The 60,948-nt window shown below is 40.9% G+C and overlaps 2 protein-coding genes across 7 annotated transcripts; one reads left to right on the top strand and one right to left on the bottom strand.

The window, feature by feature from the left end:
* Positions 1 to 377: 377 nt before the first annotated feature.
* Positions 378 to 11,940, bottom strand: LOC110530301 (nicotinamide/nicotinic acid mononucleotide adenylyltransferase 2). Its single transcript, XM_021613224.2, has 12 exons — positions 11,712 to 11,940; positions 11,297 to 11,526; positions 8,201 to 8,289; positions 7,442 to 7,509; positions 6,868 to 6,946; positions 3,836 to 3,965; positions 3,531 to 3,611; positions 3,247 to 3,291; positions 2,893 to 2,969; positions 2,428 to 2,529; positions 2,165 to 2,232; positions 378 to 1,505 (listed from the first exon to the last, which is right to left on the bottom strand). Exons 2-12 carry the CDS (start codon positions 11,379 to 11,381, stop codon positions 1,403 to 1,405), a joined length of 927 nt encoding a protein of 308 aa, XP_021468899.1. The 5' UTR covers positions 11,382 to 11,526; positions 11,712 to 11,940; the 3' UTR covers positions 378 to 1,402.
* A 621-nt stretch (positions 11,941 to 12,561) lies between these two features.
* LOC110530300 (protein SMG7) lies at positions 12,562 to 42,383 on the top strand. Of its 6 annotated transcripts, none has more exons than XM_021613222.2 (25): positions 12,562 to 12,716; positions 12,828 to 12,945; positions 14,652 to 14,683; positions 21,895 to 22,012; positions 24,616 to 24,748; positions 26,498 to 26,669; positions 26,789 to 26,860; positions 27,035 to 27,185; positions 29,719 to 29,854; positions 30,147 to 30,309; positions 30,617 to 30,776; positions 30,982 to 31,052; positions 31,147 to 31,207; positions 31,332 to 31,451; positions 34,382 to 34,799; positions 35,000 to 35,138; positions 35,316 to 35,455; positions 35,683 to 35,934; positions 36,089 to 36,451; positions 37,392 to 37,538; positions 38,219 to 38,293; positions 38,538 to 38,691; positions 38,839 to 39,009; positions 39,233 to 39,399; positions 39,582 to 42,383. In XM_021613222.2, exons 2-25 carry the CDS (start codon positions 12,920 to 12,922, stop codon positions 39,693 to 39,695), a joined length of 3,555 nt encoding a protein of 1,184 aa, XP_021468897.2. In that variant the 5' UTR covers positions 12,562 to 12,716; positions 12,828 to 12,919; the 3' UTR covers positions 39,696 to 42,383. The 6 variants fall into 6 exon arrangements, with proteins under 6 accessions (XP_021468897.2, XP_036841818.1, XP_021468895.2 ...); XM_036985923.1 differs by having other exon boundaries at positions 14,649 to 14,683; positions 36,092 to 36,451; XM_021613220.2 differs by having other exon boundaries at positions 14,649 to 14,683.
* Positions 42,384 to 60,948: the final 18,565 nt, after the last annotated feature.

Raw genomic sequence — 60,948 nt, 5'->3', positions numbered from 1 at the left:
ACAAGGCTGGAGAACGAGATTACTACATGGACAACTAGCACTTGTATGTCTATTTCTTAAAAATCATGAACCAGGAGATTTCCGGAAATAGTGGAATGCATTTTACTTTTGCTTCATCGGCTATTAAAATTGAATAACCTAATAATCTTAGCCAAATGGACACACATAAAGCTACTGTAAATACGTATGCAAGATGCTTTGGTCACAATTAAAGACACTTATTAAACCATGATGTGCACACCTATTTACCCTTCCTTGCAGTAAGACTGTCTAAAGCAATGGTGACAGACAATGCTCATTAAAATACCCTGTCAAAAGCGTCTTGGCCCTGACCATGAGGAGTTTCAGTAAGCAACTACTGATCAAAGGCCACGTCCTTTGCAGTACAACATTAGAACACATTTATTTCAGATTGATGTTATTATGACAATGGGTCTGTTGATTCCATAGAGGCTCCTGCAGCTCAGTACAGTGTTATGTGCAAGGAGAGTGAGAGACTTGCATATGTGAACTCATCCCCAGGGCACATGAAATGCACTTCTATAGTTTGTGCTGTTGTTTTTTCCTCTATATGTAAAAGAATCTAGCTACATAGCACACAGTAAGAAACAGGTTCATTGCATTTGTTTTGGGAGGCGTGGTCATTTTCTCGGTGGCAAGCAGAAGAAACGTGTAAAAATCCGTTGCACACAAAAATAAATGAACGTTCAAATCATTCTCTTATGTGCAAACAGATGTACATCTTGCATCAATGCCCACTGAAAACCAAACATTTAGGCATTGATGTGCAGTCGCAGGTACATTAATACAGATACTGTACATAAAGTAGACTTGGAGTGAACAGAAAATGAAGTGAGAGGTGGATACCCACTATATGTTCGTTTTTTTGCAAACACTTTCACAACATCTATCTACAAAGTGAGTAAGTACTCATGCCAAAACAGAAACATTCTAAGCATGCAGTCTAAAAACATACATATTTTAAATCAACAGCAAAGGCCCAAATTCAATAGGTTACCATCTCTGCACCCTCTCTTAATGACACCAAGTTAGCATCCCAAATTGCACCCTATTCCCTATTAAAGTGCACTATTGTTGACCGGGTCAAATGTAGTGCACAATAGGGAAAGTTATGCTATTTGGGACATGTCCCAAAACCCCATCCCCCCTCTCTATCCCGCCCGGCCGGCGCAGCCAACACAAGGTCAGTTGTGAAGGTGGTCCACACATACACACAGCTCTCAGGCACCTCGCTGTACATCCACAGGTCAGATGAGTCACCATGATACAGTAAGAAGGGATATGGATATCTTTAAATGGAAAAGCAGTAGCTCAAGAGGAGTATACGTTTCACATGAAAGACAGACAGGGACAATATGCCAGCAGGCCAAAGCAGTAGTTCCTATCCAGAAGCATTGATGTAGAGCTGACTCTGCAGGATGTAGTCGATGACTGGCTGGTTCAGGTAGTCCACTACATGGCCGTCACCATGCTGCAGGGCCAGTCTGAGGGAAGGGAACAGCCATAGAATTACAATGATTCTAATGTTCTACGGGAATAGCTTAGTTCATCTTCTAGGGGTGGTTTCTTGGACACAGACTAAGCCTAGTCCTGGACTAAAAAGCAAGCTTAATGGAGAATCTCCATTGAAATAGCTTTTTAGTCTATGACTAGGCTGAATCTGTGTTTGGGAAACTGCCCTCAAATGTTGTGGTTACACCCAAGAGACACTGAACAGCAACCAAAGTGGTACATTAAGAGACATCCATATTTGTGAAAAATAACCAAACTTTTCGAGAGTCCACAGTGAAAAATAGACAATAATAGAACAGTCCATAATTATTTCTTAAATATTCCTAATGGAGGCCCAAAGGATGGTAGATAAATTATAATTAAGCGATAAGGCCCGAGGAGGTGTGGTATATCGCCAATAAACCACAGCTGAGGGCTGTTCTTAAACACAACGCAACACGGAGGGCCTGGATATACAGTAGCCCTTAGCTGTGGTATATTGGCCATATACCACAAACCCCCAAGGTACCTTATTGCTATTCTAAACTGGTTACCAACATTATTAGAGCAGTAAAATACATGTTTTCTCATGCCCTTGGTCAGCCAATCAGCATTCAGAGCTCGAACCACCCAGCTTATAATTCACACTAACCTGCTCTTGGTTGAACTGACAATGGACATAGGGTGGTTGGCATCATCTTTTACGACAGTGATGTTATCCTGGAAATTACAAAGAGAGCATCTTTTACACATTATGCAATTAATACATTGACATTTCTAATTATCTATGGTACAGAGTTGATTATATGTTAAGACATTAACATAATAAGCGTCTTACAGATTACATTATCAAGCTTATTGGTTTCCTACTTTTCACCAAGCTCATGACTCATACGCTCACAATGTAGTTATTACCTTGTACTTGCGCAGCACAGAGGAATGGTTCATTATCCTTTCTGTATCAACTCCGTCCCGAGGCACAACAACAATCCCAAAGTCTCCCACAATCACCTCCATCTGCAAACCATTTGTATGACACATTGCAGTATTTCCTTGCAATGCTAATGAAGCGGGTGACTGTAATAGTTTTGGTAAAGTATCTTGGATGCAGCATTATGCTCATTAGGGTATTACATCATTTGCATTCATGCCTCTAAATGGACACTGGCTAGATTCAAATGTCGTCCTTATTTAAAACTATTTGTCTTGCAGTGTCTCCTTTGACCTCTACAGGTCTGCCTATGTCTGCTTTAATAAAACTTTAGCGCATGCCAATAGGCAAGAATGTATTCTATGCAAAGTATGAACACAATTCTTCCGTGAATGACAGTCTCACAACAGACATAAGAAGATGGGGAAGAGAAAGGACGAGTGGCTTACATCACTGTCTTTCCATAGGCCAGGGATGCAGAATGACTCCAGAAGATCACTGCCACATAGGAGCAAGATGCGCAACTCTGGACAATAGAGAGGAAGACAGAAATTAGACACCCAATAAACAAAGAGTTGGATAAGACAACTTCCTGTTCAATGATTTGATAATGAAGAAAGTTCTTACGGGTTGTTGAGTGAAAATCGAATGACATAAGCAAAAGCTTTTGTATTCTGACGATATACAGACTGTATGCAATATTACCTATACAACATTACCTATGCAATATTACCTAATGCAACAGTATGCAATATTGGTAATACATAAATCTTATGGAGACATACAAAAGAGTGTTAACTCACCAATTTCCTCATATCGCATTGCAGTACCAAGGTTAGCATTTTCATCTTTTGAGATCAAATTAAAAAGATACAAGAAAAGGTTAGAATTTAATTCATCAATCATTGTGAACTCACATTGTGTTTACTTGATAGCTACCTAAACAAATAGCTAGCTAGAACAAAGTGTTAAGATAAATTCATTAAAAAGATTAAAAGCAATACAAACAAAAGTTGCCCAGTAGGCATCTACAGAGGGAGCTAAGAAATGTCTGTTTTTCAGGAAGTTGCTTGTGTAGCCTACTTACCTACAAAGGTGAAACGGTCCATGTGTGGGCGAACACAGCAAATTTTACCCAAGCTCTCACTCATCTTCCCCCACAGCTTAACTGTTTAGGTATATGGAAGAAAACATCCAACATTTTCTAGCAGCAAATTACATCCATTGAAAAATATTTACAGACCAGACAATTCGTTTCTTGGTACATTATAACAACGTTTCCTCTTTTCCATCAATCATACATTTTCAAGATATTAGACCTAGATTCTCATCCTAATCGAAATGGCATAAATGTTATCTCAAATACGTTTGTGTATGTACACCATCACTCACTGGCAGTGGGCTTGTTGTTCACTGTGTTGTGGTTCTGATAGATGGCAGTCTGAGTCTTATTCTGTGGTTGGCCGATCACTGGAGTTGTGGACGGTGTGTTCACATTGGATAGAATACACCCTGTGACTCTCTGTGGACAGGAAAACACCAGAATTTACATGTTCAGTCCCAGAGAATTGCATTTGAGCCAGCTTAGGTCAGCAGCACAAACAGATTGACTACATTCTGACGGAAGAATTGGATTTGTCACATACTACCAACATGATATAATTGAAAAGTGTCAATCTGGTAGGTTTGTAGCAAAAAGATACACATCAAAGAAACATGACGCGTATGTGTATACATTATGTTCAATTGGGGGAAGATTAGTGTCACAATATTGATGCCTACGAACAAAGCTCTCTCTCTCGCTCACTCTCGCTCTCTCTCTCTCTCTCTACCTCCTCTTTGTTCCCTCTCCTCTTCTCTCTCTCCCTCTCTTCTTTCACCCCTCCACCCCCCTCTCTCTCTCCCCCACCTTTTCTCTCCCTCCTCTTCATCTCTCTTCTCTCCATCGCTCCATCCCTCCCTCTATTTGCCTTCCTCTGTCTCTCGCTCTGTTTATCCCATCTCTCTCTCTCTCTCTCTCTCTCTCTCTCGCCTCTTTCCCTATCCCTCAACTCTCTCTCTCTTTCTCCCTTCTCTCTCTCTCCCTTCTCTCTCTCTCTCTCACTCTCACTCTCTCTCTCTCCCCCGACTCGCTCTCTCCTCTCTCTCTCTTTCTCTCACCCCTCTCTCTCTATTCTCTAATCCCCTCTCCATCTCCCCCTTCTCTCTCTTCCTCCCTCCTACTCTTTCTCTCTATTTGCCTCCTTATCTCTCTCTACCTCTTCTTTATCCCACCTCCTTAACTTCTCTCTCCATCCCCCTACTTTCATCCACCTCTCTCTCTCTTTCTCTCTTCTCTCTCCCACCTCCACCTCTCGCTCCTCTCTCCCACCTCCACAGACTAGATATTGACACATATATATTGACACATAAGTCAATACATTGCATTCAAGGCAAAGAAGTTGGTGATAAATTAGAAATGTGTAATTTGGTGAAAGACAGGCAGACTGACAGACAGACTTATACACTCACAGGCAGATAGACCCTCTGGTACTGCAAGACCATTGTGTCCAATGAAGGTCAAAAAAGTTGTTCTGCCCCTGAGCAAGGCAGTTAACCCACTGTTCCCCGGGTGCCGAAGATGTGGATGTCGGTTAAGGCAGCCTCCAGCACCTCTCTGATTCAGAGGGGTTGGGTTAAATGTGGAAGACACATTTCAGTTGAATACATTCAGTTGGACTGACTAGGTATCCCCTTTCCCCTTTCCCCAATTTAGTAACTTCCTATAATAGCAGGACGCTGAAATTCAATATACGGCCTCCTGGGGTTACTTGCGGCAGTTTAAATGCCCCAGTTTCAAGCTTTGACATTAAGAACTGACTGTTTTACAGAGGACGGAATGCAGTATTTTTGTGTAACTACAGGGTGAGTATAACGGACCATCTTGAGGATGAATTAAGCCACTTCCGTTGCCATAGGAAGCTGAACCTCATCACGAGGCATCCCTGTAAGGTCGCGATCGGTTGTCTGCAAGGGTGGTTAGCTAGCTCAATCACAGTCCACGGGGGCATCATGGTTATGTAATGGCTGAACGTAATGTTTTTCTATGGAAAAAAGCTGTGTTCTCTGTGGGGCGAAGTTTTCACTGTGAAGAGTTTCACATGGTCAGGTGTAGGCTTGCGTTCATCAGGAGTGTCTGCTGAACTATCCCATATGTGAATTGTGTTTCTAGCCTCAATCATTCTAACAATGTCAATCAAAAGCACTTTAACTCTAGGAATTGTACACATTTGTGACCGGGCGACTGTTATGACCTGGCATATGAAATCTGAAGTAAATCGGCACAAAATTATTTTTGACCTCCATTGGACACAATGTTCTTGCAATACTAAAGGACTGTCTGTCTGTCTGTCTGTGAGTGTCTGTCTGTCTGTCTGTGAGTGTGTCTGTCTGTCTTGCACCAAATTACACATTTCAAATTTAGCACCAACTTTCTTGCTATATAGAGGGGGGATTATAGAATAGAGATAGATAGAGTTGAAAGGAAAGCGAGAGAGAGAATGAGGGAGAGAAGAGGGAGAATGAGAGAGATAGAAGACAAAAAGAGAGAGAGAGAGGGAAGGGGAGTGGATCGAGGGGGGAAATAAGGGGGAGGGGTGAGAAGAAAAGGAAAGGGGATAAAGATGAGGCAGAGGGAGGCAAAGAAAGGGAGGGAGGGAAACCAACAGACATGAACGCAATTGACTTGTGTCAACTACTTGCTTTTAATCTTATTGAAAGCAATGTATTCCCTTAGGAATCAAGACCCTGAAGCTTATCTCGAGGCTTCAATATTGTGACACTAATCTTCCCCCCCATTGAATGCAATGTATTCACTTAGGCATCGTGTATATGATGCTTATCCCGAGGCATCAATACCATGACACTAATTTTCCCCCCATTAAATGCAATGTATTCACTTAGGCATCATTTATCTAATGTTTAACTCTAGGCATCAATATTGTGACACTAATTCCCCCAGTAAATGCAATGTATTCACATAAACCAGATTTATGCTTTTCTGCTGATACCAGGCTTATAGTACAGTAGATGTTCAAAAATAACGTAATATTTAGTTGCCGTTTAAACAATCCCAGCATACAGTAAAGGTACAGGTCATTTATAAAAGGAGTTCAAATTGCTCTTAGTCCTTATACATACTTTCACTACGCATGTCAACTAGCCAGTGGGCCGCGCATTAATTCAACTTCTATGAATAAATTCCATACACAGTAGCTAAGTCTGATGCATTTAGTGTAGGCTACCTTGAACTCTCTTCTCTCTGAACTACCACATATTTTATCAAATTGCTCTTGATATTGTCCTTCAGTGCCAAATGTACAGCTCATGCAATACAGTGTGGTCTGAGTAACCGTAGCCAGTCATTATTCCATGGCCTGGCTTACCTTCATGAGGTCACGATGATGCTCCAACACACTGCACGTAGTCTGCCATGTGTCCTGGTAGCACTCCCAGGGATCCACTCTGCAGGAAAATGACACATAATAGATGAACAGCTGTGTACTCCTGGGCCTGTATTCATAAAGCGTCTCAGAGAAGAAGTCCTGATCTAGGATCAGGTCCCCCCTGTCCATGCATCATAATCTAAAAGGCAAACTGATCCTAGATCAGCACTCCTACTCACGCTTTATGAATACGGGCACTGATCTCTATCCTTCTCATTAGCAGGATAATAGGACTGATGATATTGCACATCTGCTAAATACCTCACACACTGTGTTTTGTTAATGACATTGCCAGAAACACATCCTGTCTCAAGGGGCTAATAGAGGCCATTCAAGATACTTACTGCCAATCAAGATTCACTTGAACTGCATCCCAAATGGCACCCTATTCCCTAGTACACAACTTTTATCTAGGGCCCATAGTGTTCTGGTCAAAAGTAGTGCACAATGTAGGGAATAGGGTGCCATTTGGACGCAGTCTTGTTGTTCTAATCGGATATATCCACTGACTCACCTGATCCAGTCAGAGGACTGGACTGCCAGTTGACACATGGTGAGACGATGTCTGCTGGGGACCAGACCCTGTGAACACACAGGGGATCGATAAGCTGCTGACATTGTGTTCGTTGGGTGTATCCCAAATCGCACCCTATTCCCTATATAGTGCAATATTTTGGGAATAAGGTGCCATTTGTGATGCAGGCATTGTGTTCATTCTCTCTATTGTGTGCCTCTGCATGGTAATCAACTGGTTTTACATGTTTTATCTATGAGGAACATATATTTGTGTAAAATGGCTGAAGATGACATTCTATAGCTGATGTCAATCATTTGTGCAACCACAACAATGATAACATACTAATCCAATCCTCATTCGTGCTAGAGACACAATGATGAAAAAAATGTGCAGAAGATTCATGATCTGACTGAAACAGCATTTCTCTTACATTTATTATTCATGTTTTCTGTTTCTTATAGAGAGAGAAACTGGGACAAGCTTTTAATTTATTCCAGAAATGGCTAGGGAGAATAGATGACGATAGAATTAGAGGTGGTTTATATAATCTGAATGCAGCAACAACACCTACACAGGAGGACCACCCAAAGCAATCACTCATTCATAAAAATAACCCCAGTTAATTTTCTCTAAATTGCACTCCTGTCACTCATATCAGATAATTGGTTGAGGTGGTTGTTTGTTAGTTAATCAAACAAATCCACTTCGTAGATACCAAACAAAGCAGTCTGTGAATATGCTGTAAGAAGTTCGTACCGGTTTGCCATAGGAGTCATGTACAGGAGAGATGATGCCCCCAATCACAATGAACTTCCCTGTTTTGTGCAGGTATTCTTTGGCTTTCTCTGTGAAGCAGATGCAGTACATACTTGTCAACATACTTATTATAGTTCATAGTGTGCACAACATTACAGTTTTAATCAGCTAACCTGTGTCTTATTGTCTGCCATCAGCTAAATGTTTCCATTTATGTCATGAGAAGTTTGGTCACTGAATTTCTGCTTATAATAAACAGTCTATAACAGTGTTGTCATTCATTCATTCATACATTGTTTTCCATAGGGCACTATTGTGAATTAACCTGATGTGTTGCTGAATATTTTTCTTAGTTACAGTACAAAAATAAATTAACCCTGACTCGCCAGTGGATCCGTGCAAATTACAATTTTTACAGTTCATCTCCAGGGAAACAGATCAAGGAATTCCAGACGCCTTTTTCAGCCTTTTTGAAGTTGATTGATGAGGACTTTTTGTTTCGACCACAGGGCAAGCATTCATCTATTCATTCTGTTGTTGTTGTGGAGTTACTGCCTGCATGCCACCAATAGAGAAACTCATTGTTTCAGCCCTCTTCAAGCCTGTATGTGAATGTGGAAACCTACTGGAGCCTACGTGTTGCAAGTCATCAGCTCAGTTCAAAGTGTGTGATGTACAGTGCCTGTGTAAATTGACCAGAGCCATTATAGATGTAGAGTCATAAACATTAATATGATTAGAAAATGCATTATGTATTAAGGAAGAGAGGGTAAACTCTTAGAAAGGAAGGTGCTATTTAGAAAAGGGTAATTTGGCTGTCCCCATAGGAGAACCCTTTGAAGAACCCTTTTTGGATCCAGGAAGAACCATTGTGGTTCCCTTTACACAGAGGGTTCTACATGAAAGCCAAAAGGGTTCTACCTGGAACCCAAAATGGTTCTGCTATGGGGACAGACAAAGAACCCTTTATGAACCCTTTTTTTGTGTATGAGATAGAGAGTTAAGATCATGGGAACACTAGTGTATGATTTGAGGAGAGTGTTAATGAGAAGAAAAAAAAATAGAATCGTTTGGGGTTGTCCATCAAAGCAGATGGTTTGGGGCAAATAATGAACTAAAGGAATGAGTTCCAAATGGCACCCTATATAGTGCATTACTTTTTAAAGTACATTCTTAGAAAAAAGGGTTCCAGGTAGAACCCTTTTTGGTTGCAGGTAGAATCATTTTGGGGTCCATGTAGAACACTCTGTGGAAAGGTTTCTACATGGAACCCAAAAGTGTTCTACCTGGAAACAACAATGGTTATTCGAAGGGTTCTCCTTTGGGGACAGCCGAAGAACCCTTTTAGGTGCTAAGAGTGTAGTGCACTATATATGGAATAGGGTGTCTCAAGAGAAGAATCGCAATCCAATGACTTACAACATAGATGAAACTGAATCAATATCGAAAATGTATGATGATCTGACACCATCCACAAGTTTTTATATTCTGTAGTCTTAGTCCATGATACATGCATTTGTCTGCTTCTTCACTTTCTGTTGTTTCATGTAATCCCTTTATGAGTCAGAAGGGCTCACTGGGGGAGTTTTCATTCCACTCATGTGCAGCTAGAGTACTTTCTTTTTTCTATAACAGCCACTGCAAGGCATGCAGAGAGGTGGTTTGGAAAATAGGTCATGGAAAAATTGATGCTTTTTCCCTCTGCCTCATGATATTCCAGGTTCACTCACTACTGCTGCAGCATAATCATTTCACTCACTCTATTCTAATGACTATCTCTTAGGATTTAGTCATTTTCAGGGTACTAGCCTATGGTGCACCCTCGTATTCCTGATTTTGGATGGCAGTAATTTTAACTCACTTTTATATAAATGGCTTGCCTCCGTTAGAGGGGCATTCATGTTTTATAGCATATAGACATTACTATATATTGATGGGCAAGATAGCTTATGTGTATTATAAAATACAATACTTTACTAGTTCTACTGTGATTGTTTTCATCAATATACTGATGCATTTGGCTGACTGTTGTAATGTGATCTCCCTAATTGTAGCATTGTGCCATTACTGAATTGTGTGTAGAATCAGTAATGTTTCAGGTAACAAGAAAACCGTAATATTTTCCTAAGTGATAAGCCATGATGAAATAGTCCACAGTTATTTAATTGATTAAATGTCCGTTGAAAACTGACAACAGTTAAGGCAAAGACAACAATGGCTTGCCTTCATTAACTATTCAAATTGTATGTCAGCAGTAAAATAACATTAAAAAGAAGGGATGTACAGGACAACAATAAAGTCAAAAAGGAGAAAATATTTAGTCATGATATATAGATTTGCCTGTGTTTTCTTGCCATTTTACTGCATTTCCATTAATTTGTGAATACCTGTTGTGTTTTAGCTCATTATTTTACATTTTTTGTATGCTATTGTGATTTGAGATACAATTTCTCATTCATTATGAGTGACGCAGTATCTGCTAGCAGGCAACCAACGCTCAAACTTGCTGAATAGGCCCCTTGTGTCCAGTGGCTCAACATCCGTATACATGCAACATTTAAATCTCAAACTAGCCTAGCCTGCTCTTTCAAGTCCATTTGCTGTCGGTTTCAGGGCTGGTCGGCCTATGCAGCATATACCTACGTAGGGCTACACTGAAATTATACATACTGTGCGCTCAATATAGCTGTATAGGATAATATAAACCTGTAGATTTAATGGTTCTGTTGTTAATTAATGTCCTTCATACGTGGTGTTCAGAAACAGATAGTGAAATAAATACCCCCCAACTGAAATTACAATGATTACACCATGAACTTAATTCTGACATAATCACATTTCCGTCACTGAGGCCGTAGCCCATTTCAGCACCTCCCTCATGGACAGCGAATACCAATAAAAGTCTATGGCAAAACACCAACCCAACAACATCACGCAATTCTGACATTATAATGCTGATATATAGGTTAATTTCCATGCTAACCTGCTGTAGACTGCTAAACGCCTTGTCATTTTTAAACATATCCCCTACCCACAACATCTGGAGAACAAAACATATCTTTAAAATATACAGAAGAGCGCGTATGTAATGCTTACCAAACATATGAATGTGTCCTTTAGTGATGGGGTTAAAACTTCCACATGACAGCAATATAACGTGCGTTTTAGTGTTCTCCGTCATGATATGACTGGATATTCGTTTTTTTCTGCAACTAACGATTTGTTCTCCTTTGTTTTGCTATTAGCGACCGCAGAGAGAGAGGCAAGGTTCATTTGGATGCGGCAGTATCCCAGTCTCCTCGCAGGATACAGAGCGTCACTGCCCTCTATATTAAAGGCACAGGATCAAAGGCACTCACAGTACAGGAAATACAATTTAAACAATAGATAGGCCACATACGTTGGCTTTAATTATATACTTCGTGCGGCAAATAAATCAGAATGAAAAATATATACAAATATTGGTAATAAAACTTTTAAAGTATTTACAAGAAAAACCAGACAAGATTACCAGCACTTTCTGGCCTGAGCTCTTCCAATTGTATCACTGTTTCTGTTGTCCGTGTCCTATTTCTACACGTCTAGATGAAGGAGATGTGTCACCACCTACTGAATGTGCTGAACTAAAATACTCTTCGCTTTTGTCAGACTATTTGTATTACTAATTGAGTTATGTTAATTGGTTATATACTGAAATCATACTTTGGATCTCATAGTCGCAGTTTAGCCTCCCTGTGTGTGAGCGCAGGCTAACATTTTCTCTGTAAAGAGGTCTGGTCTTGGGCGCCCTGGTGGTGTGCTTGGCTCATAACAGCAGTGTAGCTGGTTCAAACCCAATTCTGGCTATTCCGAATTCTATTTGCCCCTTAATTGCTACACTAGTGGCGAAGGTGGGGGATAATCCCGCTGCCTTTGTTGGAAGTAGCCCTGTTTGTATTGGCGTTGGATTGTGCAGTATTGCAAACGAGCATAGCTATATTTGCTAAGAGGTCTGGATCTTTAATGCAGTGATACATAAAAAATGGGCTCAGCTTGTGGAATGGAACTGTACATTGTCTGGGTGATTCCATTCTAGTAGCAAATTAATTTGAATAATTGTTCTTAACCTGACCAAAGCAATGAGGTCAGACTGTATATATTATTATAAACTGGGTGGTTTGAGCCCTGAATGCTGATTGGCTGACAGCCGTAGTATATCAGAATGTATACCAGGGATATGACAAAACATGTATTTTTACTGCTCTAAAGACGTTGGTAACCAGTTTATAATAGCTATTAGGCACCTCGGGGGTTTGTGATATATGGCGAACGGCTGTATCCAGGAACTCCGCAATGCTTGATGTGTAAGAACAGCCCTTAGCCGTGGTATATTCGCCATCTACCACGCCCCTTCGGACCTCGTTGTTTAATTGAAGATCAGAGCGTGTGGATGAGAAAGTGAGACATCCCACTCGCTTGTGTTCTCTGGTTCAAATAGAGACAATGAACTAAGCAGATCAGACACAGCTGCCACCACGTAAGCAGACCCAAACTGTGAGAACTTTTTATATGGTAAAACGCGTGAGTGGGACATCTTAATTTATCCCCTATCTTTGCAATGGCACCCTCTATCTTCGTGTGTACACAGGGCCGGTGGCTCTGCTAGTGACGAACAATATGGCGCCGGGAGTAGCTCTTGCTTCTGGACCAATCGTTGTCTAAAGTCCCTTATCGGGCAGGATGAACCTATGCGGCCAATATTTAAGGTGAATGTGAAATTGGTTATTTATTAATGAATTAAATGGTGTTGTTTATTACCTACCGCGTCAAATCGTATTTGTGCTATCGCCGTAATTTGGCATGCTAGCTTAGTTAGCTAGCAACGCACAACAAGAAGCCAAGCATGTTCGAAAAGTGTGACTGAGTAGGGCCAGTTATTTAGCTAGGTATCTAACTAGATAGCTATGGCTGTTTGTTACCGCTGGCTACTGTATACAGTTAACGTTAGTTAGCTTGGATGGCTAGCTAACTTTAAATTACTAGCTAAACTAGTTTGATACGTTAACAGGTTTGCGAACCATAATAACCACCGTGGGCATTTTCCTAGCGAAATAAAAAGCTAACGTTTGTCATGTGTCGTGAACAAAATTAATACGTAGATAATTAATTTACTGGTTAACTACGTAACTAGCTAGTTCTTGAGCGCGTTAACTAACTCGCCTAATAATGTCAAACTGGTTTAACCATAACATTACATTACACAGCGCCCCTGCCCTTTTTGGTAGATAGCATTAGCTAGTTAGCCTGCCGTGCCATGTCTTTTCTAGTCAGACCTACATTATAAACCAAACTGAGTCCGGATATCTACCATTAGCTAAATTGGATAACAAACACATTCTGAGGTTTCGACCATTCGTGATTTTTGGAAGCAAGCTACTGTTTCCAGCAAGTCACTGCAGTGAACCTTTCTGTCCACATTAACGTTACTTGCTAACAGTATTCAAAACATGGCTAGCTAAATGGGCCTTATCATTTGTAAAACGCTAGGTGACGTTAGCTACATTCCCATCTGAGTGTTATTGGATTAACCATACAGATGATTTAAATCAAACAAGTAAAGGCAGCATGCCAAATATAACCAAAGATGCCCCTTCTCTAGTCCATGGTATAGCTAACGTAGCCACAATCGTTGGCTGTCGCAAGATGACATTTGGTAAACATACATTCCAGTTAGGCCTGTTTGAGCGCGAGCTTGCTAGATTGACACTTCACTGTGCATGTCTAACGAAATGAAACTAATACTTTTCTGTTTTAATGAACATATGCAGCTACTTTATTTCCGAGGGAAATAGAGAATATTTGGTTGCTCATATTGGGATGTCATAACAAATCGTGCTTTGGCAAGCAAACCAACAGAAACACTGCACCTGCCACACTGGTAGCGCGAGCCCTGTCTATTATTTTTTTCGTAGTCCAATAAATGAGCTACATGGTGGAAGATATCAGGCTAACAACGAGAGTAACGTAAATATATGGCCAATTTTGATTATTTTACGAAATACCAATTTATAATTTGAAAGCGTAGCAATCAATAAAGCTGTGTTTGAGTCTATTGGCACAATGGAATTCGCTATAGTGAGAGGTAGGCTATTGCATAAATAGTCATTTTATTTTTCCGAGCAAATAGTGCTGTTACCATTTGCACTCAGTGGCTAAAAACTACAGCACATCTCTTTCCAGCATGTCAAAATAATACAATCTCCTGTTGCATGTTTTGATTACATTGAGCAGTCAGTGGCAGGGGACACACTTTAATCCCCTTTAGTTTTGTTATTTGTTATTTTTAAATGTGCAATACGGTGCTTTGTTTACTACTGGTCTTAATTTCATATGGTGTATGCTATGCATAAAAGGTAGGGTGTGGGTCTGTATTGATTGACTTAGCTTCTTCTGTTTGTTTATACCCAAGCAGGCAGGCAGAGGCCCTGAAGGCTGACATGACAGGTATGTTTCACACCTCACCTTTGTGGTTCCTTCTTTGTTTTAACCCACAACCCCTTATTACTAGACACTATGCATTGTGGACAATATTGTTTTTGCTGATATTATGGTCTCTTATTTTTTATTTATTTTTTATTTTACCTTTATTTAACTAGGCAAGTCAGTTAAGAACAAATTCTTATTTTCATATTTTATTTTATTAATTTTGATCTTGAAAGCTTTTCCTTTTCTTTAATGTTTTGGAAGTTGATAATCCCCAGACCTGGGACAGACACTGCATATTCCTTTATCATATAAAAAAAAAGATGTATCCGTAATATATATTTGACCAGGTGAGTTGACTGAGAACTTTCTAATTTACAGCAGTGACCCAGGGAATAGTTAAAGGGGATGAATGAGCCAATTGGACCTGGGGATGATTAGTTGGCCATGTTGGTATGAGGGCCAGATTGGGAATTTAGCCAGGACACGGGTTAACAACCCTACTCTTACGATAAGTGCCATGTGATCTTTAATGACCATATAGTCAGGACACCTGTTTAATGTCCCATCCGAAAGACTGCACCATACACAGGGCAATGGTATATTTGATTTCAAATCAGAGGAGAGTGCCTCCTCCAACACCACTTCCAGTCTTATCTTTTCCTAGACCATGTTGCTTTGTGCATAATAGATACATTAACCAGTATATTGGTGTTGAGATCAATGCTGTAGAGGCAGCAGTGGACTTAGGAGATGAGAAAAAATCCCTTGCCTTATTTATCTAAGAAAAGTGAGGAGCGGGGAAACACCAACTTATTTAGGTCTATAATCAATAGCCTAACTGTTAAATGTGCCTGGCTTTCATAAGTCATCCATATATATCTACAGAAATAAGACAGATCATGCTTCTGTTGTCTTTTAAGAGTTTTTTTTTAGTAGCCTACTTATTCCCTGAGCACCAAGCCTCACGCAACTACAGGTGGGATAAACAATTTCAGAAATTTGCCTGTTTTTAGTCTTTGCTATGCTGTATTTAGTGTTTACACTAAACCCTCCTTTTTCTTGATACCCTCATTGTTTATAATAATAAACAAGTAATGTCATTATCATTAATAGGCTTAGTATAGCAGCCTTGTATAACCACCATCAAGGTTATAGGCTATAGGCCTAAGATCGCGGCCTGTTTAGTCTTAATACCGTAACTTACTTAGGCCTATATCTTCATAGTTATGTAGGTTACTGTATCAATCATTTGTACGTGTCATCACACAGCATATGAGTCATTCATGATTTGAAATGCAACTAAGCATTTTAGTTTTAAAATAAAATGACAAAGCAACACTTGAATAATTAGCGTAAACAATAAATAAACCGTTCCATTTCGGAAATTGCATTCACAAATGCATGTGACTGCTTTTAGTCTGTTGTAATAAAGGCTTAAAAAATGTCTCTGGTAGGATTCTAATTTATTTTGTTAAGTTGTTCCAAACTGACAAAAATGATATTGTAGTCTAACAGCACCGGTTTGGCACACATAATATGCATGCAGCGTTTGCTCCTTACCTTTCTTGATCTCCAGTATTTTCCACAATTTGTCAAATTTATGCCACACATCAGACTTCGCCTTTACCTCCTAAGCAACCAGTAAACATTCCCCTGTTTTGAGTTTATTTGTTACGTCCTCTGCATACATTTTGCTTTCATGTGTGTTCGGAGTTTGTTATAACCTATTTATTGATGTGATTATGATATGCTATAGGTCAGGCCCTATTGGTGACGTGCATGCGATGTGTCATGTAAAGAGTGCAAGGGTTGAGGGAATAGAGAATGTCATTCCTTAACAAATTAGGGATTTCGGTAACAGATGGCTTTAATTATGTTCCATCATTAGCAACACGGACAGTGCAATAACTTTTGATGTTCTGTGATGTCACTGCAGCAGGGAGGAGAGAGTGAGAACGGGTGCTAGACACAGTCACTCGTTGTAATTATTTTTTTTAGACGGTGCAGTAATACAGGCACAATCAAATCAATTGGAACTCTTCTGATGGCATCGGCGTTTACCCCAGCTGTCACCGGTTTCATTAATAAGTGCAATAAGTCATCCCCACACTGACCGTACATACATAAGCCAACATCCGCACTGAGCTAAAGGCTACAGCTGCCGCTTTCAAGGATCGTGCCGCTAACCCGGACACGTATAAGAAATCCCGCTATGTCCCCTCAAACAGGCAAAGCGTCAATACAGGACTAAGATCGAATCCTTCTACACCAACTCTGGCACTCGTCAAATGTGGCAGGGCTTGCAAACTATCATGGGGAAAAATCATGGGAGCCGCTAGCTGCCCAGTGACGCGGCTCTGCCAGACGAGCTAAATGCCTTCTATGCAGGCTTCGAGGCAAGCAACACTACACCATGCCTGAGCGCACCAGCTGTTATGGACGAGTGGGATCACGCTCTTCGTAGCTGACGTGAGTAAGACCTTTTTAAACAGGTTAACATTCACAAGGCTGCAGGGCCAGAAGGATTACCAGGACACATACTTGGAGAATGCGCTGACCAGCTGGCAAGTGTCTTCATGGACATTTTAAACCTCTTCCTGACCCAGTCTGTAATACCTGTTTCAAGCTGATCACCATACTGTCTGTGCCCAAGAATGTTCAGGCAACCTGTCTAATTGACTATTGTCCCGTAGCACTCACCTTCTGAACCATTCAGAATATTTTCATTATATATTAACCTACCTAAAGGTTTCTGGCAAGGAACACAAGCATGTTCACCTTTTCTGGCTTTAATAGACTGCGGAGTGGGGTAACAATATTGCCTGCTGTAGGCCTACTGAAGACCCTCATTCCCTCTCCACCATGCCAATGGGTCATCGTCTCCTGATTTACATGTGTTTACATACAATGTGAGCTCTGCTTTGGCTGGCTGTTGCACACCGAGTGTGACTGTTTGCACAGTGATGTCTTCTATGGTGAACATGCACACTCGATCTCAGTTGAAATTGTCCAAAATCACCATTGAAAGAGTCTCGTATCACACTGTAGGCCTACAATGTTTGGTTCCAAATCAACATGCAAGGTTCTCGGTACCAGATATCACCATATGATAGGTTTATATTTATTTCCGCACAAGAAAATACAATATTGTTAAGATTTCCATTGTACTCTAGTGATTACTCTTTTCAGATTGTTTACTGCATTGGTAACACTCCAGCCCTGGATGCAAAAAGGAAATGTCTCTGGTATTAAGTTTAATTCAATCAGAGAAGAGCTATGAAATTGGGAGTTGAAAATGGAGAAGAGGGACAGAAAAGTAATGTTTGGTGAAGTGGTAAAAGAGGATGATAGCAGTGCCGGTTATGTGTGATGGTTGTGAGGCGCTATACCAATTTGACAGTCACAAAACAGGGACTTCAAATAGACATATGGCACGTCAAGGGAACTCTTGCATACTGTTCAGATGGTTAATTGGAAACTGAAGGTTTAACTCCTGCAGAATTAAGCATTTATTTCAGTAAAGTTCTAAATCATACTGTATGTAGGCACAATTTTGACTTGTGTAGAAATATGGTTTCTTTCAGCATCTTGAGAGAATGCAAATGCAATTAGATACTGTCTTTATCAGCATCAAAAGCTGATCGTTTTTTGCAATCAGAAGAAATATGCATCCAAGCCAAACTGAAATCTTATCAGAAACATGTCTCATTTTCACTGCTTTCTATTTCCTTACAAAGGGTCAAACAAATTTTGCACAGAATTATAATTTTTTGTTATTGCATTTTGTCCCCGGTCCCTAAATGTCTTTGCTCCGCGAAGAAGCAGAGATGATGGAGAGAACTTTACAGATGTTAACTGCATTAATTCTATTGATTTGAGTTTCTAGTTAGCAAGGGTTTATTTAGTTTTTGAAATCTCGAGAAACATATGACCGACGAGAAGCTGCATGTACCTAATTATAGACAACTTGACTAACAGCTTACCAAAATGTCAGAAATTATAAGCGGAAATATACTATATCTAAATTAGGAAAAAGTAAAACTGCACCCATGGTCAAAATCGTTTTGCTGTTTCTGACTGTAGCCTACAGCATATTTTCTACATTAGCAGGTTAGGCTCTAGTGCAGGCCTCAGATTTTTCCTTTATCACAAAGTTGGGTGATAACATTCATAAGACTGCTAAATTGACTCTGCAAAATAAATTGCCCTTTTTCAGGACCCTGTCTTTCAAAGATAATTTGTAAAAATCCAAATAACTTCACAGATATTCATTGTAAAGGGTTTAAACACTGTTTCCCATGCTTGTTCAGTGAACCATAATTAATGAACATGCACCTGTGGAACGGTCATTAAGACACTAACAGCTTACAGTCGGTAGGCAATTAACGTCACAGTTATGAAAGCTTAGGACACTAAAGAGGCCTTTCTACTGACTCTGAAAAACACCAAAAGAAAGATGCCCAGGGTCCCTGCTCCTCTGTGTGAACGTGCCTTAGGCATGCTGCAAGGAGGCATGAGTACTACAGATTTGGCCAGGGCAATACATTTGCAATGTCTGAACTGTGAGACGCCTAAGACAGCGCTACAGGAAGACAGGACGGACAGCTGATCATCCTCGCAGTGGCAGATCACGTGTAACAACACCTGCACAGGATCGGTACGTCCGAACATCACACCTGCGGGACAGGTACAGGATGGCAACAACAACTGCCCGAGTTACACCAGGAACGCGCAATCCCTCCGTCAGTGCTCACTGTCCACAATAGGCTGGACTGAGGGCTTGTTGTAAGGCAGGTCCTCACCAGACATCACCGGCAGCAACATTGCCTATGGGCAAAAACCCACCGTTGCTGGACCAGACAGGACTGGCAAAAGGTGCTCTTCACTGACGAGTCGCGGTTTTGTCTCACCAGGGGTGATGGTCGGATTTGCATATATCGTCGAAGGAATGAGTGTTACACCGAGGCCTGTACTCTGGAGCGGGATCGATGTGGTGGGTCCGTCATGGTCTGGGGCGGTGTGTCACAGCATCATTGGACTGACCTTGTTGTCATTGCAGGCAATCTCAATGCTGTGCGCTACAGGGAAGACATCCTCCTCCCTCATGTGGTACTCTTCCTGCAGGCTCATCCTGACAAGACCCTCCAGCATGACAATGCCACCAGCTATACTGCTCTTTCTGTGCGTGATTTCCTGCAAGACAGGAATGTCAGTGATCTGCCATGGCCAGCGAAGAGCCCGGATCTCAATCCCATTGAGCATGTCTGGGAGCTGTTGGATCAGAGGGTGAGGGCTAGGACCATCCCTCCCCCAGAAATGTCCAGGAACTTGCAGGTGCCTTGGTGGAAGAATGGGGTAACATCTCACAGCCAGAACTGGCAAATCTGGTGCAGTCCATGAGGAGGAGATGCACTGCAGTACTTAATGTAGCTGGTGGCCAAACCAGATACTGACTGACTTGATTTTGACCCCCCTTTTGTTCAGGGACACATTATTCCATTTCTGTTAGTCACATGTCTGTGGAACTTGTTCAGTTTGTCTCAGTTGTTGAATCTTATGTTCATAGAAATATTTACACATGTTAAGTTTGCTGAAGATAAATGCAGTTGACTGTGAGGACGTTTCTTTTTTTTGCTGAGTTTAGTTTGTTGGGGTAGCTTTTTAGTTAACTATCTGCATTGACCCTTTTTGCGCTAACTTTTTTTTCAATCATCACATGCGCTGCTACTGTTTACTGTCTGTCACTTTATTCCTATTTATGTGTACATACTGTCTACCTCAATTACTTCGTACCCCTGCACATATTCTTGTTACTGGTATCCCTTTTATATAGCCATAGCCACCATTGTATTCTTCTGGCCCTTCTTTGGACACTGTGTTAACAACCCTCCAGACGAGCTTCAATGCCATACAACTCTCTTTCCGTGGCCTCCAATTGCTCTTAAATACAAGTAAAACTAAATGCATACTCTTCAACCGATCGCTACCTGCCCGCCCGTCCAACATCACTACTCTGGGAGGTTCTGACTTAGAATATGTGGACAACTACAAAAACCTAGGTGTCTGGTTAGACTGTAAACTCTCCTTCCAGACTCATATCAAACATCTTCAATCCAAAGTTAAATCTAGAATTGGCTTCCAATTTCGCAACAAAGCATCCTTCACTCATGCTGCCAAACATACCCTTGTAAAACTGACCATCCTACGGCGACGTCATTTACAAAATATCCTCCAATACCCTACTCAATAAATTGGATGCAGTCTATCACAGTGCCATCCGTTTTGTCACCAAAGCCCCATGCACTACCCACCGTTGCGACCTGTATGCTCTCGTTGGCTGGCCCTCGCTTCATACTCGTCACCAAACCCACTGGCTCCAGGTCATCTACAAGACCCTGCTAGGTAAAGTCCCCCCTTATCTCCGCTCGCTGGTCACCATAGCAGCATTCACCTGTAGCACGCGCTCCAGCAGGTGTATCTCTCTGGTCACCCCCAAAACCAATTTTTCCTTTGGCCGCCTCTCCTTCCAGTTCTCTGCTGCCAATGACTGGAACGGACTACAAAAATCTCTGAAACTGGAAACACTTATCTCCCTCACTAGCTTTAAGCACTAGCTGTCAGAGCAGCTCACAGATTACTGCACCTGTACATAGCCCACCTATAATTTAGCCCAAACAACTACCTCTTTCCCTACTGTATTTATTCATTTTTATTTATTTATTTATTTTGCTCCTTTGCACCCCATTATTTTTATTTCTACTTTGCACATACTTCCACTGCAAATCTACCATTCCAGTGTTTTACTTGCTATATTGTGTTTACTTTGCCACCATGGCCTTTTTTTGCCGTATATAGACTTGTTTCTACTGTATTATTGACTGTATGCTTGTTTTACTCCATGTGTAACTGTGTCGTATGTGTCAAACTGCTTTGCTTTATCTTGGCCAGGTCACAATTGTAAATGAGAACTTGTTCTCAACTTGCCTACCTGGTTAATTAAAGGTTAAATAAATAGCCAAGTTAGCTTTATTCATTGTGGATCTATTGTTACGTGTTTTACTTTTCTATTTTATTTCTCTGCATTGTTGGGAAGGACGTGTAAATAAGCATTTCACTATTAGTCCACACCTGTTTTATGAAGAACGTGATGAATAAAATGTGATTTAATCCATCAGAAGTGTATAAAATATAAGTGAGAGGAGTGCCCATAATGTCCTCCTTTCCCCTAGATTCTAAGCTTGGCGGAGCAGAGGTCTGGACTTCAAGGCAGGCTCTTCAGGACTTGTACCAGAAGATGCTGGTGACTGACCTGGAGTATGCTTTGGACAAGAAAGTGGAGCAAGATCTGTAAGTCCCAGTCTACATTAAATTGGTTGTGTAATTAAACCTATTAGGCAGCCTACTACTATTGCTTCTCTTGCTAGGTCTAGGGATTTTAGCCTCACTTCGTAACAATAAGATGGTCCTAATTTTATAATGGGAAACAATGTTTTGCTGTCTTTCTGAAGATCACATAATTATGTTATGTATTCCTGTTTCATTGCGTCATTTGACCTTACATCAACATACTCTTTAGTCCAATAGTTATCACTCTAGTTGTTGTTATCACATTCCAGGCTGTATCTCATCCGGCTGTGATTGGGCGTCCCAAAGGGCATTGTCCGGGTTTGGCTGGCGTAGGCCATCAATGTAAATAAGAATTTGTTCCTGACTTGCCTAATTAAATAAAAGAAAGTTGTTGAATGACCTTAACTGGATTTTACATTTGTAAGATTGCAAGACAACTGTAAAGAAAGTAGATTAGTAATAACCAGAAGTGTGGACTCAAGTCACTTGACTTGGACTCGAGTCACAAATGTAATGACGTGAGACTATTTGATAGAAAATAAAATAACTTGGTACACAACATTTACTTGAGACCAATGTTCCCTCTAAACTGTGCGCTGCTCACCCGGGGCTGCTGTGCAGAATAAATATCAGCCCCCGCAGAGGAGCATGACAGTTGACACTGGCAGCATTTCCATTTACTGTTGGAATTGTGATCGGATCAATGCAATATTAGCCACTTTCAATGCAACATAAACTATGAAATACTTAGTATGCAAAACGTAACTATGCAAGACAATTTTGTCATAGACCGAACACATCGGAGAAGGATTCTATTGATTTGACAGGCATGACTCGGGGCCTGTACTCTACGCAGACCGGTGCGCCATAACCAATCAGAGCTGCAGTAGGCCAAGCGTCACATCTGGAGGAAACCTGGCACCATCCCTACGGTGAAGCATGGTGGTGGCAGCATCAGGATCGAGGGAAAGATGAACGGAGCATAGTACAGAGATCCTTGACGAAAACCTGCTCCAGAGCACTCAGGACCTCAGACTGGGGGCGACGGTTCAACTTCCAACAAGACTACAACCCTAAGCACACAGCCAAGACAATGCAGGAGTGGCTTCAGGACAAGTCTCTGAATGTCCTTGAGTGGCCCAGCCAGAACCCGGACTTGAACCCGATCAAACATCTCTGGAGAGACCTGAAAATAAATATGCAGCAACGCTCCCCATTCAACTTGACAGAGCTTGAGAGGATCTGCAGAGAAGAATGGGAGTAACTCCCCCAAATGCAGTTGTGCTAGGCGTGTAGCGTCATACCCAAGAAGACTCGAGGCTGTAATCGCTGCCAAAGGTGCTTCAACAAAGTACTGAGTAACGGGTCTGAATACTTATGTTAATGTGATTTCCGTATTTATACATTTCCAAAAATTCATTAATTTGTTTTTGCTTTGTTATTATGGGGTATTGTGTGTAGATTGATAAGGGGAAAAAATCTAATCCATTTTAGAAGAAGGCTGTAACATAACTTTGGAAAAAGTTGGGGTCTGAGTACTTTTGCGAAATGCACTGTACATACCATTTTTTTATTTTTTTTATACCTTTTTTTTTAAAATCATGTTTCTAGCATAGGCCTACGGTATTGCACAAATTTATTGTTTAAAAAAACATATTTTTGTTTCTGAAGATTGTAAGTGTTTGTTGACCAATGACTATTCATCAGCGTGAGCGCAAATCCATAAAACCCAGTAGGATTATGTTTTATATTATCTATATAAACATTATGTAATAGATAAGAAAACTACTACGGACACTTATTTGCCAGAACAGTGACGCTAAGCTACCTGCCAATTTCATTGATCATTTTTATATAGCCTGGTGGCTACTGGCTATGTCTGAAGATAGTTGTAACATTGCACTGCCTTCAATATTATGTGATGAATGTTGCATTCTGGAGAAATTAAGATCTTGTTGATGATAGGGGCTACCTGGGGGAGGTGTCAAAGTTTGAGGATCACGGAGCTAGCGACTGGATTGCTGTACAGCTATAGAATTGGATGCAGCTGCATTATGATATTGTAGGGAGAGAGGATTGCCACATATGCAGCTCCTAAAAATGTTTTGCTAATCAAGAATGTGAACTGTTTACTTTGCAGGCTCTCCAGCAATGGGTCATCGAGCAACAATTACTACTAGCATAGGCGTACTGGTCTTTTGTTTTGAAATTGCTTATTTACTTAACCATTTGGAATTTGTTAACATTTATTATTACGTGATCAAAATATTTTGTAGACAATGAAAAGGGCTGTCTGGTAGCCTCAGTAGACAAATATTGTTTTATTGACAGGACTTGTGTGACTTGACTTGCTCTTAGAATGCTCGACATGGACTTGAATCGAGACTTGACCCGGTCTACTTAAGACTTGGACCTTGTGACTTAAGACTTGCTTGTGACTCAAAGTAGTGACTTGGTCCCACATCTGGTAATAACTGTGAAGTGAGTCAATTTGCTCTCAAGCACAATACAACTATTGTACTGTTGGAAGTAGATGTATTATCATCAGCTGTTTGACTCTGAAACAAGAAAGTATACTTAGATTTTCTCACCTCATTTTTCAGCTGGAATCATGCTTTTAAGAATCAAATAACAACACTACAGAGTCAAGCCAAGAACAGAGCCAACCCCAATAGAAGTGAGGTGCAGGCCAATCTGTCCTTGTTTCTCGAGGCAGCTAGTGGATTTTACACACAAGTAAGTTGCAACTAGAAGGTAGGTTAACGTTTTTGAAGAATCTTAGTTTTTGGCCAAACCTTATTTGCCAGCTCTGCAGATATACAGTTGAAGTTTACATACTTAGGTTGGAGTCATTTAAAACTCTTTTTTTTTTACCACACCACAAACTTCTTGTTAACCGACTTGCCAAAGCTACAGTTTGTTAGGACATCTACTTTGTGCATGACACAAGTCATTTTCCCAACAATTGTTTACAGAGATTATTTCACATAACTCACTGTATCACAATTCCAATGGGTCAGAAGTTTACATATACTAAGTTGACTGTGCCTTTAAACAGCTTGGAATATTCCAGAAAATGATGTCATGGTTTTAGAAGCTGCTAATTGACATCATTTGAGTCAATAGGAAGTGTACCTTCAAACTCTGTGCCTCTTTGCTTGACATCATGAGAAAATCATCTGGTTCATCCTTGGGAGCAATTTCTAAACGCCTGAAGGTACCACGTTCATCTGTACAAACAATAGTATGCAAGTATGAACACCATGTGACCACGCAGCCATCATACTGCTCAGGAAGGAGACGCATTCTGTCTTCTGGAGATGAACGTACTTTGGTGCGAAAAGTGCAAATCAATCCCAAAACAACAACAAAGGACCTTGTGAAGATGTTGGTGGAAAAGGGTACAAAAGTATCTATATCCACAGTACGAGTCCTATATCGACACAACCTGAAAGGCAGCTCAGCATAGAAGAAGCCACTGCTCCAAAACCTCCATTAAAAAGCCAGACTTATGGTTTGCAGCTGCACATGGAGAAATGTCCTCTAGTCTGATGAAACAAAAATAGAACTGTTTGGCCATAATGACCATTGTTATGTTTGGAGGAAAAAGGGGGAGGCTTGCAAGCCGAAGAACACCATCCCAACCGTGAAACACGGGGATGTTAGCGTCATGTTGTGGGGGTGCTTTGCTGCAGGAGTGACTGGTGCGCTTCACAAAATAGACAGCATCATGAGGTAGGAAAATTGTGGATATATTGGAGCAACATCTCAAGACATCAGTCAGGAAGTTAAAGCTTGGTCGCAAATGGGTCTTCCAAATGGACAATGACCCCAGGGATACTTCCAAAGTTGTGCCAAAATGGCTTAAGGACAACAAAGTCATGGTATTGGAGTGGCCATCACAAACCCTGACCTCAATCCCATAGAAAATGTGTGGGCAGAACTGAAAAAGCACGTGCGAGCAAGGAGGCCTACAAACCTGACTCAGTTACACCAGCTCTGTCGGGAGGAATGGGACAAAATTCACGCAACTTATTGTGGGAAGCTTGTGGAAGGCTACCCAAAACGTTTGACCCAAGTGAAACAATTTAAAGGCAATGCTACCAAATACTAATTGAGTGTATGTAAACTTCTGACCCACTGGGAATGTGATGAAATAAATAAAATCTGAAATAAATTCTCTCTACTATTATTGACATTTCACATTCTTAAAATAAAGTGGTGATCCTAACTGACCTAAAACAGGGCATTTTTACTAGGATTAAATGTTATGAATTGTAAAACGGAGTTTAAATGTATTTGGCTTAGGTGTATGTAAACTTCCAACTTCAACTGTATGTCTAGAATTTATTAAGTAAGCAGTTCATCATATTGACATAATGTTAATCCGAATACAAATGATGCTGGATATTTTTTAATCTCAATGTCGAAATGACAGAAGCAAAACCCGTCAACTCTTAGTAACTTGACCCTTTCCTCTAACAGTTACTACAGGAGCTGTGTACCGTGTTCAACGTGGATTTGCCGTGTCGTGTGAAATCATCTCAGCTTGGAATTATCAGCAATAAACAGACCAACCCCAGCACCATTGTAAAACCCCAACCTAGCTCTTGCTCTTATATCTGCCAGCATTGTCTTGTCCACCTTGGCGACATTGGTGAGTTTTCACACTACAAAATAATTTCACTGGGCAGGTCATTTTGAGGTCAATATTTTATCAGCCTCCCAATCAGTGCTTTGAGCAGTTTTTCTTATCTCCTTTCTCCTCCCTTCAAGCACGATATCGCAACCAAACCAGCCAGGCAGAGTCCTATTACAGACATGCAGCTCAACTTGTCCCCTCAAATGGTAAGTACTTACAAAGGTTTTAATGTACAGTATTTGTTTACTGGTACACAGAGCATCAATGTACTTCTTTGCAACTTCCAAAATCTCACCTGATAAGAAAATAATTTCAGCATATGAAATCTTTTGTTAACCTGATAATTTCACTAATGTCCCAATGTCTTTCTCCTTCAACAGGTCAGCCTTACAATCAGCTGGCCATCCTGGCCTCCTCTAAAGGGGACCACCTCACAACGATATTCTACTACTGCAGGAGCATCGCCGTCAAGTTCCCTTTCCCTGCAGCCTCCACCAACCTGCAGAAAGCTCTCACTAAAGCTATTGAAAGGTATCATTGAGTGTTTTTATTATAGCCTCATTTCAACCACTCTTTTCACAAGGTGTTATGCTTAGCTGTGTTTATTTTCCCACCTTTATCAACCATCATTTGGGAAGGGACTAATGAGTGTGATGTCCTCAACCTCTAGCACTTAGCCATCCCGGATCCGGGATCGTGAATACAGCCTCAAGCTCATTACCATAACGCACCGTTAACTATTCATGAAAATCGCAAATTAAATTAAATAAATATGCTAGCTCTCAAGCTTAGCCTTTTGTTAACATCACTGTCATCTCAGATTTTCAAAATATGCTTCTCAACCATAGGAAAACAATCATTTGTGTAACAGTAGCTAGCTAGCGTAGCATTTAGCGTTAGCGTTAGCATTCAGCAGGCAACATTTTCACAAAAACCAGAAAAGCATTCAAATAAAATAATTTACCTTTGAAGAACTTCAGATGTTTTCAATGAGGAGACTCTATTAGATAGCAAATGTTCAATTTTTCCTGAAAGATTATTTGTTTAGGAGAAATCGCTCCGTTTGGTGCGTCACGTTTGGCTACCAAAAAAAAACGAAAATCCAGTCATCAAAACGCCTAACTTTTTTCCAAATTAACTCCATAATATTGACTGAAACATGGCAAACGTTGTTTAGAACCAATCCTCAAGGTGTTTTTCACATATCTCTTCGATTATATATAGTTCGTGGAAGTGTGCTTTCTCTCCTGAAACCCAGGAGAAAATGCCCGCAACTGAAGATTACGCACCAATTTAGACAAAGGACACCGGGCGGACCCCTGGAAAATGTAGTCTCTTATGGCCAATCTTCCAATGATATGCCTACAAATACGTCACAATGCTGCAGACATCTTGAAGAAACGACAGAAAGGGCAGGCTCGTTCGTGGTGCATTCACAGCCATATAAGGAGACAATGGAAAACAGAGCTTCAGAAGTTCTGCTCATTTCCTTTTTGAAGTTTCATCTTGGTTTCGCCTGTAGCATGAGTTCTGTGGCACTCACAGATAATATCTTTGCAGTTTTGGAAACGTCAGACTGTTTTCTTTCCAAAGCTGTCAATTATATGCATAGTCGAGCATCTTTTCGTGACAAAATATTGCGCCTAAAATGGGCACGTTTTTTTATCCAATAATGAAATAGCGCCCCCATAGACTCAACTGGTTTTAACAGGTGTTTATCAGCCAGCTGGTTTACAGTAGGGATGGGCATTGGGAATTCTTTTACTGTTTTGAGTATTCACAGAATGTTTTTCTGAGCACTCGAATGAAAATAAGTATTTTTAGAATACAAGGCCTGCACTGGAAAATATTTGGTGCAGTTATCTATATTCCAACAATGCCTAATTTATCGTAACATTACAGAAAATAAATCCTAATAGCTACATTTCCATATATATTTCATAAACTATTGCCATTTTAAAGAAACTCCACCCACAAACAATATTTGGTATTTGTTTTATTAGTCCATTGTTGATATAGTCCCAAAATGTCTTGGATGTCAGTCACGTTTTCAATATGTGTAACTTTCCAAATGCAGGAAGTAGCATATCTTGAAGATGTGATTGAGGACATGCAAAACATATCATTTTAAGATTAGTTCATTGAAACCAACTGGTTATATTATATCATGGAACACAATCTTCAAAAAGGCATTAACCTCCACAGTGGTGCTTGCTTGTAGAAGCTGATGGCTGTGGAATGGCATAACCTTGTGTTAATTTAGCAGACAAGACGCTCTTATTTCCCGAGCCCTTATCACAGTCAAGACACACCTGTTATAGTAAAAATACATGATGTAATATAACAGAATATTTTTCCAAGTGAAAAAAGTTGCCAGTGCGTAGTGATGCGCATCTCGTGTCTGGAACACTTCTTAAGAGTCATCATTTGAAATGGAGTTGATATACTCCATTGATATACAGTTGATATACAAAGCCTCGGCTAACCAATTCTAAATGGCACTGCCAGTTAGCAAAGTAGCCTAAGCAGAAAAAAGACAGAACAATTATCCCAAAACTGTATCTTGTTTTTGGAACATATTTCCCTACTTTAATCAACAAGTCCATTTAGAATTTCTGAAACTGTCATTTGGCAAGAGATCTAGCTTGTGCTAGATGCTTGTTTTCTTAGGCATTTATTACTGTAGGACTAACTGGAGCTTGTGCGTGGACTTTGCACGCGTGTGTAGAGGGAGCGGTCGGAACGCTATTGAGTGAGCGACATGGAGGTGAAAGGGCATTTAGCGAGAGTGGTGCTATGTTTTTGTTGTGCCACGCAAATGCACATGCACAAATGTAACACTAAAGTCAAAGCAAATTAACGTGGTCTTCAAGACATTTGGGCAGCCACAGCACATTCCACCAAATAGTTTTGCAGTATTTTTTTATTTTCTCTGGTTAAAGACCGAGTTTTGACGTCCGTTCAAATACTCGATTACTCAAGTCCATCCCTAGTTTACATTGTGTGGACTTGAGAGAGGAGTTGAATTTGTTGTATACATGCTTAATCCCAGTCTTATCTTCAGCCACGATGAGGTCAAAACAAAGTGGAGTATGTCAGATTTCATCAAGGCCTTCATCAAGTTCCACGGTCACGTTTACCTGAGCAAGAGTTTGGAGAAGCTCAACAACCTGAGGGAGAAGCTGGAAGAGCAGTTTCAGGTAAAGATTTCAACTTAAAAGTAAAGTTTAAATCCTTTGACGGTGAACTAAGGATAGAGCGATCTTGGATATGTACTTCTCTATGAAAGTCTTTGCATTACTGCACTTAACAAGCTATGGGCTGGTTTCCCAGACACTGATTAAGCCTGTACTGGACTGAAAAGCTTTCTCAATGGAGATTCTCCACTGAAATAGCTTTTTAGTCCAGGACTTGGCTTAATCTGTGTCTGAAGCTACCCCAATTCCATATATTTAAAATCGCTTAAACATGGTTTATTTTATTTTTTTGCAGAGGCTGATTCGACAGAAAGCCTTCAGCTCCCAGCAGCTGGTCCACATCACGATTATCAACCTGTTTGAGCTGCACCATCTGAGGGACTTTGGCAACGAAGCAGATGACCAGAGCTTCAGCTCCGATGAGCAAATCGGATGGTTCCAACTTCTCGGCCTCTTCAGTATGTCCCCAACTCCAATTGTTTCTCAATATGCATGAGACGATTCACCTTGTGGTTGACATGCCTGTTCGTGGTTATGCAGTTTTTAGTGTGTTACTTTCTATGTTTAAAAATCTGGAAGTACTGACAATGGATTTGATAACCTGCATCTTAGATGTAATTGTATTAACTGCAAGGCCCAGCTAGCAGATAGTCTCAAATGCTTTTCTCAACCGCATAGTCTATCAGATGTCACCACTCTTTGTCGAATTAGAATGACAGAATTGGATTTACTTGTGGTGGTATTTTATTGCCCTCTTCCTTTCAGTGTCATTTCTGGGTATCATGTGTAGCCAAGCATTACTGAATAAGAACCGAGGAGAGGAGATCATGGGAGAATGTCCACTGCCGGCCATCAAGGTGTCTCTGGACTGGCTCAAACTGCGATCCACTGTTTTTCAGGACAGTGCTGTGAACAAACGACAGTAGTATGTTTTTCACTTTCTATGTCAACATTTGCCCTCCAGGTGTCATATTTTAGTTTAATACATTCTGCTTCTCTGGTGTTGTAGCGTATTCTATTGTTTACTCATTTTTGGACCCTTTCTTTTAGATCTTAGCAATAACAGGAATATTTGTATTTTTGTATTATCTGCATTTTAGTTAAAAGATTTTGCTCTTATTTCACCTCAGTGTTTGGCCTTGGCTGGTGTCCATTCTGAACAGTTTCCAACCGAAGGAAGATGATGTTTCCTGTGCATCAGGTAATGCCCATTTGAAATCTCTGCTTTGATACTCATTCTTGGTTAGAGCTCAAATTTAGTTGATTGTCTCTAATGTCCCTTATCTGTTTTCCAGTGACTCCACTTCCAGAGGAGTTTGAACTGCAGGGGTTTCTGGCTCTCCGGCCAGCTCTACGGTACTTGCATTACTTACCCTTTTGTCTCAGCCTGTCCTCCATATAGACTGTGTGGTTGTGTGCATAGCATGTTCCATGTTCTCTTGTATTAACCCTGGTCTGTTTTGGTATACCCCTTTCCCAGGATCCTTGACTTCACTAAAGGCCACCAGGGCGTTGCTGTGGACAAGGAGGGTCTGCCAGTCCGTGCCCGTCACCAGAGGCTCATCAGTCTAGGGAAATGGGTGGCAGACAACCAACCAGGGTGAGTCTTCAACTCTCTACCCACTACTGTTTTAAAGACTTATTATGAACTACCACATCATACCGCCAATATAAAAAATGTTTTAATCTTTGAATAATGGCCTGCTTTTCTAAGATGCAACGGTCTCTCTTTACCTTCGCACTACTGATTTATTAGGCATTTTCACACTGCCCCTTAGCCCTGGGCTAAGGAAGATTTTAGCCCCAAGGCCAAGTGAGTGTCCACACTTGCTCATTCTAAAATGAGCTAGCACCAACCTTAGCCCAGGGCTAGCTGGCCCTGCTCTGGAGCAGGGTGAGCACTGACTTTTTGGGGCTAGCCCCAGCAACATGGTGCCAAAAATAGCCAGTGTGAAACAGGGTCAAGAACAACGCATAGAATTTTCACTGTCCAATCACAAAAGCTGCACTTTCATATAATTTGCATTTGCCTGTGATGTGTTCTGCACAGTATTTTAATAAGTACATGTATACTATTTCATCCTCGTGGATAAAACCTGTCAATTAAAAAAATGAATAATAATTAGTGAAAGAACATTGGTTACTATGGCTAACAAAAATGGTTGCTATGCAGGCTGGCTAACTGCAGGATTTTTGGAGTCTACTTCGCCTCCTGTAGTTCGACTCCCAAAACACGCTGAAATGGCTGCGTACACACCACCTCGTTATTTGAGACCTACTAGGAAGACATTTACATTCAGGAGGACTGACATGAGTATGAGCTTGCCCTATTGCTCAGCAACTTAGCCTATAAAAAGCCTATTTTGTTTGAATATAGGTGATGTGTAGGAACTAGAATATTTAAGTGATATTTTGTCATTATTATCCAAACGTGTGTTATTCCAGAGGAGTAATCGCACAGGATCAGTTTTTCCAAACTGCTCCTTGTAATTCTTAATTTATTCACCTTTAATTGACTTTTTTATTGTAGCCATGAATATATTTCAACGTCATGTCTAGACTATATAATATGCTACACTGGTAACTTGTGCTTGGCTGCCAAAGGTGTCCCCATAATATTTAAATTGATGAAGTGTGATCCTAATAATTATTTTAGGGATCCATGGTAGACGTCCTTCCTGCTGAATCATATTTGCACTTGACTGTTTATGAATGAGAAAATAAACTGGCCATTTCCAAAAAGTTTACCTGGGATTCCCTGCTTTGCGATCTATTGCCTAGGACGGTGATCTAAAACCGACTAAGGCAAATCATTTCCTCCGTTGCAAAAATACTAAATCTTACGAGACGAGCAGTCGATTCCTAGCAGAATCGATGCTTGACACCCAGAAATGGGAATCGACACCGGGAGTTGATGGGTTGAGTGTCAATTTTTTTTCTCTTCTTCCCACCACTACGCTTAGCTAGCCAACTGAAGGCAGTCAAACTCTACAGCTGGAAGGGCAGCAAAGCAAACACTCTATTTTCGTCTCTTATCATAACTTTTCTATTGACATTTAATTGGATATAGTTATCCATGATAATATTGTTGCATGATTTGATTTGGATGAGAAAAGTTGATGTCTCATCCATGCACAGCATTCGCTGTACATGGGCGATATCGCATGTCAAAAGTGACAGATTATTTCCCGAGGTCGGACAGGCAGATTATCATGAAATGATTGGCTAGAAGCAAAATAATGAGGAAGTAATGTGTTTAATAAATACCATATTAACATTGGTCACGTGTTTGTCCGTAAGCCCATGGCTTTGGAATACAAGTGTGACTCCTCAGCCCATGGCTGAAGCTTAGCCCAGGGTTAATAATAGTGGTGCACGACTCCATGATTTTTGTAGTCGATTCTGACTCCTGTGGTTAGAGTCGACCGAGTGAACTCTTGCTCGACTCCCAAAACGGATGCGCACTCACCACCTCATTCTTCCCGGAAGGTAGCCGGGATGTAGCCTAGTGGTTAGAGCGTTGGACTAGTAACCGGAAGGTTGCAAGATCGAATCCCTGAGCTGACAAGGACTAAATCTGTCGTTATGCCGCTGAACAAGGCAGTTAACCCACTGGTCCTAGGCCGTCATTGAAAATAAGAATGTGTTCTTAACTGACTTGCCTAGTTAAATAAGAAAGTAAATAAAATTGCGGCGTTCTACTAGGAAGACAACATTTGCGTTCTAGAGGACTGACATGAGTATGATTTTGCCCTATTGCTCATCAACTTAGCCTATAAAAGGCCAACTTTGTTTGAATATAGGTGATGTGTAGGAATTGGTATACTTTAATATACTTTTGATTAATTTACAATGCTTTGCTAGGCAAGACATTGCGAGATGCAGATAACCAAGATATACGCACGGTTTCGTCTGTCTACCTGCCCCGATCCTCTCTCCCTCGCTGGCTCGCCTGCTCTTTCTCCTTGCTATGCAAAACGCTAGTGTGTGTTCGGTCTGTTGCGTGTAGAATAGCTCAGCCTACTTTAGTTAACTTTCACGAGACATTGCCTACATCTTTTGATTATCGATGCACAGTTCTGTCTGCATGGTGGCCTGGCTGTGCCCCTCCCATTTCTCTCTCTCCCTCGCTCGCTCTTTCTTTTCTGTGAAAGATGTGAGAGTTTGTTTTCGAAGTAGACTATGACAACTAGTTTCCTCCATTGAAGAAAATACAGAATCTTAAGAGTCGATTCCTAGTGGATTGACGCTTGACAACCAGAAATGGGAGTCGACGGGCAAGGAATTGATTATTTTGGAGTCGACTCCCCACCTCTAGTTAACAAATGCTTGTGTAAACACAGGTTAAGCTAGCCCAGGGACAGTCTTAGCCTGGGTCTAAGATAGCCCAAAATTAAGAACAATGCAGTGTGAAAAGACCTATTATGAACTAAACTACCACATGCACCAATATGTCAGTAGTTTCCATCTTACTTGAATAGCCTACAAGATGCAACAGTATGTGACAATGCCTGTGGCTGTGTATTCCAGGCTGATTCAGTACAAGTTCAGCGACAGTCTGCTGTTGTTCATCACTGACATTGAGGAGCTCACAATTGAGGAGCCCCAGGAGAAGGATGCCCCTGTGCTCCAGGAGTCCTCCAATGGAGAGCAGACTCCCAACGAGGGCAACATGGGTCTGAAGTCAGTCCTATCCATGGGCAAGACCCAGAACAGTGTGTTGGAGATTGGCGAGAGACCCGTGGTGACTTTCAAGGAGAACATCAAGCCCCAGGAGCAGAGCAGGGAGCCCAGCCGCAACCAGCACCATAAGGATGCAGGGAAGGAACGGAGGGACTTCGGCAAAGGTAACGGAGTGCTGGGAAAAGGAGAGCAGAAGAGGGATGGAAAGAGGAAGAGTGAGGTGAAGAAGAACAGCCATGAGAAGGCCGCAGATGCAGGGAAACAGGTAGAACGAATGCATTGTTTTTCTTTCTAAAGGTGGGATTTATTCTGTGATTGTATGTATGTATGCGTCCCAAATGACACCCTATTCCCTATATCGTGCTTTACTTTTGACCAGAGCCCTATGGGATCTATTTAGGACGCAGACATGTTTACTGGAGTTTTTACTACCTACTGACCCATAGTTTGTGTGTCTCGGTGCAGGTGAAAGCCCAGCCGGAGATGAGGACACCCGTGTCTGAGGCCCGGAAGACTCCAGTCACTCAGACCCAGACTACCTGCTCCTCCCAGTTCATCCCCATCCACCACCCAGGAGCCTTCCCTCCCCTGCCCAGCCGACCAGGTACCAGCACCACCTTTCACAGTGATCACATACCTAGATTGAACAGTTTTACACTTAAAAGATTTTTAGATCTAAGAGTAGCGAATAACCCTCTCTATTTTATGTGTAAACTGTTTGCAGTTCAATTGTATTCTGCCATTTAAATTCATTAAACTAACTTGATGTTGAACTTTTCAGGTTTCCCTTCTCCGTCTTATGTGATCCCTCCTCCTGTGGCGTTCTCCATGAACCCTGGCTTCACCTTCTCTACAGGCATGTCTGTCTCCGGGCCATTCCTACAGCCGGTCGCCCACCCTCAGCAGCCTGGCGCCCAGCAGGTAAAGGGAGACATTCTGCTCAACTCTAAGGGCAAGATTCCCAGACACAGATTAATCCTAATCCTGGACTCAAAAGCATTTTCATTGGAGAATCTGTAGGCTGAATTTGTCTGGGAAACCAGTCCTATAACCTCTTATGTAAGCAAATGAAAGTGCTTGGAACCAAAAAACAATCACACAAAAAAATGAATGACAACTTTTATTTTTATTTTTATGGGACCTACCAGGTCCAGGCTGGGAAGCCGTCGCACATTCCATACAGCCAGCAGAGGCCAGCAGGGCCGGGGGCCATGAACCAGGGGCCCCCCCAGGGCCAACAGGGTCCTCCCCAGCAGCAGCCCTCCCAGGCCCAGCAGTCCATGCAGCAGTCGGTGCAGCTTCAGGCTTTGGCCCAACAACAGCAGCAGCAGTCGCCCACTAAGCCTGTGCAGCCAGTACAGCTGGGCAAAAGCCCACCTCACCATCCAGGGATGCATCAGGTAAATTATAAATCACAGTAGTTCTGGACTGGAAAGATACAGCGACATTCAGTGCTATTGTTCTACTGTAAAGTGTGTTGTGATTTATAAATGCACTTCAAAGAAATGCACGAGCTTGTCTATTATAGAGGTGTCCTGTTTTCCTCCTAACCAGCAGTACATGCAGGTTGACCAGGCTGGCCAGATGTGGAGCCAGCACCAGGGGCAGCCCACCATGCAGAAGATGCAGGTGCCTGTCAAGCAGCCCTACTATGGCATGCCCCCCCAGGACTCCCTGAAGCTCTTCGAGCAACACCCTGTGCAAACTGCTGGGCAAATGCCCATGCAGCCACAGCAGCAGAGCAGCATGGACAAGAAGATGAAGTACCCGGATGTGAAAATGCAGGATTTTTACTGGGAGCTTCCTTACCGCATGGGGGATAACAGACAGACGGTGGGGGAGAGGATGGGCAAGCGGCCGCCCCCAGGGGTCTTCCACCCAGACCAGGACAACGCACCCAGAGGACCTCCCTTTGAGGTGAGTGGTTGAACTCCTCAACCATAGATATAGAACACAAGAGAGATTATATACTAGGCTGATATTATCTATCATTAACCACCTAGAACTAGCAATGTGAATTGGGGAGTTGGGACTATTTCTCTATCTTGTTCTTCCTAACACTTCTTTAGCGTGTTTGGATATGGATGGTGTTTAATTGTGTCATGTTATTGGAATGTTTGTGTAGGTAACTTGACTCTAAATGTAAGCAAACCTATTGGATGGGAGTCCTTTGGGTCTGTGGCTTCCTCCCTCAGAGAAACGGATAAAAATGTGGTTTGAAGTCCTGGAGTTTGTGGCAGATACTGTCAGTCTAACGATATGTAGGCTATGGAAAGTCCAGCTGTAAGTGTAAGACTCAACCATTCCCGTCTGGACCCCATGATAGAGGAGGTTCACTATGTCGGAAAATATGATCTGTTATTGGACTGAGCAGACTTGTTGTTTGATAGAGTAGCCAATTGGGAGCCATGTTATGCAATACATAATGCTCTGCCATCACATTGATTTTGTTACTAGAGCAGGCTCCTCCCACCTTCTGTTTTGGCCTCATTTGCGCATTTTCATGGTGATTGACTTGTATAGGAAGGAATTTGAATGTTAAAATAATATATGGTTGTATGATCAGTCACCAGACTGCTATATTAGTTTCAAATATTGTTATGATTGTAACAACTGGAATGTGTGGGTTTATATGGCACAATCATTCCTTTGGTAACCTAGCTTGAGGACAGGGCTTGGTTTAATGTTGTCTATATCTTTGGAAAGCTAGGCCTATCTTTTTACTACCTTTACTGGCTCCTCTTTGCCACCTTTGAGCTTTATCTTTGAAAAAAGTATCCCTTTTCCAACCTATTTCTTACTGGCTTACCTATGTTTCTTTTTTTCCCCCCTCCTTTTTGCTTCATTCTCTCACTAGGACAACAAGAGCTCCCCTCTTCTGCCTCCAGACCTTTTAAAAAGTCTATCAAATTTTGAGGAGGAAGAGCTGGTCTTTACTAAGCCTCATGGTTTCTACCAGGCCTTGGCGAGTCCTCTTAGCACTGCTCCAGGAAGAAACCTATTTGTATGTAGTCTACTTCGCTTAACGTAATCCTCCTGGTTTAACCAGCATGTTAAACATCAGGGACCGTATTCAGAAAGTGTGCTGATCAGTTATGAGTAAGATTACATGGACAGGGGTGGACCTGATCCTAGATCAGCTGTCCTACTCTGAGACACTTTATGAATGCAGGCCCTGATTCACCTTCACAAAGTATGTGATGTGAGTAGAATAATTGAGTTTCAGGGAGATAAGGCTCATACTTTGTATAAGAGGGCACTATATGTAAATATGGTTTCAGGGCTAGTGTTGATATAATTGGTTGGTTTTGTTCCCTCTTCTATGTTAACAGAAGTCAACCCAATATTTGTTTGACTCAGAACAGTCATTGTGCTTTTGGAAGATGAGGCTAAATGTTTGTTGCATGACTCCTGTAAAATGTTGTAGGCTAAGCCTACAATGTACACTAAGATACGTTGTTGTACATGATCAGGTTGAACATTACTGGGATTAAATGAGACATTATCCAACATATTGCGTACATTCCATCCCTATCAGTATTCATAGCAAACATACGAACACCTGAGGAGTCGACTAGGAAAATATGCTGATGGAATAAATGACATTTATCAGAAGGCGATTACTAAACACAACATTCTATCTGATAACGTTTTCCCAATCTTCTCCTGTATTTGTCAAATCAGTCCAGAATGGAGAGTGGTGCTGAGGTGATGGGCCAGTCGTCATCTCTCATGCCCTTATCTGGGTTTCCAATTCAGGTCAGTATGCATGCATGGGAGAATCTCTGATCTTCAAAGGCCAGATGTATTTTGACTGCTTTGTGCAGGAAAGAATGTAGACTGCATCTCAGAGGCAGTGGTTTGATTAAGGTCTCACGGAGCTTCTGTAATGATGTTTGCTCTTAAATCCCAGTTGCGTTTGAAATACCACGTTTTTAATGTTGTAAACCGAAGGCGAGTGACTGACATTTGGTATGACTGAAAGCTATGTTTTTTTGTTTAGGAGAGTTCCTATCAAAACAGCATTTTCAGCCAGGCGTATGGGAAAAACATGTCTCCCAACCCCAAGCCTGATGCTCCCATGCTGCACCAGGAACCTTCTCTGTACTCCCTGTTTGAAGGAACTCCATGGTCCCCGTCCCTTCCCGCCAGCTCAGGTACTTGCCTCCATAAACATCACAACAGCCCCCCTGTTAATGTTCAATCACACGCTTAGCATCTGAAAGGGTCGCTATTTCAATATAATCCTATTGAAAAGCATTTAATAATTGATCTATAATGATATTTCTCCATTTCCATAACAGATCACTCTACACCAGCAAGCCAGTCCCCTCACTCTTCCAACCCAAGCAGTTTACCATCTTCCCCACCCACACACAACCACGGCTCCATCCCCTTCTCTAACTTCGGCCCCATAGGAACGCCCGACAGCCGAGACAGGAGGATGGTCGACCGCTGGAAGTTGGAAAAGACTGGTTAGTCAACTTTTATTTATTTATTTATTTATTTATATATATATATATATATATTTCTAGCCCTCCCCTCAATCACTTACACCCACTGAAGTATTTAAATGTCATTTTTAATGTTAGCATTGATTTATTTTCACTTTTGTATAATGATGGACCTTTCTACACTTTTTGAAGTAATTGTTAAGTCATGGTTTTTTATATAATGAAAACCTCTGTTTTTGTCCAGGGGCTGTGAGTGGGTTTGGTTTGGACTACCTGCCTGCTGTGTCATCCTCTACAGATCACCGAGCCCCCGAAAACAGCTGGCACCAGGGAAACGCCCCCAGCAGCTCCTGGGCGGCCCAGGAGTCGCCCATGGAAGACTCCTCCACTGTGCTCCTTGACAGTCTGAAGGTACCATACGATACACGCAAACAGAATGGCATGCAATGTCCCTTTTGATTGCCACTAATATTACAATACTATTGTAGCTAGTTGATACTAGTTTAGATGTGTAAGGTTTAGCTACTGTTAGTTACTCTAGACTAGTTGAATAGATGTGTCATACGATATTCTTCTATCTCTGTTCTCCCCAGTCCATCTGGTCCAGCTCAATGCTGCAGCCGGGGCCGTCGGCTTTGGAGCAGCTCCTCATGCAGCAGAAGCAGAAGCAGCAGAGGGGCCACGGCACCATGAACCCTCCACACTGAAGGGCCTGCAGTCAGAAGCACTTGTGTGATGAAGTAAAAAAATAAAAACACGCTCCAAATCGGAATTACCGGCAAATGGAGGATGGGGAAGGTGAAATGATTTCCCAACAGGCTCAAAACACCCCTCGGCTGACGAGGAGGAACGGTACAAGTCTTCTCTCGCGCTCTCTCTGTGCCTCGCATGGCAACGAGGGCGTGCAAGCACCACCTACTCCACCTCGCTGCTGAGCACGAAGCTACTGCGGGGTCTAATTTGTAGGATTCTTACGTTGAGGAAACTGAACATCTGACAGCCAGTCACCATGCTCAACACCTGAATTCCTCTGGAGAGTGTGGGAATAAATGACCATCCTTCAGTCCATTTCTCTTGGATTCCATGCATCTGATCTCCTCTGAAAGCTCCTTGCGCTGCTTTTGGTGTGGATTTACTACTACTCTGTCTCGACTTACCTACTGTACAAGAGAGGAGAATAAAGGTGGTGCAGGGTGTTTTTGGGAAGGCAAGGTGGGCCTAAAACGGTAGACGTGGTGGGGGAAAAAGACTGAAATCTTACTGAATTCTTGACTAAATTGTATTTCTTGGACTAAGAAACAGGATGAAGATGGACTATGTAGCTGGGGAATGAATGAATGGAGTTATTCTAGCTATATTGCCGCAGATGGTAAGATGTGGGGGTAAAAGCGTGCCTGTCTTTCTGTGCACAGAATCGTTTGAAAATACCGAAGCAGGTTATGCTGTAGATGCGAATTTTCCAGTTTGCTAATTGGACTGCAGATTGTTGCTTTCTGTAAATGTTTTCTAAGGAGGGAGGTACATCTCCAGGTCAATTGAGGATGATGGGAATGCTTTAAAAGCTCACCACAATGTTATCTCAACAACAAACGGAGAAAGGGAAGAGAAAATAGATGTAGGGAAAGTATTATTAGCTCTAATAGATTGCAATTATTAGAAATACTGTATTTTGTGATTTGTTCGTAACAGTTTTAGCTTTATGAAATATTGGGTAACTGTCCAATAGTTTACTGCTTATGGGGGAAGTCTATATTTATATGTTCCTCGTTCCCCTTGCTTCTTTCCCTTCACTCACCTTTCTTTGAGGTGAAATGTAACTCTAGCTTACCTGCGTAGTTGTTTTCGTTTGTTCATGTTCTGCCTTTTTAAGTTTTAAGCATCTTTTTTGGCTCTCATTGTGCCTGGTAAGTTTTTTTTTTACTCTTATTACTATCATGGTTGGCACTGTCTTGTAATTGAAACAAGCAAACGGGTCCAGCAAAGCTGCTGGTTCAGCAATATGGGGCACAAGCCGAGCCAGGTGGACAGACAGTGGGCTGGGCTAAGGCTGGGTGACAGAGAGCAGGACAGTTGAAGTAGTCCCTGACTCCCCTACATGGCTCAGAATAGGGGGGAAAGATTGATTTATGGTAACCTCTTTGCAACCACTACTATTATCTCAAAAGTAATTGCTTCATCCTCTAGGATAGTGGTAATCATCATATTATACCCCGGAGAGTGGCTCGCATGGTTTTCTTTTCTAAAGTCGTAGCTCAGCTTTTTACATAGCTATTGTGTAACTAACTGAACTAGTTGTTTGGGTATTACGTTCCTGTCACTTGGGGGTACGCCAGTGTGAATCTGTTATTGGCTAAGTTCCTCTGATGTCATGACAAGTGCCGTAGCCGGATAATGACTGTTTCCTCCCAAATAATGGAATCCCTGAAGCACTGAGCGACAATCAGCAGACTCGAGAGGTTCTCCAGGGGCCAGTCTTTGAGGCATAGCTCTAAATTGTCAGTTGAGTCTAGGGGTCACTGTTGGATAAGATTAGAAATTTGATGACTATATGCAGTGGTTCCCTCTTTATGGTTTAGGCAGCATAAAGCATTTTGTATTTAAAAGGTATACGAAGACTGAATCTTTTATGGGGGGGGGGGGGGGGGTGTGTTTTTATTTTCATGTAGAGAACATTTTATTAAAGCCAACTTTAAATGTCTATTTTCTGTGCTTTTCCTGTTGCATTAAAATTGTATTAAAAAAAACAAAATAGACTGAATCTTGGGACAAATTTGTCCTGAAATGCTTACAAAAAAAACCTTATTTAGCACATCAAAACAAGAGTGGAACTGTGGCCCTGTTTTCTCTCCTCTATCTGCTCATTCTAAGGGGTTCTGATTTGAAATGTGTGGTTGGATCATCATGAATGGTGTTTGTCAGTGGTGTTGAGCTTGCTGTCTAGATGGGCGGTAGAGGGAGTAACGGGTAGAATGTTGGAAACGCCCTGCTCTGGGCATTCTGCCATTTACTACATTGTTAATGTGGACTCGCATCTCTGCCCCATCCTTAATACATTGTTTTCACCGCAGCAAGATGTGTGGAAGAGAACCCTGCACTTTGGGCAGGTGTAACATTCCATACTACAACAGTCCTGTGGGACATTACAGGCACTGGAAAAATGACCAACCAACAACATTAAGCACTCTGTCCCAGTTTAAGTTCATTGCCTAGGAGAGAATCACTGATACTGCATGAGGATTTGGAATTCAGAATGCTTCACTTGTTATGGGGAGGGAAGGGGGGTTCATTCAGAAATAGGCTTGTGTTCTAGGTTTTTTGTCTTTTGTCTTTCTGTAGACATTCAGAATTGGTAGAAGCAGCCTTGTCTTGAAATAAAGTAAACCATGTTCTCCCTATCTATTCACTGAACTGTATTTTTTTGTTGTTAACTATCATAGGCCTACTCAAAGTATGGTTTCTCAAAGTATTATGATATTTTGTGTACCATTTTTCCTACAGCTCGCAATTCCGCACAAATAGTTTAGCATTGAGAGATTTAAATAGCAAATATGACTGGTGTTTTGTATCATTTTTGTCAATGATATCAAGAGGATCTGAGAGAGCCTGTGTGAAAAGGTTCCGTCTCCCTCCCCACCACTCTCAGGAAACCCCAGTGGTTTCAGGTTAGCTTGCCACATGCACAAGTCACCTGTTAGTCTCTCTCATCAATACAACAAATGATTGAAGAGTTTTTGCTGAGGGGTATTTCAGTGTGTGGACTACCACATTGATTCAAACTAGTTATGTTCCTGAACAAAAACAAATACAACTGGTCAGCAGGGCCGGTCCTAGCCACATGCACATGTATTCAAGCATGAATAGCGTGCTATTCACCTGAGGTAATCCCCCCCGCACCCCTTTACTTGGTGGAGACTGAATAAGATGAAGCGAACATGCAATTTCGACTTGGAACCGATATCTACTTGTTTTTTTCTGTGCTGTAAATTACAACTTGATAAGAGCTAGGTAAATGAGTAATGATTTTGGATAAGGAAATAGTAAATATAAATTACACTTATTTTACCTTATCATTGGAGACGTGAAACCAGTCATACAGTATGGCAGCAAACCGAAGCAAATAGACAATGTTTCCACCGTAAATTAAATGAAATGCTGTGCCATTATTACAACTTGCAGAGATGGGCACTCTCAAATGTCTTAATTATAGGCTACCCCGACTTTCTCTTTCCTATTTCTATCATGTTAAATATTAGCCACTATCAGTATCAACAGTCAGTAGGCCTAATAACCACACACATCTAACGGCCAATTTACTGTTAGTTTCCTTCAGTTGGTATAGCTTACATTGTAATTAAATGGAATGACATTGTTTCGCTTACCTTTTGCTTCCTCTGTAAAAACTCACAGCCATGTGGTTGCTGTTGAAGCTCATTGGTAACAGTTGATAATATAAAAAGAAAATACATGTAGGCTAATTAAGTCATTATGGAGTGGAGCGCAGAACAAGCCGTTAGTTTGAACCCAATGCATGATGCAGTACTTAGCCATTTCCATAGTTAGTGCAAGCGATATACAGTTGAAGTCGGAAGTTTACATACACCTACATTTAAATTCCGTTTTTCCCAATTCCTGACGTTTAATCCTAGTAAAAATTCCCTGTCTTAGGTCAGTTAGGATCACCACTTTATTTTAAGAATGTGAAATGTCAGAATAATAGTAGAGAATTTATTTCAGATTTTATTTCCTTCATCACATTCCCAGTGGGTCAGAAGTTTACATACACTCAATTAGTATTTGGTAGCATTGCCTTTAAATTCTTTATCTTCGGTCAAACATTTCGGGTAGCCTTCCACAAGCTTCCCACTAAGTTGGGTGAATTTTGGACCAATTCTCCTGACAGAGCTGGTGTAACTGAGTCATGTTTGTAGGCCTCCTTGCTCGCACGCGCTTTTTCAGTTCTGCCCAGAAATTTTCTATGGGATTGAGGTCAGGGCTTTGTGACGGCCACTCCAATACCTTGACTTTGTTGTCCTTAAGCCATTTTGCCAAAACATTGGAAGTATGCTTGGGGTCATTGTCCGTTTGGAAGACCCATTTGTGACCAAGCTTTAACTTCCTGACTGACGTCTTGATGTTTCTTCAAAAAATCCACATTTTCCTCCCTCATGATGCCATCTATTTTGTGAAGTGCACCAGTCCCTCCTGCAGGAAAGCACCCCCACAACGTGATGCTGCCACCCCTGTGCTTCACGGTTGGGATGGTGTTCTTCGGCTTGCAAGCGTCCACCTTTTTCCACCAAACATAACAATGGTCATTATGGCCAAACAGTTCTATTATTTTTTCATCAGACCATCTTTCCAAAAAGTATGATCTTTGTCCATGTGCAGTTGCAAACTGTTGTCTGGCTTTTTTATGGCAGTTTTGGAGCAGTGGCTTCTTCCTTGCTGAGCGGCCTTTCAGGTTATGTTGATATAGGACTTGTTTAACTGTGGATATAGATACTGTAGTACCTGTTTCCTCCAGCATCTTCACAAGGTCCTTTGCTGCTGTTCTGGGATTGATTTGCACTTTTCGCACCAAAGTTGTCTTTGTGAGCGATATGACTGCTGCGTGGTCCCATGGTGTTCATACTTGCGTACCATTGTTTGTACAGATGAACGTGGTACCTTCAGGCGTTTGGAAATTGCTCCCAAGGATGAACCAGACTTGTGGAGGTCTACAATTTATTTTCTGAGGTCTTGGCTGATTTTCTTTTGATTTTTGCCATGATATCAAGCAGAGAGGCACTGAGTTTGAAGGTAGGCCTTGAAATACATCCACAGGTACACCTCCAATTCACTCAAATTATGTCAATTATCAGAAGCTTCTAAAGCCATGACATTTTCTGGAATTTTCCAAGCTGTTTAAAGGCACAGTCAACTTAGTGTATGTAATCTTCTGACCGACTGTAATTGTGATTAAGTGAAATAACCTGTCTGTTAACATTGCAAGTAATGTCCTAACTGACCTGCCAAAACTATAGTTTGTTAATTAACAAGAAATGTGTGGAGTGTTTGAAACACTTAGGTTGGAGTCCTTAAAACTAATTTATGTAAACTTCCGACTTCAATTGTATGAAGGTGTATAGCCTACTATTGTCCACTATTCTCCCTATAGTTCTATAAAAACTAATCTTCCAACATTAGGGATGGGTCGACATTGACTTCATGGGTATCTGGAGTAAAATGGGGTAGGGTCATGCTTTTCTTTTCAATTTCAGTCAAGGGAGGCTTTAGTATTTTTTTAAAAATGTAGTCCATGGGAGGGTCATGTCCTTTGTAATTGAGGAAATTGATTATATTTCTCAGTTTTAGAATTAGTTAACCTTCATCTCTGATTCTCCGCTGGGAGCACAATATCCAGTGCGCCTATAGGCTATTTGGGCTATGGACCATTTGAGACCACACTATCTACAGTACATTCGGGAAGTATTTAGAACCCTTCACTTTTTCTACATTTTATGTTAGCCTTGTTCTAAAATCGATTTTAAATAGTTTTTTCCCCTCAATTTCCACTACACTCAATTCCCCATAATGACAAGCAAAAACTGGTTTTCTTTCCCTCGATCCTGACTAGTCTCCCAGTCCTTGCCGCAGAAAAACATCCCTGCTGCATGATGCTACCTCCACCATGCTTCACCGTAGGGAGGGTGTCAAGTTTCCTTCAGACGTGATAATTGGCATTCATGCCAAAGAGTTAAATCTTGATTTCATCAGACCAGAGAATCTTGTTTCATGGTCGGAGTTCTTTAGGTGACTTTTGGTGAACTCCAAGCAGGCTGTCATGTCTTTTACTGAGGAGTGAGTGGCTTCCATCTGGCCACTATGACATAGAGGCCTGATTGGTGGAGTGCTGCAGAGATGTTTGTCCTTCTGCAAGGTTCTCCCATCTCCACAGAGGAACTCTGGGGCTCATTTAGTTTATTAATTCAACCATTTAAAAAAAACAAGCAAACATAACTTAAAAGCCATACATGCACATGTATAAAATCATTGAGGATAACACCGTCTGAGACTTATTTCCATTGTGGTCCTCTTGAGACAAGATGGCTTGACAAGATCAAACACAGCATGGCAGTGAAATAATAAACAAAAACATAGATGTTCTTCTATCTCATCATAGGGGTTATTCATATGGGCACAGAAGACATCAAACATATGTTTAAAGCTGTCCAGAGAGGACATTGTTTTTATAGGCAGAGGCAACTCATTCCTTTCTGAGGCTCCAGTATTCAAGGAAGTACCTTTCCCAGCATTACTCCTGAACCTGTATAAGCACACATTAGCAACACCTGATCTGGTGCTGTGATTGTGTGCATACCTAACACGAGGAAAGTAATCACTTAGATATCTGTGCGCAGGACCATAAATACTCCTGTAAACCAAACCTAGTCTAATCTGGGACACACTAGCCTCAACAGGCAGCCAGTTTAGTTCCTGAAAGCAGCTCCTGCCTATGTGAGTATGTGGACTCACCTTCAATACTACCCTGATCAGCTTATTCTGGGACATCTGGAGCTTCCCCTTCATGCGTTTAGATAAGCCCCCAAACCAGGAAGTACTAGCATAGTCAAAATGGCATTGAATGAGGGCTGTAGCTAGCACTTTCATGGAGTCCTTATCAAGCAGCTTGGATTTTCTAGCCAAAAAGTTAGTCTTGGCATTAACCTTCCCTAGCACCTTATTGGCCATGCTCACACCTCCCAAGCTTCCATCAAGGATACATCCCAAGTAGCTAACAGAGGTTTTAGTTGTCAGCACCTCACCCCCTAACTCCTCTGATTTCAGACGACCTACACAATTTAGGTCTGGATCCAAAAATAATTGCTTCAGTTTTCCCTAAGTGCAGAGATAGCTTATCTCCAAGCCATTTGCTAATGTTAGTAAGCTCTGTGCTAAGTATGCTCTCCAACACAGTTTTACTTTTGTGAGACACCAGAAGTGTAGAGTCATCCGCATAAAGAAAAAGACTGCAAGAACAAGCATCTTTCATATCGTTAATATACAATAATAACAGCAGAGTCCCAAGCACGCTCCCCTGCGTAACGCCACAACTCATTGGTTTTGCTTGAGACAGTGAACCATTAACCTCTACTACTTGCTTCCTTCCTGATTAAATATGACTTTACCCAGCCTAGAGGGATACTGCTTAACCCCAGTGCCTCCAGTTTGGAGATTAGAAGACAGTGGTTAACTGTATCAAAGGCCTTCTGTAGGTCGAGCAGTACCATTCCACACACTCTGTCAGAGTGATCATCGGGTTCTTGGTCACCTCCCTGACCAGGGCCCTTCACCCCCGGTTGCTCAGTTTGGCTGGGCAGCCAGCTCTAGGATAAGTCTTGGGGTTTCCAAACTTCTTCCATTTACGAATGATGGAAGCCACTCTGTTCTTGGGGACTTTCAATGCTGCAGACATTTTTTGTTACCCTTCCCCAGATTTGTGCCTCAACACAATCCTGTCTCTAACAATTCCTTCGACCTCATGGCTTGGTTTTTTGCTCTTGTATAGACAGGTGTGTGCCTTTCCAAATCATGTCCAGTCAATTGAATTTACCACAGGTGGACTTCAATCAAGTTGTAGAGACATCTCAAGGATGGTCAGTGGAAAGAGGATGTACCTGAGCTCAAATTCGAGTCTCATAGCAAAGTATCTGAATACTTATGTAAATAAGGCATTTCTGTTTTTAATTTTTAATAATTTCGCTAAAATTTCTAAACCTGTTTTTGCTTTTTCATTATGGGGTATTGTGTGTAGAATAAGGCTGTAACGTGACAACATGGAAAAAGTCAAGGGGTCTGATTGCTTTCTGAATGCATTGTAAAATGTACTAAAATGTGAATCAAGTTGAAATTAAAACTTTAAAATTTGATCGGGAATATCCATTGTTATAAATGATTCTGTCAATCCTCCATAGAAAACATATTGAAAACATAGAATTATTGATAATAGAATATACATTCCCATTCAAGTTGACTTTCGACAGCTTTCGGACAGCTTTCTGGTAGTAATTGGAGGTTAAATGTAATTTGAATGTCTGGTGTACCAGCTAAATTGCAGGGGTCAATTATTTGAATACGTTCTATGAATTCTATATCTATGATTGAAATGACGCCCATGTCTCAACCGATGGTGGGCACAACAAATATTTCAGATGATGTAAAATAGGGTCTAAGCTACAACATTTTTGAAAAATCTGAGTTGAAGTGTTTTTAGATAATTGATATTAAAACAAAAAGACAAACAACAAACAACAAACACATTTTTATTAAACATTTTTTTTCAATAAATCATTAAACAGTTCAACAACCCTGTTTTGTAAACTTTCAAATGGGTCAAGTTGAGCACCTCTAGCTTCTGAATGTTTCGGCATTCAGGTCCAAAAATCATATGGAATGACCTGACTATCACATACTGTATGTATGGCTTCTCAAAATATTTTGTGCACCACGTTTACTTTCCCCACCTCTCGCTATTCAGGACAAAAGCATGTACAATACATTTGTGTATGTTCTCCATTCATGCTGTACTGGTTTAGAATTTGTATAGAAAGTAACTAAAAGTAACTATCCATACAATGGATCATTTTGACTTATGTAGGCTTATTGCTATCAAGAAGAACTGAGCAAGAACTTTACATTTTCACACAGACTTGTCACCCTCCCTCCCCACCACACACACACAGGAAACCCTAGCTTTCCACATGCGCAAGTCACCTGTTAATATCTCAAATGATTGAAGAGTTTTTGCTGAGGGGTATTTCAGTGTGGGGATTTGGGATACCACATTGATTCAAACTAGGTATGAACCTGAACAAAAACTAAAACAAATACAACTGATCACCCGGGCTGGCCTTAGCCACTACCGCTTACGGCCCCGCGCCTCTAAGGGGCCTTTGACCAAAAACAAGCACACTGTTGAGCGTTAGAATAGAAGAATACACAAGGTGCAATTTCGACATTTGGTTGTGCATCATCAGTTTTTCTCTTATGTCAGTCGCTAACCACGTTTCCATCCACAGTTTTTATGCGAATAACGTCATGCCGCATAAAAAAAATGTGGCAAGTGTGATGGAAACACGAAGTGTCAGTACAATTGTATAAATGGTGACCGACAATTTGTTCGTTCGCTCAATCTCTTAGTGTCGGTACAATGTATTATGTGATGAATTGCGCTCAAAACAAGCGATGCTATGAAAAGATGCACAAAGTGCACGGTTATTAGCTTGACGCTCCTTTCCAATAAATACAGAAGGACTTTGTTTGTATGCTAGTGACATGATGATCGGTGCTTAGATGCCAATTAACAAATAAAATTGATATTTCTCTGCTCAATTTCATCATTTAACCTAACCTGTCCAGCAGTGTTGTAGTACTCTCGAGTCAGGTCTCGAGACCACGTATTGAGTGTCTTGGTCTTGTCTGTGTTTCGAATACATTTTGATTGGGTCTTGACTTTGTCTCGAACAATGAGGATTGGACCATGAGGACTAGTAATTTTTCCTGAGACCAGCGGAGGAGAATACTCATACTTTTGCCAGGCCAAATACACGCTTCTTTCATGACACATTTATAAAGTATGGTTCATACTTTACTCATAACATTCCTGTCCTTGATTTGTTGAAAGATATCCTCAAACCTTGCCACCTTTGTGGAAATTATGTTACTCCACTAGTATGGTGTAAATTGTCTTACTCCACTAGTATGGGAGACTGAACAAAACATTTTTTTGAGTGGCTCTCTATTTCTCAGCATGCATTTTTTTAAACCAATTTGAATGCCTAAAGAATCCATATCTACATTTGATTTTATTGTGGTGGCTATCTGACTTAATTACAATCATGGTTTTGACTGTCTCGCTTTAGGTGGTCTCAAACTCAACACTGCTGTCCAGTGTCCACTTGATAAGCGAACTGTTGTATAGAGCGCATGCGCAAACCAGCAAGTTTGCCTTTTATTGCAACAGTTTGTGTGACAAAATTATCGGTAGAGTGGAAAATGCAATGTAAGCACATTAAACTCATGAACAGCATTTTATTCACAACAAAGTCAGCCAGATGGAAACACACCTCTAGTGGGGAAATGCTCATATTTTTATAATATTCTCATGAAAATCTGTAGCGAATTGGATGGAAACCTAGGTAGAAACAGTCACTCAATTAGCCTACAGTATGTAAAACAAAATTGGTTGGTAGGTTAGTTTAGCCAACCATCTAAACTTCGAATTACCGACCGCACATCCTATTAACATGTTGTAATGACCTGACTAGATCATAAAGGAAGAATTGTCCAGACAGAGGATTGAGTTTATGAATTGACGGTTTATTAAACCAACTGTACACAGGCTACTGTTCAAATCAAATCAAATCAAATCAAATTTTATTTGTCACATACACATGGTTAGCAGATGTTCATGCGAGTGTAGCGAAATGCTTGTGCTTCTAGTTCCGACAATGCAGTAATAACAAGTAATCTAACTAACAATTCCAAAACTACTGTCTTGTACACAGTGTAAAGGGATAAAGAATATGTACATAAGGATATATGAATGAGTGATGGTACAGAGCAGCATAGGCAAGATACAGTAGATGGTATCGAGTACAGTATTTACATATGAGATGAGTATGTAAACAAAGTGGCATAGTTAAAGTGGCTAGTGATACATGTATTACATAAGGATACAGTCGATGATATAGAGTACAGTATATACGTATGCATATGAGATGAATAATGTAGGGTAAGTAACATTATATAAGGTAACATTGTTTAAAGTGGCTAGTGATATATTTACATCATTTCCCATCAATTCCCATTATTAAAGTGGCTGGAGTTGAGTCAGTGTCAGTGTGTTGGCAGCAGCCACTCAGTGTTAGTGGTAGCTGTTTAACAGTCTGATGGCCTTGAGATAGAAGCTGTTTTTCAGTCTCTCGGTCCCAGCTTTGATGCACCTGTACTGACCTCGCCTTCTGGATGATAGCGGGGTGAACAGGCAGCGACTCGGGTGGTTGATGTCCTTGATGATCTTTATGGCCTTCCTGTGACATCGGGTGGTGTTGGTGTCATGGAGGGCAGGTTGTTTGCCCCCAGTGATGCGTTGTGCAGACCTCACTACCCTCTGGAGAGCCTTACGGTTGTGGGCGGAGCAGTTGCCGTACCAGGCGGTGATACAGCCCGCCAGGATGCTCTCGATTGTGCATCTGTAGAAGTTTGTGAGTGCTTTTGGTGACAAGCCAAATTTCTTCAGCCTCCTGAGGTTGAAGAGGCGCTGCTGCGCCTTCTTCACAATGCTGTCTGTGTGAGTGGACCAATTCAGTTTGTCTGTGACGTGTATGCCGAGGAACTTAAAACTTGCTACCCTCTCCACTACTGTTCCATCGATGTGGATAGGGGGGTGTTCCCTCTGCTGTTTCCTGAAGTCCACAATCATCTCCTTAGTTTTGTTGACGTTGAGTGTGAGGTTATTTTCCTGACACCACACTCCGAGGGCCCTCACCTCCTCCCTGTAGGCCGTCTCGTCGTTGTTGGTAATCAAGCCTACCACTGTTGTGTCGTCCGCAAACTTGATGATTGAGTTGGAGGCGTGCGTGGCCACGCAGTCGTGGGTGAACAGGGAGTACAGGAGAGGGCTCAGAACGCACCCTTGTGGGGCCCCAGTGTTGAGGATCAGCGGGGAGGAGATGTTGTTGCCTACCCTCACCACCTGGGGGCGGCCCGTCAGGAAGTCCAGCAGTACCCAGTTGCACAGGGCGGGGTCGAGACCCAGGGTCTCGAGCTTGATGACGAGCTTGGAGGGTACTATGGTGTTGAATGCCGAGCTGTAGTCAATGAACAGCATTCTCACATAGGTATTCCTCTTGTCCAGATGGGTTAGGGCAGTGTGCAGTGTGGTTGAGATTGCATCGTCTGTGGACCTATTTGGGCGGTAAGCAAATTGGAGTGGGTCTAGGGTGTCAGGTAGGGTGGAGGTGATATGGTCCTTGACTAGTCTCTCAAAGCACTTCATGATGACGGAAGTGAGTGCTACGGGGCGGTAGTCGTTTAGCTCAGTTACCTTAGCTTTCTTGGGAACAGGAACAATGGTGGCCCTCTTGAAGCATGTGGGAACAGCAGACTGGTATAGGGATTGATTGAATATGTCCGTAAACACACAGGCCAGCTGGTCTGCGCATGCTCTGAGGGCGCGGCTGGGGATGCTGTCTGGGCCTGCAGCCTTGCGAGGGTTAACACGTTTAAATGTCTTACTCACCTCGGCTGCAGTGAAGGAGAGACCGCATGTTTTCTTTGCAGGCCGTGTCAGTGGCACTGTATTGTCCTCAAAGCGGGCAAAAAAGTGATTTAGTCTGCCTGGGAGCAGGACATCCTGGTCCGTGACTGGGCTGGAGTTCTTCCTGTAGTCCGTGATTGACTGTAGACCCTGCCACATGCCTCTTGTGTCTGAGCCGTTGAATTGAGATTCTACTTTGTCTCTGTACTGACGCTTAGCTTGTTTGATAGCCTTGCGGAGGGAATAGCTGCACTGTTTGTATTCGGTCATGTTACCAGACACCTTGCCCTGATTAAAAGCAGTGGTTCGCACTTTCAGTTTCACGCGAATGCTGCCATCAATCCACGGTTTCTGGTTAGGGAATGTTTTAATCGTTGCTATGGGAACGACATCTTCAGCGCACGTTCTAATGAACTCGCACACCGAATCAGCATATTCGTCAATGTTGTTGTCTGACGCAATACGAAACATGTCCCAGTCCACGTGATGGAAGCAGTCTTGGAGTGTGGAGTCAGCTTGGTCGGACCAGCGTTGGACAGACCTCAGCGTGGGAGCCTCTTGTTTTAGTTTCTGTCTGTAGGCAGGGATCAACAAAATGGAGTCGTGGTCAGCTTTTCCGAAAGGGGGGCGGGGCAGGGCCTTATATGCGTCGCGGAAGTTAGAGTAACAATGATCCAAGGTCTTTCCACCCCTGGTTGCGCAATCGATATGCTGATAAAATTTAGGGAGTCTTGTTTTCAGATTAGCCTTGTTAAAATCCCCAGCTACAATGAATGCAGCCTCCGGATATATGGTTTCCAGTTTGCAAAGAGTCAAATAAAGTTCATTCAGAGCCATCGATGTGTCTGCTTGGGGGGGGATATATACGGCTGTGATTATAATCGAAGAGAATTCTCTGTTTGGCCGTAGCCCACGCCAAATAAATGAAAGATAACCCACAAGCTAATCGTGACCTTCTCTTCTCTTGACCTTCTCCAGACGTAAGAGAGAGAACAAAGGCTAAACCTGGTCTTAACTTCCAATGCTCCATCCCCCTGCCCAACCCCCCCTCCACGCCACTCAGCCAACCGCCAGGATGCCCGGCATCAGAACATTCTAGGCATTCCAGTGATTGGCAGATAGCAGGTTGATTGGCATGTCGGACCCCGCGAACACTGGGTACTGGTAAGTACAACACAACCACCTACTAGCCTAACACATAACACACAGCTGTCTGTACGGGTCGCTTCAATGTGTATAATTGCAGGAAATTTGCTGTAGAACTGCATGACATTTGTTATAAAATGCACAATCTTCTCTCCGCCCCATGGAAAAATATGTATAATTGCAGCAAACTTGCTTTAAAACAGAACATGTGGTCTCAATCCGTCAAGTGTGATGGAAACACGAACTGTCGGTACAATTTTATAAATGTTGAAAGACAATTTATTCCTTCGACAACGACCACTAAAATTTTTTACCCAAAAGGTTAGGGCTGCATCCTTTGACCATTTACACCTACAGTAAATGTACATAAGGAAGTATAGTTAAACTTTGTTAGATGACACTTGCATTTGCTGCATACATTTTGGGACTATTAATGATAAGTAGGCTGGCTGCCCATTGATTCTTGAAGAATATGACTTAAAAATGCCTCATGAGCTCATGAGCAATTGTCATACACCAACAGAACCCAAATTATAAGCTGGTTTTACTCCAATGTTTGTAAACAGATGTAATATAAACAAACACTATATAGCCTCAAAACAAGGTTAAAATGTAAATGTCATGGATGGTCAGTCCTTGCATCCATAGCTCTGTCTATGAATTTGAGAGTGGTTACATTTCTCTAGCACCATCCCTCAGCTTTCTACCGAAACAGTGACTGGGAGTGGCTTTGTTATTGTTTCAACTGCTGATTGACGCTTTAAAGGGGATTCAGACAATGGGCCTAATTCACAAACAGAAAAGAAACGTAGAAAAACGTTTTAACATATTTTTTTATCATTGACTTTCTAAACTTTTCAGAATGCTAAGGAAATGCTACCTGTCTATCAAGAAACATTGTCATTCTATGACTCCTATCCAAAGGTTGATGATATCAATGTGTATGGGTTTTTGTGCTACGTTTTCTCACAGTGTGGGTTGGGATACCACAGTGACTGAATATTCATGTCGTGTTGTACAAATACCCTCAACATAATTTCTATGTTCAGAACCTTAAAAGTCAACAAGGCAACCTGACACTACTGGGCAAACAAATTGCACTACAGTTTTGGTAAGTAGTTAGTTCATTATCTTTGCAAACATGGCAATATATCTAGTTATTTGTTCAATTTGGTCTTAGCCTTAGTTTTACAACTTTGATTATGAACATGTGAAAATGTATTTTTAAAGCTTAAACATGTTCTAGGTTGCCATCTTGACTCTGCAATTAGTCCCAAACTGTATTTGAAAGTGACATAACGCTGTAATTATACAAACCAGATGTAAGAGGTTTTTGTATGGACATGTTCCACAGTGCAGCTAAACTGACATTTGGAAAAGCCATCAATCTCATTGTTGAACCCAGTAAGTAAATTCTCAATTTGCAATAATGAACATGTTAATTAGGTAATTTGTGAAAATCTAAAATATCTAGGGGATGAAAGTGTGTTAATTTGATACAAGTAGCCTATGTTACAAATGTTTTGGGAGAAAGCCTTATATTTGAGATGAGATTTGCAAACAGACTGTGAATGTGCAACAAAAGTTTTAGTTTTGGACCAAGCTCTCAGTTATCACACTATATGTTTTTGAATATTTCAAATGATTTATAACATTGCTGTGCTATTGCTCTATCGTACCATGTCTCATGTAAAATGGATTTATCTCAATGAGCCTGAGCTGGATAGATAATGGTAATGATAATCATTCAGTATTTCAGTATATTAACCACCTACATCTACCACACCAAATGGTTTTATCTTACAGAAAATACATAATACTGGAAGTTACAAGTTGATTTGTGATGTGGGGACAGTTCTAATTTTCTTTGTCTGATCATTTAAGTTACTGAAATACTTCAAGCAAACTGTCCATCAGATTATACAGAATGAAAAAAAAATCTGGATATTAAAATAAATATCAGTTAGACTATTACTGGACTATTTAGATCAGGGAAGGACAACAATTCTACCCCCCCCCCCCCCCCCCAAAAAAAAAAAAAAAGTTACATTCGTAGAATACACAAAGTGCAATTTCTAAATGTGGCTGTGAATCAGCAGTTTTTCTCTCGTTATGTCAGTCACTGGTAGTCAGTCAATTAGCCCATGTCCGCTAACATTTTTTAGATTGCTAAATTAGTTTCGTGGCCACCTATCTAAACTTTTTATCATGGTCAAATCACTGGCCGTGGGACCCTCATTGATTTTGTTACTCAGTCTCACATAGATATCAATCATATTAAAAACGGCAAATATTTCTCTACACCTTATGGCAAATGTGTAGATTTGCGGAAAATCGTCTGCAAAACATTTTATTTTCCTCTTTCACCCCATGGCAAAATGAGTAGAATAACATGACATTTGTTATAAAATTGCTAAATAATTTCTCCGCCACATGGAAAAATGTGTTAAATTGCAGCAACTTGCTTTAAAACTGCAACATTTTCTCTACACCACATGGCAAAATGTGTAGAATTGCACAAACTGTACTCTAAAATTTGGAAAATGTATCTTTGCTGTCACAAAGATTGTTTTGCTTGCAATGTGGGTATGCAGACCCACGAGCAACCGCGATGCCATTATGATGAGTCCAGATTTTGTGTGGCCCCCATCAAAGTTGCCCATCCCTGATTTATATCATATATTTGTACCTGTTTTTTTTAATATATTGTGTGACGTAACATTTTTTTTGTGTTTCTGCATATTTACCAAGATGTTTAAATCAACCTAAACCTATTGTATTTTCCAGATGGAACTCCTGCCCGCCCAACACTGTCCATCCTCACCCCACTGCACAAGATAGGGAATGATGACCAGCCCGAGGTGTGCCTGGCTACAGGCTTCTTTCCTAGGATTGAAAACATGAATCTCACCCTGGGGAATAATGTTACTGTCCCACACAAAACAACCAAGGCAGCTTTATCTTCCACACGTACCTACTTCTTTGCCGGATTCTCCAAAGAGAATATCAAGCGTTGTGAGATGGATGGCGTCGTCAAGAAGCGCGTTGATGATGGTGGTTTTCCAGATGTGTCTAACTGTAATAATTTATATACAATAATATCTCACATTATTACTGTGGCTTTGAACAATGAATTAAATAAGTACATTCATCAATAAACATCTCAATCATTCATCGAGAATGGTAAAGATTGCTGTAAATGACACGACGAGAAATAACTTTTAATAATCACTTACTGGCTTTCAGATAAGACCACGGCTACAACTGCTTCTGACAATTGCGAACATGAACGCCTCAACAATGCTACTGCCACCAACTATACCGGTTGGTGATATTTTGCTACACTAAATAAAAACATGGTGTAAAGTCAATTGTACTGCATGATGCACACGTGTTTAAATTTCAGCATGTCTAAGTGTGCAAAACACTGAAATGACACAACGTTTGTTTTTTACAGATTATACCAAGATGAACTTCACATCCTTGGTTGTGTATGGTTTGAGAGTGCTGTTTGCCAAAGCCGTGGCATTTAATGTGCTATTTACTGTCAAGGCCCTGGTGTTCTAGGTAAGTGAAATTAACTCTGTTTTAGTTCAGATTGTTGACATAAATTGATTAAATGACAGCTGTAAAGAATAAATAAATATATAATAATTTGCTTAATTGCATTACAGAATAATACGCAATTCTATTTACAGACCTATTTTCACTCGGACTCCTACTTTTCAGTTCTGCTTTGCATCCAGTTTGTGAAACCCGCCTTGTGGTTTTATCGAGACCTTCAACAGTATTAGTATCTGACTTTTTCAGGGTTGAATGCTGCAATTCCTCTGCTTACACTTTGGAAATACTAGATACTAAATACACATGTTATGCATGTGATTGTTCGGTATTAAACATTAGGTTACATTTTATATTCTATATCATTTTATATTGTGTTATGTTATTTCTATTTACTTGTATTATATCTTTAACTGCAAGTTGTCATCAAAAGTGTATAAAGACTCCAAAAATGATTTCAAACAATAATGTCATTGTACATTGATCAAGTTGTGTACGTGGATACTTTTCAGTTGTTTCTAAATGCACAAAACCTGTCAATAGAGAATTTAAACCACATTTTCACCAGTACATTGAAACCATATGAACAGCCAAACCAAATGAACAGATAAAGATCTATAAGACACCTTGACTTCCAAGAAATGGCTCCATCAGTTACCTTATTTGCATGCGTGCTCAAGAAGTAACAATAGCGAGAAACACACATGATAGTGAGAAACACACACCTTATAATGGTTGATGAATTGTATTATGAAAATCATTTGCAATTACATGTGTCTGATATCAGTCAAACATTTTATAATCGTATATGGGAGCTGTAAATGTATTGAAATAAACAGACACAACTTTTTTATTCTAATCTATTATGAACTTGAAAAGGTGGATGTCTATCAAATGACTAAAATGGTCGGAAAGTAGTAGTCAGACTGGTTTACCAGAAACATTTGCTTTGGATTAATCATTAGGCCTTCAGATTTAGTAGAGAAGTGCACATTTTGGAATATGAGATGATGTTGCCCTCTGCTGGTTGTAAATGTGTTTTTCTCCGTTGACATTGTGACCACTAAATCACCTGGGCTCAGTTTTTCAAAAGTTATCTGTCTGGATTTCGCCTATTGGATAGGATTAAATGCATAGAAATAGACTGACAGGAACGGGAATCCCCATTCAAGTCAACGATTTGTCCGTTCTATTCATCCTATTTCTATGCACTAAATCCTATCCGATAGGCCAAATCCAGAAAACTTTTGAAAAACTGGGCCCTGAGTATTGCTTCACTGCGTGTATCATAATTGTATTTTATTGATTCTTCATATCCTCCCTCCTTGTCTCCTTCTGGTTCCTTCTCCTCTAATGCATTTTGAGAAGGAGGCATAGAGAGATGATGTGAGGAGAAATGTCATGCAGTATTGTGTTTTCAGTTGTGTATCTTCTATATGTGATCAATTGAACCGCCGCAATACATTTTGGTTGTGAATTTTAGCTTTTTGGTGTTCAAGTGTTTTATTAAATTAATAAATACATAATATTTTTCATGTTATTGGTACATTTTGGTGGAGATGCACATGTAGTACACATCTAGATGCCCTATGAGCCCTGGTCAAAAGTACTTCACTATATAGGGAATAGGGTTCCATTTGGGACTCAGCCTGATCTTTTCTCCACCCACATGGTCGAGTAGCCAATACCTGGTCCTAAAAACTATGGTGTTGAATGTCTAAACCTTTCCTAGGTCTACCTGATCGCTTTCAACACTGATACTGGCACACAAGACTAAGGTCTACCTCATGTAGGCCACAGGTGAGGCTTGGAATTTGTGGTCTCTTCTGTGGAGCAATGTAGGCCAGTAGGTCAAAAGTATGTACATTATATATCTGATATCCTGATCATTTCCTGCAAGACAAAGAAGTAAGATAAAGAGAAGTGTAAATGAGTCCTGAATGGAAGAACATGCCGGTAATTCAGCAAAGAGCACACCAAGACTTAAAGGTACTTTATTTAATTACAGTTATCCAAAGATCATATAGCAAATATTACACATTAATTTGAAACACAGTTTAGAGGTACAAGTGTATGTATGTAAGGCAATGTAAAACAATCAAATAATGGTGGATTGGTGACACTAACTGTATTTTTTTTGGAGAGTTTTGCAGTGTGAGAGCTTTTCGTCAGCCAAGGACTTCATTTCTCAAAGGAACAGAAGAGCTGCAGTCATGTAAGTGCAACAAGAGATTTATGTAGTTATGCAGAGTTCTTGTAGGTGGAATATATGAAAATCACTAAGTGGATATTTACACTATCTTATACTTACATGTGCACATTGCAAGATATAATACTATAAATGATGCATTGAAAAAAATGATGCACTGTGAAGTATTGTACAGCATGTTATGAACCACATTGATATTGCTCTGATTATCTGAAGTTTTTAAGTTTTTGTTTTTCAATTCTTGTATGTGACTAAAATACTGACTGAGATTGCTGGGTATATCTTGAATAATGTCTTTGACTTGACCCTAAAACTGTTTTGTTGACCCTGTAGTGAAGAAGAGGATTTGTGTACAGGAGTGTAGCACTGTGGTCGGCTGGCTCTAACAATAAGCTGATTTTTGGATCTGGAGTGAATGTCATTGTGCAATCCCGTAAGTATTACTTATTGTTTTCAATATTGTGTAATTTCTCAGCTATGTGTTGCAACAGTGGAGAATATAGCTCTCTCTGAAATTCATTTTACGTTATTGGGAATAAACTGTTTGTTAAAATCTGCTCTTCTGCTCAATGCTTAATACTTACTACTTAAACATTTTCAGTTTTAATTTCATAACACATTTAGATTTTCCTTTTCCATGGGACTTTTCTTTTCTAAGCAGATTTGGAAATGGCCCATTGTCAGTACAGAGTAATTGTCATTGTCTGTATCTCAGTGTGAATGCTCAGGGGGCAGGAAAGATACATTTTGGGAATGGAATCAAAATGATTGTGGGAACACGTAAGTTTAATATTTTTTTGCTTAATCCTAAAAAGTCAACAAAACTGTGTGTGTTCATACATTTTTCATATATATTTGTTTTAAATATATTTTCCCTTTGGTTAAGATGAACTTAATAGTGAAAAGTGAATTCAAATAGTGACTAAAAATATGTAGTCAGGAAGTCAAGGCAAATCAGGTTATTAGTGAGCAAAAATATGCTGTGTCACAAGTGAAAACATTTATTTTGTACGTTGGACTCAACTGTTTGTAGGGAAAGCTGAGATTGTTTAACATCACTGGGACACTTGTTTTAAACAAATACAGTAGATACATAAATAGTGAGATACACATATCAGGTAACCAGTAGCCTAAGCTAACTACAGTGTTGGCTTTTGTGGATAAAGGGCAGAATATCTATAAAGTTGGTTTGTTGAGTGATTTCAAGATATATCTGAGAATGAGTTAAAAAATGCATTGTCTCATGAAGTATTACAATATTGAATAGGTGCACAACAAACTGCTGTAATTGTACTGCAGTTTAACACTGTGTGACTACTGGAACAACAGGAAAATTAATATTTGGAAGTGGAACCAAACTGTTCATAAATACTGGTAGGTGATATATCCATCATCATAATTTAAACGTATTTGTATCTTTTTAGCATTGATTTAATACCGAATCAGTTTGGACAGATTCAAATTGTAATTTTCAACTGTTTTCTGCTGAGATGAGGTGAACTATTCATTGTGTCAGGCTGTGTGAATTATACTATTGTTTTTGAGAGAAGCACAAGGCTACTGGCACTAAAAGGTAAACCCAGTTTGCTTTAGAAAGAAGGTCAAACTGCCTTTTTGAATAATATCATGCAGTCCTTGTTCAGTATTTTCATGGTTTTGCATGTCTATAGGCACGTAAGAATGGAAAAGAGGCTTTCATATGGTGTTACTCAGAGGTTTGTGTGGAGTTCTACATAGATATAAG

This window comes from Oncorhynchus mykiss, chromosome 8, assembly GCF_013265735.2.
Source record: "Oncorhynchus mykiss isolate Arlee chromosome 8, USDA_OmykA_1.1, whole genome shotgun sequence".
In the NCBI taxonomy this organism is placed as follows: Eukaryota; Metazoa; Chordata; class Actinopteri; order Salmoniformes; family Salmonidae; genus Oncorhynchus; species Oncorhynchus mykiss.
This window is presented reverse-complemented; position numbering and strand designations above follow the sequence as displayed.

What these genes read in the sequence shown, in the direction of transcription:
- LOC110530301 (XM_021613224.2), bottom strand. Translation starts at nt 11,381, where the DNA reads ATGACGGAGAACACTAAAACGCACGTTATATTGCTGTCATGTGGAAGT. An exon ending in GGACCGTTTCACCTTTGTAG is followed by an intron (nt 3,292 to 3,530) that starts GTAAGTAGGCTA and finishes TGATCTCAAAAG; the next exon opens with ATGAAAATGCTAACCTTGGT. An exon ending in GTCAGTTCAACCAAGAGCAG is followed by an intron (nt 1,506 to 2,164) that starts GTTAGTGTGAAT and finishes CCCTTCCCTCAG; the next exon opens with ACTGGCCCTGCAGCATGGTG.
- LOC110530300 (XM_021613220.2), top strand. Translation starts at nt 12,920, where the DNA reads ATGAACCTATGCGGCCAATATTTAAG. An exon ending in GCTCTCCGGCCAGCTCTACG is followed by an intron (nt 31,208 to 31,331) that starts GTACTTGCATTA and finishes CCCCTTTCCCAG; the next exon opens with GATCCTTGACTTCACTAAAG. An exon ending in CCAGAGGACCTCCCTTTGAG is followed by an intron (nt 36,452 to 37,391) that starts GTGAGTGGTTGA and finishes TTCTCTCACTAG; the next exon opens with GACAACAAGAGCTCCCCTCT.